We start from the raw sequence: 57,662 nt of genomic DNA on the forward strand, positions 1-57,662 counted from the left end.
AGGCTTTAGTTGTTACATGCATCCAATAATCCTCTTCTCCAAAATGGATTTTAGTCAGAACAATTTATTTGGATACATAGAAGACCTGCAGGAACTAACTATTATAGAGAGGCCAGTACGCAGGAGCCTGAAGGTATATATTTCAAAATAGAACGATGCTTTAAAATCCATTTGAAATTGTGTCTGTTTTATTTATGCACAGCTAACGGAATAGGCAGTTTATTTTTACAGCACCAGGGTACTAAAAAATTGTTTTCGGTCATTTTGGAATAAACAATCTCGAATTATATATAGCAGGGACTTAATATTTTCAGTATAAGAGTATTAAACTGGGAAAAAAATGACTAATTTAGGTCTTTAGTTTAATTTATATATGACTTTACGTGATTAATAGTGATAGTGCCTGACATGGAACTGTGCTTCTATTACATCCCATCTTTTGCTCGTGAAAGATTTATTTGATTGAATTTGAAACGTTGGCTAAAAATTTCAAGGAGTAAATTCAAATTACTCATGGAACTGTCCCTGGATGTGTGGGGAGGAATGGGTTGTTTTAAGAAGATTAAAATGGTGAAATAGTTAAGGCATTGTAAACTCATAATCTCTATTTCACGCTTGACAGACACCAGAAGAAATAGAAAGATTGACAGTTGATGAAGAACTCAGTGATATTGAAAGGGCTGTTTATCTACTCAGGTATTTCCTGAAATATTACTGTGAAACATTGCTGACCATCATGCTTACATACAGCTTTTTTTCTAGTGCTTTACTCTTCACTCCTTTTATTTTCTGTCTTTCAGTAGTAGTTTTTTTTACTTTCTGCTGAATTAAACATATAGGCAAGATAAAAATAAGTACTGTAATTTCTTTTTTAAATGCATAGGATGCCTGTGTACATCTGTAAACATTTCTGAGTTTCTAATATGGCCCTCACCAACACTGAGTTGTACTTCATCTTCTTTTCCCCTGCAGTTGATTTTGCAAAATTCCCTGGGTGTTAAGATTAATAACACCAATCATTCAGTGACTTCATATTCACTCTAAGGCATGAGCAGTTACCACAGACTGATAACAGAGCTGTTTGAGCATACTGTATACGTTTGGGCTTTCAGAAGAGAAAACTTGAGATTAGTTTTATGGTCCTTAGGAAATACTGAAGGAGATATTAATACTTCCTTGTGTTCTGGTTTTTCATTTTACCTGCTTCTTCTTGTTCTTTAAAGTATTTATTTGCAGCTACTTGAATAACTTAAATTTTGATAGTTTGCAATGCAGATCTTTCAACTACTGTGTAAGTCATCTTTGAGAATACCAGTTTTCTGAGGGATTTTGATTTGAGTATGCATTTTTAAACAATACCTAATAATTGGAGAACCAGCTGTGGCTCCCTCTCAGTTTGCTTATTCTGCTCTTTCAAGGACTCTTCTAGTCTATGCATGTCCTCAATGATTAGAGTAGATATTCTCAGTGCCTTAATTTTATCTTTTTGGGGCGCATGGCATTATTTTTGGGTAAGCATTTTTGCCCACTGATACTATTTTTGATACTGAGTTTTGTTTTATGTTTTTTTAATGCTGAACTTTATTAAATAGTGGATTTTAAGACTTGCTTTACTAATAGTTCCTGTACCCAAAGCAGTCTGTTGACTCTAGGGAAATTCAGGGGAAACAATTTGCATGTGGTGCATACCATTGCAAAGGATTCATATCAATTTTGGTTTTACCTCACAGCAATCAGCATAGTGTGGCAGCAAATATCTTTGCTCTTTTTCCAATTAAAGATCAGGTTTCCAGCAATATGTCTTTACTGGATCATTGCTTTGTTAAAGGGTAAAATGTTCCACTTCATATATTTCATCTTACTAATTGCTTTTCAACCCGGCCTTGAACTTCTCCTGATGTCTTCATCTGCTTTCTCTCAACTTGAGCAGCTGTTCTGGGGCCATAATACTCTTTTCCTTGTGATGAAATTTTCATTTTTGCCTCTGCATTGCCCTCATTGCTGAAAGGTAGCTTCATCTTTGCTTGGTAAGCTTCTTGTAAGGCAATCGCTTGCTGTGATTGTCCAGGTATGTTAATACAATAATCCAGTGGAAGCTTTTGTTGTTCAATAGTATATTGCCTTCCCTGTACTGAGTGGAGTACAAGCAAAGAGAGTTGAAAAGCTGCCTGTAACACAGGTAGTATCCTTTATGTAATGTACAAAGGTAGATATTTTTGGCTTGTCTGGTGTTTTTTAATCTATTACAATACAATACCCTGTCTGTTCCTGTTTGACAATAATGTCAGTCTGGTCCTTTTGTGCCTCATTTTCTCACATAGATGCATTATTTGCAGTCCTTCAGGTTGGCCCTTATATGGCACCATCCTTGATGTTAGCCAAAAAGACACTGCCTTTTCTGAAAATCCCACTGTAAAAGTTGCTTTGGTGAGATTGAAATGAGTTGTTAATGATGTCTGTGTTGGACTCTGTTTGGAAAGGATGATGCTATCTCCATATACATTAAAAAAAATATATGTGCAAGAACAATAATAGAAAGCAAATCTCTTACCTCAAATATCTACAAATAGTATCAAAGTGCTTAATGTTGTGTCATATTGTCTTTTTTATTGTCACTTATTTATGTAAACCTAATCTGCAAGTTGGAGATTTTTAATTTACTGAGGAGAATATCTTTAGTGTTGCTTGTCCAGTACAATGGAGCTGACTAATACTGAGTGAAAGCTTTGTACGATACAGCAAAGCTAATGTTTAATAATTATTTTCTGTGAAAGTCCAGAAAGAGTCCTCATGTTTTAATGGCTTTCATTCTGAACAAAGAAGCCCAACTATTTTCTTCTCATTTCGCATCCTCCTTGTGCTCCAAAACCTGCCCCCAACTTCTCCTTTCCACCCTTGAACTTGGATACTCTGGTCTGCTTACATGCAAAGTTGTATGTTTACTAGATACTTGCTTTTTCTAGATTTCTGCTTTTGAGGTCTTTCACTATTGTAGTCGGAAAACAGGTACATTGACATCCTAGTTGGAGACAACAGTACACCCTTTTACTGTCTGAGGTTTTTGGTGTCTGAATAGTGGGCTTTGTTTTTTGTTTTGTTTTTTTTCTCCTGTGATTGATTCTTGCTATATTGTGTGTGTGAGGAGGTATTAATTTCTCAACTGTTTCATCTGTTCATGCTACTTTTTTCACCTCTTGCATTACTTCTCATTTGCCAGTAATACTATGGAGTTTCTGGCATGCTCTTTTACTTCTTGATATTGTAAAGTTATTTGTTTTGCTCATCTAGTATGTCTTTGTATCTATCTAATGACCATTTTGTGTTTCCACAATGTCTTGTCTGTCTGTATGTAGCCATGATGTATTGTCATAGATTTTGTGAATTTCTGTTCACTGTCTTCTCTTAAGAATGATATATGTCTACAAATGTTCTTAGCACATGGTGAGTACATTGACACATTAATCCTGTTTGAGACCTCACTTTCATAGGGATGTGGCTCATTTTAATTTGTTTTCTGATGTTACCTGTCGTAGTTTAGTTTTACATTCTAAAGTGCTAATTGTGATTTTGGTAATCCTAACAAGTTTCTCTCTCTCTCTCTCTCTCTCTCTGTATTTTTAATTATTATTTTTTTAGGGCATGACTTTGCTTTCAGTCTCCCCTTTTCTGCCAGTACTGTTCTTCAGATAACTATGTAATGAGGTAGATTGACAGGATGATCTAGCTAAAGCTGATTGTTCTTAGTCAGATTGGTTTTCAGCTAAATCAACTCCTTGATTTGGCTCATCGTGTGGATATAGAAACGGTTGTGCAAGCAAAAGGAGAGGACTCAGTAGTTCTCCTGGTGGCCAGAGTCACTTTAGTATGACATAAGCATGGGTGAACTTCAGCTTTAGATCTGTGTTACCCAGAGTACTCAGTTTTAATTAGGTAACATTCTGCAATTAGACTGAGTAAGTGCTGATTTAAGAAGAATGCGGTAGCAAATTAGACTGTCATTTGCTGTAATCTCAATTAACCTTGATTCTGGTTGAGGAACTGGGCTTCCTTAGACTGGGTTGTTGGAGATGTTTATGAACTTCCCATTGAAATCAAATGGATTTAGGTACCTAAAGAGGGAGAGGCATCTGAGTGTCTAGGATCTATGTTTTAGAGATTCAGCCTGAGTGCTTGGTGGTTTCTGGCGGGTCTAACTGGAATTGATGAAGAGTTGTATTCTGACACTGTTTTGCATGTTATTGGTCAGAAGAACAAGGAGAGCAAAATAGCTATGTGCACCTCAACCGTCTTGTCAAGGCTTATCATAAAACCATCAGCAGATTAAGATGAGCTGCCAGGCTTTGCACTGAAGCGACTGAATAGTTTGCATTCCACTTCAGGGCATCGTGACCTCCACCAGGACAGTGGCAATAAGCAGCTCAGGGACTAAAATTTTTATTCCTGCTATGAACTTTTACCTGTAGGCTTAGTTTCCATGCTTGCTGTTGTTTGATGTTATTACTTATTTTTATTTGTCTTACTGTAGCTCACCCTTTTATGGCCTATAGCCAATAGCAAAATATATATTCTTTGCCCGATGTGAATATGGTTTGGATACAAGGATGCTTACTGGCATGCACACTATAGAGTGGTTTGTTTTCTGAGGACTTTTCTGATAGATTTCCCTAGGGGTTTTACATTGGTTTGTGTACTGTATTATTTTATATTCAGCTACTTTTTGTTAATTTGTGCCTGCTTAGTGTTAAAGCTTCCAGGCCTTGACATTTCCGTCGTACTCAAAATAACAGGGTAGTAATGAGTTATCAAGGTGGAAGGTTGAATTATTCACCCTTTTGGGAACATACTGTATTTTGGTTTTGGAGTGATCCTATCTCTCAGTTTAGAAAACAACACAATCCCCTTCAAAATATTTAGCACCGTTTTTGAAGACGCAATAGATACTTTATGTAGATTGGAAAGAATTCAATGCCTATAAACTTAGCATGTCTTTAAAAAAAGTTGTACTTTAGCTAATCAAAGATGGCTACAATAGAGTATTCTCAAATTCTAAACATCTTTTTATACAATGTATCTTGTTAATTGTGAGTGTCAAAACCATTACTATTTGAAAGATTTTCTTTTTTTTCCTTCTAATTTTTAGTCTTCATCATGTTAGTTTTGGAGATTTTTCTTTTCTGTAGGTGCAAGCAGCTCACCTTTTGAATTTAAATGAAAACCTTCATTTAAATGTAATGTAGGAGCTGATTTTCTAATATAAACATTGTGTCAATTTTTTTGTGTTACAAAATCATGAGAACTGGCTCCTCTGTTCTGATTATACAGCTTCTGAATTTATGGTCCTGATGCATATGCAGTATACTGAAAGAGCCAGCTGTCATGCTAATCATATTGGAAAATAATTCTTCCAACTATACTGACAAGCTGTAAATACTAAGATTCTTCAGTTTTTTTCCTTGTCTTTTATTTTGTGAATTACAACTTAAATTTTATTAAAGTTTTGTTCGTGATTCACTTGGATGGATAAATTAGTTGCTTGAGCTTGACTTTGTTATGCAAATAATGTATATGAAATTGATTCTTTCACTTTAAAGTTATACCTGTAGTCTTCTGAAATGATGCTATGTCACATACTTTTATTAAAATTTTGATTTGTGCAAGTACTTCTTTGCTGAGTTGAAACTACAACTGAAGAACCAGCTGTAAATACACAGAGCAGAGTTAATACAGTGCTTTGAGAAACCTTGAAAAAAGAGAAAGAGAGAAAAATCTTCTTTTCAGTTTTCTTTCTCGGGCCACAGTCAGTGCAGGAAGATGGGAGTGCCCGTCCTCTCCTCCTCCTAGCATTTGTGCTACATTTGCCTTTGTGCCTGCACAGCACATTGGGGAATTTATCTGAGGGAAACCCTGAAAATAACGGTTGGTTTTAAAACAGATCAACTGTGTGATCCAGGACTCTGTGCAGGTTAAAAAAAGACCTGTGCCAGCACACAGGAATTGGCTAGCAGCATGGGAACAGTGCTTGGGGAGGGGGGGTGCAGTGGCTTTGAGACTTCGCACTACATTCGGCTGGTTTATGGTACTCGTGAAGCTAAGGTTTCCTGGTGTATAGTTTCACAATCAAGTTAAGCTGAATGAAGCTCTTCCTATATGAGAAAGAATAGCCCTTCTCTCCTTTCCTTACATGACTTCATGTTACTGATAAATTTTGTGTGCCAGCACTAATACTATTGCAGCCATGCAGTCTTGGTCAGATTAGGGAATTGATGCTAATTCTAACAAATTTTTCAGGTAGTTGCTTCCAACAAAATGTGCAGTTGCATGACTGCTCGTGCTACTATAAGTGGGAGCATGAGCAAAGAAGTCACACCTGGTAGAACACTTTCCCATCAATAGCAGAACAAATGTAGTTTGGGTTATTCTAATCTTAATCTATACTTTGAATCTGTGAAGTCAAGTACTGGCTGAAATGATCAGAGAGTATAAAGTATCAGCGGTACTGTATTTAATGATCCCTCTGACATTAAATGGACTTTGGAAGTCTACATGAGAGCTGCGATGTGTGAGATCAGTGGTAGCTCTTTCTTATGCATTGTCAAATTGTCTGGAGATGTCAATTATATTTAGGTTTCATAGCATTTTTGTGCATGACATAATAAGGAGAAACTAGGTAGCTGCGTGGATGCTGTTTTTAATACTAAACACAGTTGAAAGAACTGTGGGTTTTCTTAACTTCCAAAATTTTTTTCTGTTGCCCTGGGAAAACCTTATCATGCTCTCCTTGAAAAGATCTACATAGAAAAATCTGACTAAATATTTACAGTGTTTCTTTCTTCATGACAAATTCCATACAGGAATAGCATGTTGCCCAGCAGGAGACTGAGTTTGTTTTGTTTTTGTTTAAATGACCGCTAGCATTTAATAAATAACAGCTGCACAGTTCATTTTGAAATGGCACATAATTAATGTGTAAGTATAATAATTCTTCTTTATATCACCTTCCTTAGAAAGCTCCCAACTGTTTATAACAACATTTTGTGCTTGTAAGGAGCTTTTATCCTCATGCTTGCTCAATATTACTAATTTATGTTTGTATCCTTTGCCTGATTTGGCAAGAGATAATAGCATTGCACTAGTTTATGTCAGGACCTGGAGGTGCATACAGTGGAAACTGCATGAGGATGCAGATGGGAAAATGTAATGTTTTGTCTTAGAATATATCAAAGGTACAAACTCCTTAAAGAGTAGGTCAAGCTGTCCATTTATGGCAAGTCTGAGAACACTTTCACATGATGGTGCCCTGTAATATAATGACTGTCATACGCTAGTGACTGAAACAAGTATCTAGCGGATTTTCTTGCAAATTCCTTCAGGTGTTTTGAGGACTACTTTGTTGTAGGCATAGGGAGGCCTTCACATGTCATGGTGTGATGCTTCCATGGCCCTGCACTCTGACTCTACTTTGTTTGTTGCTGACAGGGAGAAGAAGCAGCAGTTAGTACTGGTGCAGCTACTCTTCCCCTAAAAGCAGTAGCAGATATTTCAGTTTTGTGAGTATCAGGATAGTAGCATGCACAATTACCCAACCCCAAAATCTGAGTAGTTTGAGACTCTTCTGAATAATGATCCTTAGTGCTGATACGCCACATGTTTTTACAATCAGAGCTGTTCTAAATACTCCTGTGAATCTCCACAAAACGAGACAGGTAACACTCCGTTATGTATTGGTTCACATTGCTGCACTTTGTAAACTTGGTGTGAAGGGAAGTTGTTTTACCAAGGTGAAATTCTGATTATAATTTAAGGACTTTGGGAACTAGGATAGGAACTAGGACTGCAGGCTTGGGCCTGTGTCTGTGCCTGATATGCTATGACAGGAATATTTTGGAATGAGACACATGGCTTCATTGAGATTTCAAATGAATCCTGTTCTCTGGGGTATAGTTGTAGAACTGTTTTATTTAGCTATTTTTAGAGCTAACTTTAGTAATATTGATGCTTTTGTTGTCGTTACACCAGCTGGTAGTCTAAATGCCAGCACTGTGGTAAAGGTACACCGAATCTTTGTCAAGCCTCAGAGCCTAAACCATTGTCACAGGAAAGAAACCAGGATTATTTCATTACTTAAACAGAAATTTTTGCACTGGGAAAACAGAATGGGAATGTAGAGTTCTTGAGACTAAGCGATTTAAGGAGGTCTTAGTCGTTGAGAAGTTCTTCTTGGATGGGGTGTCTTATTTAATCTTTCAGGGGCAGTTTTTTGCATAAGAGAAGTTCTCTTTAGGTCTTGAAGACAAACTGAAAAGGAAATGGGAAGTGATTTCTATAGCGAGGATTTCTATTGACATAGTCTGGCAAAACCTGTATTACAGCTAAAGAATCAACTGTTTAAATTATACATGATTATAGGATTCTGTGCCTGAAAAAAAAGGTTGCTCAACATTCCAAAACTAATCCCACAAGTGGCATCTTTAGCCAAAGACGAGTTACGTCCTCAGGGAAAGATTTTTTTTTTAAAGATAGGCTAGTGATGCAAAACTAGCAAGAGTCTTTTCTGAACAATAACATTATCCTTTGCAGGCTTTAAAAATAAGGGTTCTCTAACTATTCTGCCACAGTCTGTTAAAAATAGTTTTGCATGGCTATCACATTCGCTGCAGTTCTTGAAGTTGCTTTTCTCTCCATCAATAACCTTACTGGTCTAATGGAGACACTTTTTGACATGCTGGAGTCTTTCCCATTGAATGTTAATTCCCTATAGCCTATCAGATGAACACCCCTGTCTACAGAAGAAAAATGTCTTTCTGCTTTATGAGTCATAATAAAATAGAATGAGAAAAGAGACAAAGAACCACTTGGAAACTTCTGCTGGATCTCAGATACATCTGTCTGAGGCATACTGTATTGCCTCTGGCTGATACTTTCATGCAAGCAGGAAAATGTACCAGATATTTCATATCCATGTTATTATTTGAATGGACTCTTGATGATGCAGGTATTCTTGTTTTAATTCTACCTTTAGATTCTTTTGCATTCGATAAATGTTTCTATATGTTTCTTTTTGCAAAACATTGCCCTATGAGGGGTTAATATTAAGGAATAAAAATATCAGGCTCTAGATATATTCCTCTGTATCTTGGTAGCGGTTGTTTCTGGAGCAGTTTTCTTTATTCTGTGTTGCGTGGCTGTGAGTTCTGAGAATGTGTACAACTCTCATGTGCAGAGTAGCTGAGTCATTCCTTGTCAGTTGTATCAATTCACAGCAGGACTGAGGGGAATTGCTATGCTTTCTTGAACTTGGTAAGTATTGATGGAAACGTCTTGCCCATCTACCCCTTACATACTAATGGATTTTAGATACCTACTCCTTTCCTAACAGAGTCTACGGATAGACAGTACTTCTTAGTCATTGTATAATTACAAAATTACACACTCTGTTTACAGAAATATGCTACAGTGTGATTTTTAGTCCTCATGCTTCTCTGTAATTCTTACTTTCCTGTTCTTCCACTGTTCTTAAATTTGCGATAGCATAAGAAAGTCAGATTCAGGCTGTTTGTAAGCAGGGATGGATGAACTGACATGAATGGAACTGTATCATTTTAAGTGTGTTTGAATCCAAGTTCAGTATAGTAACTAGGGGTCTTGTTTTATTGACTTTATCTACTTAGAATAGCGAAGAACGTATTTGAAAGACTTCAGACATTTTTTTTTTTAAACTTACAATTTCTGTAAGATTATATAAAGGTGACCAGCATCACCAAGTCAAAATAATGTATAATGATGAAGAAAGCCTGAAGCCTCACAGGGCATACTCTTACATTCTTTCCAATGGGGAAAAAAAAAGTAACTTATCCATTCTTGTCCTTACTCATTTTTTCAATAATCGTCCAGTTTAAGAGAATTCTTCTGGCTTTGCAAATGGATCAATACGGATAATTTTTCCTAAGGCATTTTTCTCATAGGTTTCTAAAGTTAAATCTTCCACTTGATTGTGGAAAAAAAACATAGACTTTTTTTTTCTTTCCTCAGTGTATCTTAAATCAGAATGATATAATTTGTTTTTATTTTTTTAAATGGCAATGTACTGTAATTTTGAATAAAATTGCAAAAGTTGTCACAGAGTTTTCTGTGGCAATCCAGGGGCATGAGGATGGGTATAAGCAGAAATTCTTGGAGCCCCTGTTTTTTTGCTTGTGAGAATAGCTTTGTATACAAATTGTCAATTATGCCCCTAGTAAAAAGCTTTGAGTCCACATTTCTTGAAGTAAAAACAGTGAATTAATTTGGGTAGGTATCAATTAGCTTTGCCCTCTGATGACTATTGTTGAACAACAAAGAACACCAGTAAGCATTGGAGCTGTCGGTTTATGCTAAGATTAAATAGAAGTTTTTCAAAGCTGCCTGTATAACTCGTTGGAGTTATTTCTCTTTAACAGTTGGAGAAGAGCAGGAAAGTTGGATTCAAGCTGGGTTGAAGCATTGATAACTCAGTTGATATCAACAGAGCTGCACAGTAGGAGGAGCGTGACTGCACTCAGCAATATCATTACATTTCGCTTGCAAGGGGTTATATCTGCAAAATGGGATGATTTACTGTTTGCCTGTGCTGCAGGAGAAGTGCAGCTGACAAGCTTGTGGTCTGACTTTCCAAAGTAGTGTGTACTCTCTTCCCTTGCCCTCCTTTCCCCCTCTGCCGCCCCAGTGAAATTGCTTGGTAACTTCTCTTACCAAGAGTATATTGAGAAGGCTAGGCTAGGGACAGTAAGGAAATGCTTTAAAAATACTAACTATGTTTTTGTTGTAAATATGAATTTATTGTATTGTCTCTGACAGAATAAACACATGCAATAGAGAAATGTGAAGGGCATCTGCTTTAATATATGTATTTACTTGATAATATTGCTTACATTGTTGTGCAGGTCTGGAGATAAAAATGCCAGCTTTAAAGGCAGAAACAGAAAAGATGCCATTTTCACTGCTGAAATTGTAACTGAGCTTTTTGAGGAGGAGGATTTATGTCCATATTAAATAGCAAAACATGAGTCACTGCCTCATTGCTGCTTGCACTAAAATTCTTCTGTTATAAACAGTTAATCTCCTTTATGTAATTGCATTTAAAAGCTCAGGATTAGGATACGTATTTCTCTGCCATTTTGGGAGCTAGAAGTTATTTAGGGTATAGTCTTCAGGGCAAGATTTTTTTTTTTTTTTTTTTTGCTTCTTTACAACTGTATCAAGTGCTAACCACTAAATCAATGGAGAAAAGAATGATGACTACTTAAAATTAACGTACTTCTTTAGTACAGGTTTTAACCCAAGACTATGTGTATTTGCTTTTATTTTTATCACTGTATGTAGTGCACTGTAGGTGCATTTTAAGGGTTACTTGTAACTTCTTTTGAACCTTGAATGCCTGTTGTATTACACACGAAGAAAGTACTTGCACCATGAGTTTGTAATAAATGATTAGGTGCACACTGGTATGGAAAAATCAACTCTTAAGGGCAGATAAATACACTTGCACTTTGATCAATTAAACTGTCCCGCGTGTTTCAAAATGATGTGTTGGAGAGTAAATAGAGCAATAAAATTAATATCCAGATCTTTGTATCTTGCTTATTTATTGCCAGTTCTGAAGGCTTTAGGTACTGATTTTTCCAGTGCCTCATCTTACTTCCTGATTAAATTAAGGATTTTTTGTATGTTTATTTGTTTGGGTTTTTTTAAACGAGCAATTGGAAAGTGGCAGCTTTTGGGTCTGTTGTGTATAATGCCCCACACCTATAAAACCCATGAGCTGAAGAAGATTCTAAGTAGATTTTAGTACTTGTTAGGTTGTACGAGGTGTTCATGACTCACTTTATGTGCTTTTTGGTGAAGGGTGCAAATAGTAGTGTGTGTTTTGTTTTTTTTTTATTCTGTCGCTCCAGCTTTTTGAGTCCAACATAGAGAAAACTGATTTTATTTTTCCTCATATGCTGTTCTTTCCCTTGCAAATGCATACATCTTATTTTCCTTTTCTTTGCCATCATCTCTATGACTGAGGGTTTGCCTTAAGCTCATTATCTTTGGGAGGCTACACACTGAATACCAGTTCAGATGGTTTGTGTGGCACCTGTCAAGACTTTTGTTGGCCCTGTGATACTAATACAGACCTTTGGAGTTCTGGATGCGCTGAAATAACATTGATATTCTAAGCACTGTGTGCTGTTTTTAAGGTAAATTCTACCTGGAGATATCCATTTGCATGGGTGCCATATCAGATACCTAATAAAAGTATTATTCATTAAAATAATACATTGTGTTAATATTCCACAATGAGTTTAGACTAAGAATTTACTGTCCCACACCTTTTAGTGATGAGTTTATTCTGTTCATTTTCAGTAACAAACAAACCAAAGGGGGGAGGAAAAAAGTGGTGTGCAAATGGTATTGTATCAATGGTTGCCTTTTACTATAATTTTTCTTTTCCTGTGTTCCTTTGCTTCCATAGAAGGATATTGATACTAACATAGTAAATATATAAGCCAGATATTCTGTTGGTTAACACTGGTGTGCTGTGAAGGATCTATGCAGTTGAGCGTATTTGACATGCATTCCAAAGAAAGAGGTATTCTTTTTTCCCAGAGATGACTCTGAACTAATTTTAGTAAATGTGGGTGGAATTTCTGGTAAATGCTTTATTTATTCTTTCCATTGCAGAATGTCAGACTCTCTTTGGGATAATTGTACCATTAGAAATAAGTGAAAATATGAGTATGTGAAGAAAAAATAGTCTAACAAATGGCTATTTAAGATCATTGTAGTGATTTTGAAGGTAGGGAATGCTATTGGGATTATAATTACCTAAACCTAGCTGGGTAGGCAGGAGGATTCTGATAGTGTACTCATAATGATTTTAGCAGGAATGTAAATACAGATGAATTATCGGTACATATAATACTTGTTTTTATCTACTGTTTCAAATTATTCTGCCAGAGAGCTGGAAATTTGCAAGACTTGTGTCATCACTTCAATTTCTATGTTAATTGTATTATCTGGTTTGATTATCTGTCCACTCCAAGCTGTATGCTGTCAATGGAACAAATCACATATCTTTCTGAGACATTACTCTCTTTCTTCATTTTAATTAAGTATCTGAATTTCATCCTACTTCCCAAAGTGAACATGGATCAAGTAAAGCGCTTTTTTGTTTGACAAAATGTGAATCAGCAACAGCTTGGAATTGAAGTAATTTTTAGTTATTTACATGTTTACCTCAGAAGCTGCCTTTTGATCTATGGTTACCTCTGACAGATGAGAAAGCAACACTAGAGTTAGCTGTGTGACATTGTATTGTTGATGCATGTGACTGCATCGATCTGAAGTAGATGTCCCATACTACTTGAAAATATTTGAATAATGAACTGAAGGTGAACAAGCAAGGCTTTCCACTTCTGAGCTGTCAAAAAGCTAGCTTATAAGTAAGTTCACAGTTTTGTGTTCATTTTCTAATTATCTTGTTTCTTTTGAGTCACCAGGCCTTTTGAGTATGACAGCAATAATTTGGTAGAAATTTAGCGTGAGCTGTCTGAAGTCATTCTGAGGTCACAGTCAGATTTCCTTGCTTGGGAAAAAAGAACTGCTTCTACAGCTAAAGCTTCAAAAGAGTTTCTAAAATTTCAGATATATTTTTCAGTGAAAAATACAGCAGTAAAATTGTGAGCAAACTGAAACATGAGCTCAGTTTATATTATTATATATATCTGTTTACTTACAATTTCTGTATATAAAAAAATATATCTATATACATCTGTATACAATATATAGATATATTTCTCTTGCGTATGGGGGAAAATGCTGTGAGCAATAGCTTCAAACCCTTGGGTTCACTCTGTTTACCCTTTTAAATTTTTTTTTTCCTTGCGGCTTTTCATTCATTTACTGTACAATCATTCATTCTGTACTTAGTATTATTTACAATGTCTCTACTAGTCTTTTACATTTGAATTTTCTTTTGATTCAGTCTGGGATTTTTTTTTGAAAGTGGATGGTCAACTCATGTACAAAGTGTGTTTTATGTACCATTTGTCTATGTTATGGTGGTTGATGTGGCAACTTAGATTTTGTTGTTCTGGATCTTACAAGTCTATTCTAAAAAGTCTGAATTTTTTGGAAGATGGCACAAACGCCCTACTTGTACTTTCAATCTTAGAAGGTTATGGTTATTTCAGGCTCTTACCATGGTCTTCAATATAAAACTCTTGTTTATACAGAAAAGGGTTTTTTATGAAGCAATGCAGATATAGACAAATAGACCAGTAACAGTTGCTTTCCTAACCTTTGATGTGCTTTTCCTAATGGTATGCAGAGGAATTCCTTCTGGAATTACTATAGCATAGTTTGGTTTTAAATGATTGAAGAGATTCATAGCAAGCGTTGAGGTGAAGGGAAACGATATTTTCTGTTAGAGCAGTCAATAAATCTTGAAAAAATAGACAGTTTTTTAGACCTGCAAGTCCATTTTCTAAAGGAGACATTGAAATGTACAGATATAGCTTTCTGGATCAAGAACCTTTAAATATTTCTGAGAAGGTTCTCATGAACTTCCACAACTATTGGATTAGAGTTACTCTGGAAAAAAAAGGAATTGATACTAGGTATATATGTTATGGTCAGAAAGGTTGAGAATACATGATTGAAAGACACACAGATAAGTAATAAAGTGGGAGCTTTTGGTTCTATTGTTTATAATGCCCCACACTTGTAAGACTCAGGAGTTGAAGAAGACTCTTAAGTAGATTTTAATACTTGTTAGGTGATTTGAAGTGTTCATCTCTTTCATGCCACAAATAGCGAACTCTGTGGATGAAATGTACAAAACATTACACTGGAGAATGAGAAGAGATCCTGTGTCTAAGTTAAACTGTAAGATAAATTTAGGTCAGTAGAAGTAATTTAGCCTTCTAGAATTTGGTTAGCATCTGTGATTATTTTTTTTTTCTCACTTTCTGTGTATAAAAATTACAGGCCTTGTACTTTTTCAGAAGACTTCTTATATCATATAATGCGTGCTGTGAAATGACAAATCTTGTTGAAAGTGAAAATTATGGATTCTGAGTCAGTGAATGAGGACTGGGCAGAGAGAAAAATGATATCAGCTACTAGCTCATTTTTGTTTTATCACCTAGGAATTGAAAGTTGCCTTATCTTGATCTTGGAGTGAAAAGACTGGTTTTATTTTTTGAATGAAATTGATGAATTCAATTGATGAATTCTACCTAGAGACCATACAAAATGCAGTATGTGTTATAAGTCATCTAAGGAAGAGGAAACACTTATCGTCTAGGAGATAGTAACGTTGATACTAGGGTAATATTTGAGAGGAAAATGTGATCCTTTGAGGCATACTCTTGAAATTTTTCTTAAAATTCAAGGGAGAAAACCTTAATGTTTCCTTGCAGTAATTACTGTCTAAATTCACAGAAACTGATGATATTAGGAAGAATGAAATTATTGTGTCATTATAGTACATTTGTTTTGTCTCAGGAACAGAAAGGAGTATTTGTATGAGTTAGAAATCCTTTCTCTCTTTGTTCAGCGAGCAAACAGAAATAAGAAACTTCAGTTGACCAAAGTGATCCTGGTAAACAAGGTTACTATGAATACAAAACTACTGTGCAGCTAAATCTGGGTTTTCCATTCTTATTTTAATTGCACTAGAAGTTTCATGTGTAGTGGTACATGTTCAGATACGTACTTCTTTCTTTAATATATTGATAATGTGGATTTTATCCAAATGTGCTATAAAATGACCATGGGCACATAGTTTTAATGGAGAAGATCAGGATGAGAAAGTGGTTTTGAAAATGAGATCTTCATAGAAAAGGATTATAATGTCAATTGCAAGGAGATGTTCATACTGTGATATTATCAAGACTTCTGGCTTCTTGAAAACGGATATCAATCAGGTGTTACATTTTCACATTCATTTTATTCTATCTTATTTTCAGCAAAATTATAGAAGCCTGAAAATAAAATTTCTTCTCTTTATTTACTCTGGCTGGACAGGTAACAGAGGGAGGGAGAGAAGGGCTAAAGGATGAAGCTGCTTAATGCTTCTTTGACCCTATCACAGCCTTGGACTTAGTTACAGTCTGGTTTATATCCTTATTCTAAAATCTTGCATATTATCATAAATTTCATATACATGAAGGCATGCATACATAAATGTTATAGTGTATTAGTACATACAGGAAAAGGCCATTGGCTTCTAGGACAGTTTAAATTAGCTTTGAGGTTGTTACATATGGTGCCCAGCTAACTGTGGTCTTCAAAAGGTGTTCTGACAGTGAAGAAAGTGCAGCAGACAGCTTAGGAGCCCCTATACTGTATTTTAATACATAAGATTGGTTATAATATATAAAATAGTTAATATGATACATAGATCTGTAGTTACGTATATATGTGTGTCTAAATGAGTAATGGTTTTTTAAGTTCTTTTATTAGCTTTTTTTGAGAAGCAAACCTTTTTTTAGCAGTTACTGTACAATGTCAGAAATGTAAGCAGTTTGATACATCAGATATCTGATTTCAAAAATATATCCCAAATGTCTGTCTTTGCAGTTTCAAATCCTAGGGCAAATTATCAGATTAAACATCATTTTGATTCCAGATACTTTTTTCTGTCATTTGCAACATGGTAAAGGATAATGTACAAACAATTTTGTACAGCATTTATGGTCTATAAAATCTCCCTTGTAATATACAGTTTCAAGACCGTGTTAATATTTGTACAGCTCATGCTTCTCAGTCTTTGTTGAACTGAGGCTCTTAAAGGAAGTTATTTTAATGAAATGACAGATCCTTCCATGGGACTGTGTCTGTTCATAATATACTTATTACAGTATAAGTCGAATACATGTTCAGACACTCCTGTTATATAATTTATGTTTACAGAAGTATAACTAAAATGTAAGCATACATAACATGAAATAAAAGGAAAGTTGCTGCTTTACACTGGTGTTAAGAAAGAATTGTAGTTCTACGGAAAATAACAGACTATATTTTATCAAAGGAGTATTCCCCTTGAAATAAAATGAAAATTAGTCTTAAAATCACTCATCAGTGTTTGTGATTTCAAGATATTTCTCTACTTTCTAGATTTTTTTTTCCCCTTTTTGTTACCAAAAACCTGAAATTATACAATCAAAGACAAAATTAAAAAATAAAACTTATAAAAGTGTTGGGTTTTACTTAGCAAGAGTAGTATGTAGAAAGCAGTTTAATAAATTTTAAGCCAGTGTCTACCTGTCTGTATAGGAAAGATTGCTGTGTAAAAAAATCTTCACAATAAAGGTAAAGAAGATTCTCTAAGGAAGTCTTATGGGCCAGTCACTTTTATGTTATTGACAGAAATATTTATCTGGATTTCTAGTTTACCTTGGCAACCAGTGTATTGTATAGGACAACAGAAATCCTGGAAGGAGAACTGATACTGACTCATTCTGAATAGGCTAAATCCTGATACTGAGATTTTATACAAATAGGAAATTGAGTTTAGGATTTACAAATCATAATCACAGAATAGTTTAGGTGGTTGGGGACCTCTGGAGGTCATTTGGTCCAATACCTTGCTCAGAGCAGGGCCAGCTTCCAAGTCTAACGTAATTTGGTGTTAGATCAGTTGCTCAAGGCGTTGTCCAGATGAGTTTTGAATGTCTCCAAGGATCCCCCAACCTCCAGGCACCTTTTTTCAATGTTTGACAATGTTCTTTGTGAATCTTCCTAATACCTAATTAGTTCTTGAATACTTACTCCTTTTTTTTATCACGTTTTTCTAATATTCACTCACTGAAGTTGGTAAATTTTTACTTCTGTTTTCAACAAATGCAGATTTAGACCAACACAGAGCATTTTGGAATCTTGCACTGAAAATAGTGTCACTTATGGGATATTGACGGTGTAGTCCCCTGCAGCTATCCATCAGAGCTTCTAGATTTATAAAACTAAGTTATGCAAAGCATGGACTTCAGTGGTTGATTCAACAATGGCTATTTACAAATCGTATTTGCTGAACTGATACAGTTAGCCACAGTGTTAAAGTCAGTTCATAAACACAGTGGTTTGGTTAGAACTTGGGTACCTCCGTCTTCTTTACAATGCTTTATTCTGTTTCTGTTATCATGTTTTGCAGACTAGTGCAAATGAAGGAGAGAGGGAGATATGTAAATCTGTCTTCTCTTTTTCAAACTCCTTTGTGGTAATATTCTCTTGGGGAACATTCAGTGACTAATCTTCTTTCTTCATGCTGTAGAAGGAGCTGTAGTCCTTCATTCCTTTTCCAGATACAAATGTTCCTAATTGAGTACTCAGGGACTTTTAAAACTTTTTTGTTCTTATTTTGCAGAATCTGTTTTTAAAAATGCTTTAAAAATTAAACTCAAATGGAATTTTTAAACATCCATTATAACTCATTAGTTATTTTAAATATAAGAGATCTTACTGTCTGCCCTGAGCTTACTGAAAGTTTGCAAACCTGGAAACACCTATCCTGAATATAATCATAGAATCATAGTATGGTTGTAGCGGGAAGGGACCTCTGGAGATTGTCTAGTCCACCTCTCTGCTCAAAGCAGTGTCAATTAGAGCAAGGTATTCAGGGTCTTGTCCTGAACTCAGGATTTTAAATCCTAAGGATGGAGACTCTACCACCTGTCTGGGCAACTCATTCCAATATTTGAGCGCTCTGATGTGGAAAAACTTTTTTTTAAAGTTGAAGTGAAATTTCCTGTATGTTGAATTTGACCCTATTGCCTCTTGTTCTGTAACTGGGCACCACTGGGAAGAATCTGCTTCTGTCTTCTTTACTGCCTCACATCGGATTTTGTACATATTAAATACAGCCCCCAAGCCTTCTCTTCTTGAGACTAAAAATCCCTATTGTCTAAGTTTCTGCTCAAATATTAGATGCTGTAATCCCTTAATCATTTTAGTGACCCTTCAATGGACTCGCTGCCATCTGTCTATGAGTTTCTTGTGCTGAATAGAGAAGAATGATCACCTCCGTTGAGCTGCTGGTGATGCTCTGCCAGTGCAGCCCAGGATGCTGTCAGCCATCTTTGCCGTAAGGTTGCATTGCTGGCTTCTGGTCAGCTTGGTGTCCACTGGGACCTCCAGCTACTTTCTGGCAAAACCACTTTCCAGTTGGCTGACCGCCAGCTTGTACTGGTACACAGGGTTATTCCTCCACAACTACAGGACTTGCATTTCCCAGTGTTGAACTTTGTAAGGTCCCTGTTTGTTTGTTTCTCCAGCTTGTTAAGGCAGCACAACCTTCTGGTCTATCAACCCCTCCTCCAGGTCTTATGTCATCTGCTGTCATACTAGCTGAGGGTGCACTCTGTCCCATCATCCAGCTCATTAATGAAAATGTTAAACAGTATTGCCCTCCATGTAGACCCTTTGGGTAAACCGCTCATGGCTGGCTTCCAGCTCCCTGCCTTGCCACTGATCACAACCTGTTAAGTACAATAGTTCAGCCAGTTTTCAGTCCACATCACTTTCCATTTATCTAACTTGTACTTCATTGATTTATCTATGAGGATATTATGGGAGGTGATGTCAAAAGCCTTGCTAAAATAAGTTAAACAACTTCCACCATCCAAAATGGTCATCTCATTGTAGAACTTTGTTGGGTTGGTTGGTTGGTCAGGCATGATTTCCTTTTCACAAATCCAGGCTTATTACTGCCGGTCACTTTTTTGTCCTTTGTGTGTTTGTAAATAGTTTCTAGGAGGATTTGCTCCAGTCTCAAGCAATTCCCAAGTATAACATAGACTTCATTTTATGAGGGTAGAAAAAAAACAAGTAAAACCAAATGCAGAGGCTAGAGGGAGAGGCTTAGTGCTATGCTTGTGCTTGAGAAGTACTAGCTCTTCAATAAGTTGTGTAGTAAGACCAGCTCTGGTACTGCTGGCTGGCAGCAAACAGCTGGTGTTGCGCAGGCAGTTAAGTATTAGGACAGAAGTGTTTAGGCACGAGAGCTTTCCCCCTGGTTGAGGATTCCCAGCATTGTAATGTCACTGGGATCTCCTGTAGGATGAACTCAGAAGATGAGTCTTGAAGTTTTATATTTAAATGCTATTATCAATGTGGAGTTTGCTAGCACAAAAGAGGTTGAGCTAAATTGCTTCTAAGTATAGGGCTATGTTGAGTTCTTCTATAGTTAGCACTGTTAATAAAGGAATAGCGCCTTCGTTACATTGAGCTTACTGTTACTCCGAAGAAAAGATTTAGCATTTATTTTAATATATTTATTAGTACAAAAGTGTCTAAATCTGAGCATTTAGCAATAATTCACTATAATCCTGAAGTCTTTAATATTTAAAGAAAATCTTTGGTGCAGCTTCTTTGATAGAAATGGAAGAAAAATCTTCCACAGTTGGAAAATTACAGGCTGTGTAGGTGTTGAAACGCCTTCTGCTTCACATTCTTAATTGGCAGCAAGCCAGATACTAAGCATTTCTGCTTTAAAGGGAAACACTCCTCTTTTCTTTACATTTCTGATGGATAAAGGTTGCATTTTGGTTGCATTTTTTAACAGTTAGGATTTCTTCTATCTTGATACAAAATTAATAAAATTTGAATTAAATAGCTTCTCCAAATTACCTTGACCTTTTGCATTATTGCTGGATAATACAAAGGTATGCATCTTTCCTTGCAAGTTGTACCCTAAGAAGTTAATGGACCTCATCCACTCCATGACCCTTTCCCGCTCTGGGAGCTCTAAGATTTCTCAGTTCTGCTTTAAAGCTTTGTTGGCATTAGTATGTGATACTCGGAGAAATCTGCCATAAACATGAAAGACTTTAATATTCATGGCTTTAAATTAGATAATAAAATGGTTTTGAATCATGCAAAAATATTGCAAGCTGTAAATAAATCAGTTATTAATCATTATTTAAGTCCATTTTCAGTAGTTGACAGAATACTGTGCTTTCATTGAGTATAGATGCTACTGAGAGATGTGTTTTTATTGAAAGAGCTCATGCATGTTTACCAAATAAGATTGCAGGGATGCTAATATTAAAATCAGTCTGAAAATCTGTACCTTCATCCATTCTTGCTGGTTTTGAATGACATTAAAAAGAGCTTTGGTGTAGCTTTGCCCTATCAAAACTTGTCAATATTCTTGTGTTTACAGACAACAGTTAAAAATATAGAGAGGTGTATATGGTAACTAACCAGGAAATTGGTTCCCAATACTTTTAAAGAAAATCACATCAGCTGAATTTTATATCAGTAGTGGTCTTAACGGAGGATTAAAAAACTACAAAAATACTGATACATTTTCTCAGTTGGAATACATACTATATTTAAAAAAATATGCAGTATTGGATTAGTAATTTTCTGTATTCCTAAAGTAAGGTATATACCAAGAGAGAAAGATAATGCATATTCAAAAAATACAGGAAATGATGATTGTTTTTATGCTATGTCAAGCCTCTTCATCTTGACCTTCAAATTGTGTACTGTAAATTTGTCTTGTTTTCAGCCTGTTGATTTTTTTTTTTAAGTAATATTTTTGTTACTACGCTCTGATATTGTGAATTTCAGTGTATTGGTTTTTACATCTGTGTTGAGCTGCATCACCAGCTGTAACTTTTGTTTGCTCTTTGTTGTTGTAAATGTATAGGCACAGTAAAGGTGAAGTCTCCACTGTGGGAGTGATTCCCAGATTTTGCTCAGCAGGTCAGAGTGTTGCAACCTCAGCACAGTGTTCACAGCTTTCTGCTTGCTTGTTACTCATCTTAGAATTTATGGTAACTCTTCTGTTTGGGTTCTTATCTTCCTACGTTTAAGATATATATGGTCCATTAAAAAAAAGACAAAAATACTGGTTCCTGGCATTTGTGGTCTGTAGCTCCTATTTAGAACAGTTACTGGCATGGCTGTGGTGGATCCTTCTTGATTGCTTTGGAGCTCAGGGAAGTAGGAATGTTTTATTTTGTCCCAAATTAGTTTTATTAGTTAGGTGCTATAATCACACAAGCATTTCTAAAGATGTTAATTCAAGTTCAGACTGGACATCAGGAAAAGGTTCTTCACGGAGAGGGTGGTCAGTCACTGGAACAGACTCCACAGGGAAGTGGTCACAGCACCAAGCGTGTCAGAGTTCAATTTGCATCTGGACGATGCTCTTAGTTATGTGGTTTAGTTTTAGGTCGTCCTCTGAGGAGCAGGGAATTGGGCTCAATGGTCCTTCTGGGTCCCTTCCAACTCAAGATATTCTGTGATTCTAATATATTGCTATATGAGAAATCAATGGGACTACTTGCAGCGGTGAAGTTAAGCATAAACATGAATGCCTGTAGGACTAAGGCTTATAATGTGTTTCTGTGGGCAGGAGCCATTGTTTACTTACAATGCAGGTACAGCCAGGAGAGCTGGTCTTTGTGTCTGCCTTTACAGACAGCAGAGGGAAACGGGCACTTCAGGGGCACTGTCAGTCTCATCTATTTGGGCTGAGAGAAATTGCTTTTTATTGAGTCCTAGTTCTCTCCATTGATTTTAAAGGAATATTATCTTAGAGGCAGACTCACACAATCTAAGATTAGGTTAATTCTATCATACGTGCTTTAGACATATACTTTCAAATTACAGGTACTCTGTGTTATTCTGTAGAAAAATTAAGCCGTATCTGCCATAGCAAGACTTACTCTTTCTGGAAGGGGAAGATTTTGTTTGGGCAGAGATTTTCCCATGTTAAGAGCCTTATACAGAGTAATAGTTTGTAGTTGGTGAGTTAGATACTTACACCCGTCTGCAGAATGGAAACCTAACACAGGAGTAAACTAGGGTTCACTTTTTCAATTGTGGGATACCATTGAGAGAGAAAGGATGATGAGAAATGTACAAGATCTGTAATCTAACCAAATTTTTGTATCCTTCTTTAATCATGTTTGTGAATATACATCTGATTATACATGTTTTCCATACAAAAAGGAAAAAATGGTAGATTTCTGTTAAAATGTGTATGTTGAGTGTTGTTTTCATTTATGCTTTCTATTTGTCCACTTCCTACACTTTACGGCTTGTATTGTTGTAACATAAAAACTTTCACAAAACCACTGCCTTGATCATCCAGTTTGAAAAGATCTTTCAAACATTTTATATTTTTTCCAAAGCTACACTAAAAATTAGAACATTCTGCATTAGAAATGATACATAACAGTTTTTATGGTTGATATTTTTTAATGTTGTTTTCTACTATGTATTATGAAAAAAAAAGTAATACCTCTCAACTTACTATATGAATAACCTGGGTAGTGTGGGTTTGTGTGTGTGTGTTGGGGTTTTTTTTGTGTTTTTTTTTTTTTTGTTTGTTTTTTAATGAAAGCTGTGAGCTTGTAATCATCATAGAAAGTAATGTATTGTATATATATATTTTTGTAAGTTCTGGCCAGGATATCCAAGGAACAAGCGTGGTAGCAAATCTTCCAGTCCTGATGCGACAGAATCCTGCAGAAACACTTCGTCGGGTTTTACCAAAAATCAGGGTAAGTTGTGTGTAATGAGGTTTCACTGTATCTTTTTCTGCCAGTATAAGTATTTTAACAAAGGCAAAAAAATCCCACTTTTAATACAAGCGTACTCCCTAGGAGAGGTATACCCAGCAGATCTTCCACGTTAATTCACTGGATTTATGAAGTATTGCAGGGATTATATTTTTTAAAAAATGTTACAACAGGAAAAGAAAGCAGAATTAATACTATTTACATATTCTAAAGATTTACCAGTGTTTTGACAGCTTTTTCAGAACTCTTTGAGGACCAGCCAGTCATAATGGTTCATTTTGACGTTCTCTGTCTCCTTCCATCCAAACATTAAGGTTTTCATGCTGCTATCCAGAAAATTATACTTTACTTTTAGCTGTCTGAAGTTTCACGTGCTGCCCTCCATATTTTTAGTAAGTCACTGCTAGCTGTCGTAGATGCATGTTGGCCATGTAATGTTATACCGTAATTTTATATACAGATATGTTTGTATAAAGGATATCTAGGTTGTTTAACCTGGAGAAGAGAAGGCTCCGGGCAGACCTTATAGCAGCCTTTCAATACTTAAAGGGGGCTTATAAGAAAGATGGGGACAGACTTTTTAGTAGGGCCTATAGCAATAGAGCAAGGGGTAATGGTTTTAAACTAAAGGTAGGTAGATTCAGACTAGATATAAGGAAGAAATTTTTTATGATGAGGGTGGTGAAATACTGGAACAGGTTGCCCAGAGACGTGGTAGATGCCCCATCCATGAAAACATTCAAGGTCAGGTTGGATGGGACTTTGAGGAGCCTGATCTAGTTGAAGGTGTCCCTGCTCATTGCAGGAGGGGTTTGACTAGATGACCTTTAAAGATCCCTTCCAACCCAAACCATTCTATGATTTTAGGGAAGATAAATATCTCTGCATTTCCACTCTGCCCTGAGTATGACCTCTTGCCTAGAAGAAATTAAAGTTAATTTAAGGTGTAGTTTAAGGAGCAGCTTGAGCCAAAAAAAGAACAAACTGCATCACAAATGCAAATGCAAAGCCTAGTAACTCTAAAGCTAAATAACTCTAAACAACTCCAGTAACTGTATGTAAGGCTGCGACAGGAATTAAGACACTGATTATGTTAGCCTGTCTGTTAGAGTGATTTTCAGTGATTTTTAAAGCCTGCCAGCTGAGTAGAAAAATACACTGGTTTTGACTGTCAAAATATCTGAAAGTTTATTTTGGTAACAGCAAATTTCTGAGGCTTTTTTTTTTTATTGGATCAGTGTATTGTCAGTCTTCTACTGATACCACTGACAGTTTTTATGTGATTAAGTCAAAGTTTTGATTTAGATCAGTCTCTGAACTGGTCTCATGGAATTGATCACTTTGTTGTAAACTCGGTTCTAATTTATACAAATTGTCAGCTAAAGGAACATTGTGTTTGTTAGTAGCTGTTTGAATGTATGTGCACTCTGTGGGAAAAGTGGTAAAAATCACAAGGTTTCTTGTAGAAATTTTATTTTCAAAGCATTGAGTTGTATTCCTAATTTTATGGGCAGACTCAGTTTCCCCGTACATTTTGAGAGATACGTTTGACATTTTCAGTAGTGTGATTCAGTCATGATTTTACCAGGACACTTTGTAGAATTCAGGGTTTTTTCCTCCATATAATTTAAAATTCTTTCCCTTTGCAACACAATTTGCCAACAGGAATGTTATTTTCTTGTTGCAAACAACTAATGCTTAAGAGGAGTATTTGGATATCTTCAGAAAGATGGAAAGAGTTTAACTAGTTACTGACTCAAGCTAAATGTGAATTTGATGATCTAAAATACATTGAACTGAAAGTTTGAGTTATGTTAAGAATATCCTCACCTGTGTTGTCCTCTCTATCTCAAGTACTTTACGGATGAGAAGAAAAATTCTTCTGTTGTAGCTGCTGTGAGTTTTCTTGCTGTGTCTGTATGAGATTCTCATCGCCAGGTGTAAGAAAGTATAGTAACAAAGGTGAGATGGCTGAGTCACATGCTTATGTTATACAGTTTTCTATCTACCAAGGAGATGATTGCTAAATGGTCAAGTGGGCCCATGCAAAGATGATACTTGTTTCTTCCAGTAAATTCTCATTGATAATTCATTGTTTTCTTTGCTGAAATTTTGAAGAAGTGAATTCCTGCTTTTATTGAAAAGCTGTGTGGATATCTCTCTCAGCTTTTTTTATTTTTAACTTTTAAGGTAGTGGCCTTTCAGAAGAAATTCAAGAAAAATTACCATATTATGAAAAATTACTTGGTGTGTTTCTTACTATCTGTGGAATTGGTCTTAAACTGAATCCTCCCTCTGCTTCCTAATCTTAAGAAAGAGGCTACTCAAGGAGCAATTCAGTATTTATGAAAAACTAATTTAATGAGTTATATTCTGCTCATTGGTTATGAATTGATTGACTGAAAGATGAGGCACAAATGTGTATGTAGTCCTCAACATGATTACTTAGCAAATATTCTTCTGGAGGATATTTAAATGTAAACCCTACTGCACAGGAGTCTTAGGTTCTATATGGCAGATGTACTCAGTAGTATTCCATGCACCGGTATATGCTGGGGGCCACCCAGCTGAAGAGCAGCTTTGCAGAAAAGGACCTGGGAGTCCTGATCAACACCAAGTTGAACAGGAGCCTGTGACGTGCCCTTGCAGCAAAGCATCCTGGGCTGCATTAGACAAAACATTGTCAGTAGTTTGAGGAAGGTGGTCCTTCCCCTCTACACCACCCTCTACTCCTCCTTCTACTCTACTACACCTGGAACACTGTCCAGTTCTGGGCTCCCCAGTACAAGAGAGGCACGAACACATTGAAGAGAGTACAGTCAAGGTCCATGAAGAGGAATAAGGGACTGAAGCATCTCTCCTATGACGAAAGGCTGAGAAAGCTGAGACTCTTCAGCCTGCAGAAGGGAAGGCTTGGAGAGGATCTTACCAATGTATATAAGTTCCTGAAGGGAAGATGCAAAGAGGACAAGGCCAGGCTGTTTTCAGTAGTACCCAGTGACAGGGCAAGAGGCAATGAAACACAGGAGGTTCCCTCTGAACATCAGGGAACACATTTTCACTGAGGGTGGTCAGGCACTGGCACAGGTTGCCCAGACAGATCGTTGTCTCCCTCCTTGGATATATTCAAAAGGTAGCTGGGCATGTTCTGACTCTAGGTGGCCCTGAATGAGCAGGGGGATTGGACAAAACGACATCCAGAGGACCCTTCCAGCCTCAACCATTCTGTGATTCTGTGAATATCAGACATCACCATTCAACTTCGTATTGTCTCCTGAAACTTCTGTGATCCCAGGAGGCTCATATTTCTTGAGAGGAGCTGTTCCAGCTTTTGTCTGACTATTTAAATTCAGCAAATGGCCAAGAAATAGCTGTCCTCAGAACTGAGGACTAGTGTACAGACTGACATTGTTTAGAAAACATTAAAATACTTCTAATTATCGTGTTCTGTGCTATGAGATGCAGGTTAATAGGCATTTTGTTGAAATATATATGTGTATTAAAAAAAATACTTTGAGAAAAACAATGACTTGAAGTTGCAAAGTAATTGAAAACCCTGTAGTTTACACCAAGTTTCTGCAGTTAGAACCACATGTTATTCTGACATTCATAATACATTCTTTCCTAAACCAATCTACTGCCTTCAAGAAAAGTGGTTTTTGTTTGTGGGTGGTTTTTTTTTTCTAACATACTGAATCCATTTTTATATGTGGTGTTTCTGCTTCGAGAGCAGAGTTCTTCCTGAAATGAAGGAGTAATAAATGCTGGGGTTTTTTTACCTTTATTTGTTAGGGTGTCGAAAAGTGGTAGTCTTTGCCTCTGTCTTTAAAAGAAAGCTAATATGGGAATACTTTTGATTCTAGTCTTAGGTTTTTCATATAGAGATGAAGAAAAAATTTAAAAGCATGATCCATTAGCATGATCAGGCCCTAGGGCCTGGAAAATATTTCTACGGTGGGAGTTTGGAGCTCAGTGTGTTTAGATCAACCAGTACTTAATTACTTTGTAAAAGTATATTCCTGCATAATATTAAAGGACATTCAACTGAGAAAACTATATGTAAAAAGAAGAGTTAGGAATTGAAGGCAGAAATACTAGAAATGAAGCAGACAATTTTAATAATAAATCTTTGAGCAAGTAACTGAGAAAAGTAGTGTTGTTTTCATCTTGCAGTGTCATTTATGTCCAAACTGAATGCCTTCCTAGATGATAAATTAAATGAAACTTAAGTTAATGGGCTCAAGGCATAGGTAAAAGAGTGAAGTATAATGAGGTCAGTCTAAATCTAAGTGTTCCTTTCAGGTTTAAGCTTTGTAAATTGAAACTTTCTGGAATGTATGTGAGTTAAATTTCTTTCTGTGGCTACCTTCTTATAAAGTAGGTGCTCAGTTATCTAATATTTATTTAATCTATAATAGGAGAAAAGTTCTATTGTACCCGTGTTTACTGCACTTTTAACTGCAAAACAGTATTTGACTTTGTTAACCACTTGACCTAGTTTTTTTTCTTTTTTTTTTTTCTTGGAGGAATAGTCCTGACCATTAAATGGAAACTGTTACAGTCTATAAAGGCATAATTGAATTCAACTGCAATTAGATTCTTGCAAATGTAGTCTGGCAGTGCAGGGAAATAAGCTGACTTAAATTACTGCACTCGGTTTCATTTCTGTAGACTGGGAAAAATAATTTGTGAATTCAAATTTGCACATGAAAAATGAGTTGTATAGTAGTTTCAGGGTGCTATTTATCTGGAAGTATTGTCACCATACAACTGGGTAGGGAAACCAATGTACTTATTTAGCATACTTGCAGAAACCCAAAGCAAAAATAAATACTGTTTTTATTAGAGCTGAGGATAAAACAGATACAGGAAGAAATAAATGCAAGGAATGTTCTGGCTGGATATGTTACAAATTTTTTTTTCACTTGTGAGAAATTGGTAAACCTGGTTACTGTTATAAATAAATATAGAAATGGATATATGCAAATTGCTTATCATTCCTTAAAACCTAATTAAATTAAAATGATATGAAAGATCCTTTATATATTTAACATGTTTTAGGTCTAAGATGAATAAAACCAAAGATACAATATGTCAATAAATGTGCCAGATCTAAGTAATGACTAAACTGGGTGTCAGTATTTTGATTATGCCAATAAAACAAGTACGTTGTATATCATTTAGATGTTAATGTAGGAATGAGATTATGAAATATTTTTAAAAATTTTACAGTTAAAATGAAGTGGCATTCTTGTATGGGTTCTTTTGCATCCCCACTCTGGATTTCTGCATGCACCTTCTCATGAACCTTGGAAGTCATTGAAATGCAGATTAGGGACAGCTTAGACATTCTTCTCAGCATTTCTTGTTGTGCACCAAATGGCTCCTTTCAAATGATGTTAGTAGTATTTTCTGTTTTCCATCCTTGGGCACTGCCACTGAAAGCAGTGGAGGGAGATTGCAGGTGTCTATCTGATTGACTAATAAGAGGTTTTTTTTCAAATGCTGTGATTGCAGAAAACTATGGCTGCTCTTGTTAAAGTGTATACATCAAGCCTTATTTGGTGTTGTCTGATTAGTTCCCAACTAATTTTCACAGTTACTTATTTTCCTAATATATCAGTCTCTCCTTGAAAGCTTTTCTTTTTCCCTAGTTGATTTCATAGTTTAAGAAGTGGGGTGATTTTCACCCCATCTTATACATAACATTGATTTTAAAGTCCATCCTCATTGTATATTTGAGCTTCTGTAATCTCCGATATTTCTGTGTCTTTCTAGTCCTAAAAGAAGATTTCTGTCACACCAACGCAGAGACTAAAATGATTGACCGTGTTTCTGCTTGCAGCATTCTTTCAAGAGAATTCTGTTGCAGCAAGACGTAAAGTGCATTAAACTAGAGGTGAATTTTCTGTTCTCCAATTAATGGAATAACCCAGGCTTTCTAAATTTTGCAAGTTTTGATGCCCGAGTTTAACTTGTAGACATTAGGATAGTTCAAGAGCGTGCTAATACCCTTGAAATCCATCAGATATGCTTGTCTGAATAAGATAGACAGGAAAAACTTTTTTTACTCCAGAGAGTCTGTGGAGGATCCTTGTATAGAAAAATACATTACTTTCTAAATAAACAACTTTATATAAAAAGTAAATTTAAGTCACTCAAGTTCAGTGAAATTAGAATGAGGAGACCCATGCATTTTCATATGTGGAACTGTGCAGTTCTGAGCGCAAACATCAATGCAGGCAAGTGTGTAAGCAGTCTAGAAATTTACATTTCAATGTCTCCCGAGGTCCATGAGGAGGCACATCCAGAGAATGTGTTCTCACACATGCTTATCCAGAGTTGTGTGGATCTGTGGAGGAGACTATTTGGAAACTTTATTTGATGGTAAGTAACCCTGTTTGCATTGTGTACAAAGTGAATACGTACATAAAATTGAATTCAGCTCCGTTATGTTCTGGTCTGCAGTGGTGTCTTAGCATCTGCAGCGTGTAGATAATTCTTTTGATTATTTTGGGGTTGTTTTTTTGAACAAGTGTAAGCCAAAATCCCAGAACAGTATGCGCAGGTTTTCTAATCCCAGAAACATTCAAATTGAAAAATTGGTAGATGTCCTTATTCTTGGCTGTGACTGTTGTAATAACAATGGAGGAACAAGGACAGAGATAGGCTGGGGAGATAACAAGACGGTGGTTTCCATGGCTATCGAATGCAAATGTTTTATCACACTTTGATTGGTAAGCTGTGCAATGCTGTTTCTTTTTTTCGTTTGGGGGAGCAGGGGGACAGAGAATGCTTTTACAAATATACATGACTGTAAACTGAGGCAGGTGTTGAGAGATAAGTAGTGGTTCTCTTTGAAATCAGATAAACTAAAAATTACTCATTTGCACACAAACTGGTTGACATTTGTGTAATGAAAACTACTTCTTGTTTTACTTTGAAGAAAACAAAGTCTACTAAATAATTTCTCAGATATTCTCTGCAAACTGTATTTTCTCAGCAAAACTCCTCTGCTGTATAATATTTAGATGCATATTGGATATTTTCTTAATGTAGTCTAGGCTGATTTTTTTAAAAAAGTTAAAATACCAGCTTATATCCAGCTTATATATATATTTATTTTTTTTTTTGGTATGTGATCTGAGAGAGCACTGTTCATCTCAAGCCCTTTATATATGTAGTTTTGTTTCTTTTTTTAAACTGTTAAATAGGAAGTATGGGCTTTAGAGTCTTACTGAGTTTGGAATCACTTGTAAAATGAGTGTAATGCTTTAGTAGTAGAATAATGCACTTTATTTTCTCATGAGAGAGAGAGATACATTTAGAGAAGTAAACAAATGGAATATTCACCTAGCTGATAGATATGTACATACCTTCAATGAATGCTATGTCATAGATTGCATCCTGCAAGCTCTTTGGCGTGTGCGTAAATCTGGAATTTAAATTGCCTTTTTGTTTAATTCAAAAAATTCAGTAATATTTCATTCCTGTATTATCTTTATTTAACTTCTCAATTGATGCTTTTAAAGACAGACTAATTAATTACATTCTTGTATGTTAAAGCTAAATACTAGTAAATGCTGAGTTACCTGGATAAATATTCTAGGTAACTTGCTCTTATTCTTAAGACACTCTCTCTCTCATATTGGCAAGGAATGAAATTTAAATTGCTGCTTCTATTTTAGTATCTCTCACTGGGTGAATGAAATTTTTCTTTTTAATTCAGGTGCATAAACAGCAGAAGTGCAATTTTTGGCTAGTCTGTTTTTACCTCTCATTTTATAAAGTAGAAAAATCCACACATATGCATTGATTAAAATGAAACTCACAAAAAAATTGTAATTAACTTTATTTTTCTTAAAATTTTCTTAAAATTATGCTATAATATAAGAGAATTTAGTATCTCCAAGTAATTGCTGTTAAGAGAAAATAATTTTACAACCAATTTTGTAGTTTACCCAGGTTGTTGCATATTCACACTTAAAAGTGAATGTAAAAATTTGAATATTCTTTCAGTACATTTCTACCTCATTCTCTGAATTGATGTAATTTATAATTATACAGGAGGTGCTGCACATTGCAGGAGTGGAAATGCAGTTAACAGCTGCTGCTTCATTTTTGACTGTTCTACAAGAGGAGTTGGTGTCCATTCATACGTACTCCCACTCCTTCCTACACATCATTCTCCAGAACCTGGAACATAGAGACGCAGGTGAGGGCTTACAACTATCCTGATGACTGATTACTTCTATATGTTTTGTTTTCTTAGTGACTGTACAATACTGTGTAAAGTAGTGAGTGCAGTCACTGTGACTTTGTGTCTAGACTTGCATGAATGAGAAGATTTCTGAATGCTGACCACTTACATACTGATATTTAAATGTAATTCTGATTGAAGCAAACAAAACCACTTTGTCTGAAGGACTAAATCCCAAAGTTGTTACTGAGTCTGAGCTTCTACTGAAATACCAGAATTTTGTGGCTGGGAAAATGGAGGGAAGATGGTTGACATTTCTTCTCTGGTGATTAGTTTTTCTTAACTTCTTTGACACTATTTTTAGGATGCAAAAAAAAAAGCCCTCTTGTAAAACTAGAAACTTTCAGCGGTCATAAGAAAAGAATATGCTTCTAAATGAGGGAAATTATCTTTTCAAAACAAAAAGGATCATTATTATTTTTGTACAGGAATTGAAAAGGTAAAAGAAATGGGGACAGAATTTACTTCTCACCTATCCCACTTAGTTTGAAGTCTTGAATGCTAATTTAGTGGCTTTTAGATACATAGCTCCTTGAAGAGATGTGTGTAAAAAGTGAGAACTAATTTTGTAAAACTGATGTGTGGTTTGCTATACTTGTTATATGTACCACATAACGTATAACCCATTTCTTTCTAACAGGTGTCAGCAATGCATGGCTAGAAACTCTTCTTACTGTAATAGAAGCTTTACCAAAAGAGACTACCAGACATGAGGTATTAATATTCTCCCACTTACGCTAACAACAAATGAATAATACTTTGTAAGATTGTATTTCCCTGCAAGTCTCATTTACTGTGGTAAGATTTGTGGCAGTTCTGTGCCTGTGAAAACAGTAATGCTTGTGGAACATACTGTAAGAGAGGAATGTGCTAAAAGGTGAGACAGGAAGGTCACCTTAAATTTTAGTGTTTTTCAGCAAATAAAGACTATTTACTGTAACACTTTGACTGCTCTTAGTATTCTTAGTAACATATTATCATGTGTCCTGTTTTGGTTTACAGGATAGTATATCATTCTTTGTCTTCATGAAGAAACTGTATTTTGTTTGCTACTGGACTAAACTTCTGATTTCTGCTAAATGGGGCTAAATGCTAGAGATCCATTTCATTGTGTATTTCCGTTGTTCTTGATGTGCCAAAAACCTAATGCCTGCAAACACTCTTCATTTTTCCCTGTGTAGCTTGAGAAAGAAGAAGGAAATCTGTCACCAAGTCATAATGTCACTCCCCTTTGCTCAGCTATTTTATTCAGTTTTGTTTTAAGTATTCATATTTAATTATTAAGTTTAAAAGCTTTGCAACAGGCATATTTTACTGCGTTTATAGTTTAAAACAATATGGAGATTTAAATATATGATTGATTGTGTAGTATAAAAATACTCATTAAAATTAGTGGGTAATTGAAATCCAGCACTGTTTAAAAAATAAATTTCGAAAGGGTGAAAAGGTAAGTTGGAAGAAAGCAAAAAAAATAGAGAAATTATTGTAGTCACCTCCAAAATCTAAATGTAATGTAACTTTAAAGATGCCATATAAACACAATGGAGTTTCTGCCCTGATTTGTCTCTAGGAACACATTTGTAAGTTTCCACAAAAATTTCCTTTGGGAAGATCACAACTGATAAAGCAGTGCTGATTCAGCAGCTATACAGAAACCTGAATCTGAAAAGGGGCCTTTCTTGTTACTTGAAGGATCTTTGTATCAGAAAACTTGGAATATTCTAGTTGTTAATTTTTTTGTTAGTAAAAATCATAGGACAATCATAGATTCCAAGGACATAAGGAAAGGTGTGTGTCTCAGACCAAAGGTCAGACTAACCCAGTATCCTGTCTCTGGCAACGGCCACTTCACGGGAGAGGCTGTGTCTAGATCAGTAATTGGAGTTAGTATTACTAGACATGGTGTGTTTGCTGTCATAGTTCAAAGACTGAGTAAGTAATACACAGTTTTGTAGATAACTAATGATATGTTTCTTTATGCAGTGATATAGTTATAAACATACCTTATGTACTATATCTAGTGTGGATGATCTATTTGTCCTTAGAGTGGTAAGATTCTCTCACCTTAAAATTTCAGCTGGTAAGAGGAGGAGAAAAATGCTTTTAGAATTTTGTTGGACTTTCCTGCCATGTATATTATCCTTTTGTGGAGCTCTGCAAAAGAGAGTGAGGAACTGTGGTAGACTACAGGAGATACCTCTCTGTAATATTCCTCTTGGCCTGGCATGTGGATTTCTGTGATTATTTCTGGGCAAAAAATGGTGTATCTAAATATGGTGTTCTGCAGGCTTTTCTTAGTTCATTTCTGGCACCATAGAGGTGATCCAACAAATGACAGCAGAGCTCCAATAAAGATGCAGGTTTTCTGCATCTGTATGGAAATGAAACCTCTTCCCTACAGATCCCCAAAGTATGCATAATCGAGAGGGATAGTTGCCTCAAAACTTTACATCAAAAGAGGCATTTCCTGGGAAAACTTATGAGAGAGAACCCCAGAGAGGCTTCCTTTTCCTTTCTCTGCATATTTTTTTTTCTTGTGCAAGAACATATTTAACAACTTTTGTGAAAATTACCAGCTAATAGTTATAAACATTTGTGCACAACTTAGTCTCAAAATAAAGACACAAGTACACAGATGTAAAACTGTGGCTGTGATGTGAATCAAACTATTATTTGGGCCAAGATACGAGTTTAATATACTGTAATTAGCACTGAATATTAAATACAGGTTTCCAATAGCCTATTATAGGCATCAGTATTGTTAGTACCGATTAATTCCATGAAGGGCATAGTTGGCATTTGGGATATGTTTTTTCTAGATTTTTTTTTTAAGAGGAGGTATACATTATTTACTGCTCACACTTTTTCTGTTCATATGTCTTCTTTTTTCTTTCATATAGATCCTGAATCCACTTGTTTCCAAAGCACAGCTTTCTCAAACACTTCAATCTCGCTTAGTTAGTTGTAAAATCATGGGAAAATTAGCTAACAAATTTGAAGCTCATATGTAAGTAGACTGTACACATGTTTTCATTCCACAGTATGTATCGGTATTTCTTTGTTAGCAGGCAAAAATTACTGCAAGAAAAGTAGACTTTATTGCAAAAATTAAATGCTTTCTTTTTACAGATCCCTTTATATGGATATTAATTAATAATAAAAAAATATTCATTATGTAACTAGCATATTCAGACTTGCTGATGTTCATCAGTTTATAACTTCAGTTTATGTATTCTTCTACAGCTTCGAATGGGTACCATTTTCATGCCATTCTTCCATATTGTTTTTCTTACTAGGAAATAAGCTAAGCAGTGGATTTCTCTGCAATTTACAGAGACAAAACACAACTTCATCACCTTAGATCTTGTCATATAGAGAAGAATCCTGTTCCTAATTCTTTGTCTAATCAAATTTAACATACAGATGTATTTTTTTTTTCTACCCCTAATTAAATGGAGATGTATCAGAAGCCACTGCTGTTGCCTGATATTATCCATCTCTTAGATTCAGTGTCTGTGGGTTTGGACAGTGGTGCAGAAGAGGGGAGCAATGCTGAAATCTGAATAACTTACCTGCTCAGAGCAGTTGGTATGGTACATTCCTTTGATAGTTTATCCAGTCTTATGATAGTAGACCATTTCACCAAATGTGTTTCCTATCCAGGCAGTTGGTCACATGTGATTTTTGCGTTACAAAAGAAAACCAATGAGGGCTACTAAATGCACAGAAACCGTGTCTGGCTGAGGAAGTCCACTCTAATCATGATTTTGATCTGTCCCAGCATGCAAGAATTCAGCATAACATAAAAGATGAACAACAGGACCATATGACTAGACTTTTAGGAATAAATTTCTTTAAATTATTTTTTTTTCTTCAATAAAAAAAGTAGAAGCAGCCAAAAGGAAGCTAACTACATCTTCATTTGCTATGTAGACTATACTTGATAGACATACAAAAGTTAATGAGTATGGTAAAGTAGTATTTTTTGAGAATGTTACCAAAGCCTTCAAATGTTTATCTTCAAAATTTGTAGAATTCTGGCAGAATCACAATTGCTTTTATTTATTGATATCATGAAAATCAAATTACTTTCCAGATTATTTGGAATCTTAAGAGAAATTATAGTAGTGTTAGCCATAGTAAGTTCAAATAATCATACCTTACTTTGTTGGGTTTCTTTAATATAATTCGTTGCTATTCAGAAGTAGGAAACACCTTATTTCAGTGAACAGATAGTTACACCATTTCTGTACAGGAGCTATATGTTAAGAAGGTGGCTGAGAATTTTCTGGGACATATTAATCCTCTGGTAGAGCGCTTGGAGTGCAGTTCAGAGGGCTGAAAAGAGACCTGGATCCGCAGATTTAGAATGAGGCAGGCTGAGTAAGATTCATGACACCCTCATTCCCTTTGCAAGAGCGGTCTTGGTATAGGCTCAGGAGATGTATCTGGGCTCAGGAGATGGCAATATATAAGCATATCTTCACATTCTTCTTCAGGATGGCACCATTTTTCCTCTAAAATTTATAGGATAATTAAAAAATTTTCTTTTGTATTTCATATGACTCCCACTTTATGTTATAGAATATTGAAAAAGTTCCAACCTTGGAATAGAACATTAGTTTTTTTTACCCTCTATTCAAACAGCTAGTTAAAAACAAGTCTTTTTTGGAAGTAGCCCCTGCTTCAGAGCATTCTAAATTGCCAAACTCCAAAGACTTTGTAAAATTTTTGAAACTTGAAGCCAAATTTTGCTATAAGAAGTAAATTAATTTTCACTACAATGAGTGGAGGCTCTGCAAGCTGGCTTGAAAATTTGCTTGTCTGTGTCTTCATATTATTTCTCTTGAGTTCTGCAACAACATAAGGATTTGGATAGAGATATTTTATGAATACTCATGACAGCATTCTTGGGCAGTGAAAGGAAACACAATGCCTGATTCTGCCAAGTTGTAGTATGTGTTTTTACATAAATAGAATTCAAAATAGTTATTTTGTATCTGCCATTGATTTAACATGAGTACTTGGGTCTGCTTGCATAAATGCATTGCTGTACTGAAGCTTTTATTCTTAAATTCTTTTTCTGCTTTCTTCCCAAATATCTCTTTGGTGATATATGCATACCATGATGAGGTATTAGAGACAATAAATACGGATTTGCACTTCCATTTATATAATTCTTTGTATTCTTACAGTGGCTGTTCAAAAATTGTACTGAAGATGGTTATTAAATGATGACAGCGTCTCTAAACCTACTTACTATTTTTGTAGTTTTAAAATATAGATGAAATACAGTCATTATAATTTGCTCATAAATTATCCTTTTTCTGTTTCTTTATAGCACATATTTGTGTCTGATATACAGTATTCTTTTGTAATTGCAAATTATCAGAAAAATCATTTACCATGCATCGTAAATTAGTTTAAAAAAAAAAAAATTAGAAGGAATATGTGACTAAAATTTGAGTACTACAGAGTGGATTTTGTATATTGTTCTGTTATTTTATATATTTTATATATATGTGCAATATATATGAAGAAAACATATGAACAATACATAATTTTATATATTGTTCTGTATATTAATAAAAAATGTTCACACTTTTAGTATTAAAAGAGAGATTCTTCCATTGGTAAAATCACTGTGCGAGGATGTGGAATATGAAGTTAGAACTTGCATGTGTCGGCAGCTGGAACATATAGCTCAAGGAATAGGGTAAGTGCAATTTGCATAACTGCTTCAAAGCGCAAAATAAAGTACTTAATGGTAACCTAAAAACTCCTTTTAAGATTTCTGACTTAATTCATGCATACTCAATAATGAATTTGGAGTGTACAGATGTATTCTTAGGAATTGGCTGTTGGCAGTTGGCACTTTTCTATTTTCAGATTTTAGTTTTTTTCTGATAGTAAAATTGCTGAGCCATATAAACAACATTTTTTTGTAAATAATGAGTTAATCTGTAGCTTCTTGAAATCTCAATTATCCATTGATGTCATTGGGCTTATTTGAAAATGGAAGAGGATTAGAGCAAGTATTAGCAGTTTCTCATAATTTCTAACAATTTTTTGTGAAAGGATGCTAAATGTGTTTTGTAAGCAAATTTCAGTTCAGTTATCAACTTTTACTCTAAACTTGAAGACCTTCAATATTGCGCACACAGGAACAGAAAAAGTCTTGAACTTTTAATAAATAGAATCCACACAGCATTGATCTCTGAACAAATATTTTAAGATTCAGAGTCTGTCCACCTGTTATTATGTCAGGAAGAAAAAAAAGCAGTAACCTCTCTTATAGACTTGAAGAAATTATCAAGTAAGATTCCCTGCCCTGTGTTACACAGAGGGGATAGATTAGATCTTAAAAGTCCCTCTGGCTTTTAAAATCGTGAATTTATGAGCAAATTCAAGGATAAGGCTGAAACTGAAAAGTAACTTGAAAGATACAGTAAATATGTGCTCCAGTTTGTTAGTACTGGTGTTTGTGGAAAAGATGCCTTCCTATGACTGTGGAATGATTTATTTTTTTTTTAATGGAGGATTATGTTGTGGTTTAGATTCTGAGTTATTTAAAAAAACCAAACAAAACCAAAACACTAGAAATTCCTGAAGCAACGCGATTCACCTCTCGGCCATGGAATACTGGAAAAGTGTGCGTTCAGGCAGAGTTTTCACTTACTCAGATATGGGGAATGAATATTCACAGCAAGAACTAAGCTTTACTGCCATGTACTTCATTTAACCTTGTTTTGGTGAGGTTACACAGGATAGTAATTTCTAGATTCCTAGATAAACTTGTCTTTATTGCATACAAAATAATTTTATATATGTGCTTTAGGCACCTGTTCTCCAAGGTCCTTGTCTTGCGAAAGGTCAAAGGATATGAACAGTGTGAAAACACAGTATTACCCATCTCAGTAAAGTTACTTGTTTGGTTTTGTATTTATTTTCTTTTATAACAAAACATAGGTTAGCACAGTAAATAATTTTAACATTTTCTGTATTGAATGACTTTGAGTTTAAAAGAACTTGTGATTACAGAAAAGAAAGGTAGTATTTGTCAATATTGTTGATATTTATAAAACTGGAAATTTAATGCACATTCTACTAAACTGAATTACTGAATAATTTGAGCTTGCATTTATTTTTACAGTATGCATGTATCTCATGTGTCTTTATGTATCTTAAAATTGAATTCTGTTTAATGGGAGATTAAAGATGAGGGGAAGAGAGGGTTCTGTTTATCTTCAGGTATGACTAGGTTATTTTTTTCCATAACTACTGAGTTTCAAAGGGAGGGACGGTTCTAACTGTCGTATTACTTTGAAGATTTTTGATGCCACCAAAATGGAAATCCACAGAAACATATTTGCAAAACATTTTTGTTTTCCTTTCTCCCTCCACTCCAATTTCTGGGTCTTGATTTAGCGTGTGGTCCTACCCTTCTCTCCCTGGCCATTCCTAGGCTATATATTCTTGTCTCTCTCAGTCACATTCCTTCCTCTTTTCTCATTTGTTACTGCTCAATCTCATGAGATTTTTTTGGTGTCTTATTTGAGGTACCGTCTGCATTTCCATGGATTCCTCTAACCTCCTTAGTTAACCTCTACTATAGTCAAGATCTGAAAAGTAATGATATGAATTTGGCTTTGAAAATCATTTGTGACACATAATACAGAAAAATTATTTTTTTAAACAGTCTGTGTTATTCTGAGTAAAGTCTTATCTAGGATATGCATATAGTTAGAGAATATTCATTTCAGATATTACTGAAACATTTTTTCTGTTTTAAAAAATGTACAGCTGCAGAGATTTCTTTAACTTGTGTCTCAGTCTGTTGAAAAGCAGAAAATGGTTTTGGTGGTAGCCTTTAGGAAGCACTCACAGTTTATGTCAGTCTATGTGAATTTGCTTTCAGCAATTTTGTTTTACATTTAAGATAGGTATATGTACACCCAGGTGTTAAAATAAGAACTAAATGTGTGTGTTTTTGTCGTTTTCCTTATTCCTCCTCCAAATACTGTTTAAGTTCAACGCATACTAAGCAGTGTGAAAGAAGAAGCAAAAAAGTTTTCATTTGTAACAAGGTGGCTATGTCTTATACTAATAAGTGACCATTTTGGAAAGGAAATACAATAAACAGAATGAAGAAAATTTTCTTTAAAATTAATTAAACTGCATTTATTATACCTGGGGGCTGAAAGTTTTAAAACAAATGCAGTAGCAAATGCCAGTATAACTGGCAGTTTACCCAGCCTTAAAGTAGTGGTTTAATAGGGCTGAGTATGTAGTTATCAATTAGTTGTCTGTTCTGTATATTTTTCTTTAATTCTTTGCTCCCCAACTTTTATTTTTATTATTAAAGTCTCCATATACACTGTTCTTCCTCTGAGGTTTTTGCCTAGTCCCTTCCTGATGATTTAGATGCTTTAATCTCATAAGCAATGGTGAACTGTCGATATTTTTGGTATGTAAACTATTGCAGTGTTTCATGTTGAGGATGAATAGGTAGTAGGAAAATAAAGACAATTAAATAAACAGAAATAAGCACATTTTTGGGTAAATGTTGAAGGCATAATGTGACAACAATCCCAATGCTTATTTTTACTATTTAGTGATGTTACCGCTAAATGATATCATGTCATTTTCTCATAATTTTGTGTGAGATTAATCATCTGTTTGGAAGAATACTGTTAAGCTACTTCTTGATTTGCTGGTAACAATAATAAACTCTGTAAGGTGCAAATCACTTTGATGCTGATTATAAATGTTTGAAAGTATTATTGTTCATAGTGATTTGCAAAGGGGACAGCTGTTACTTGTTTAGTTTGATTGGAAGGGGTATTTGGGGCATTTTTATTTCTGAAGAAATCTGGCACTCTGGAGGTTGTGATCAGTTCTGTATTAAAAACTGTGATTGAAATGACAGAGTCTAAAGTCTTCGTACACAGTCGCTCAAAATGTCAAACAGTTTCGATTTTGTCACCTTGGTTTAATGCTTAATTTTGTGTAATTTTACCAGAGTGTTTCCCTGCAGTTTTATGTTTTGGACAATATAAATGTTGAGGACCAGATCCCTGGCTATTATAAATTGCTGAGATGCCATTCTTGAGAAGTGAGGTGTACACAACTTTCACTAGCGACCAAGCAGACCAAGAGCTCATACATGAGAACAGGACAAAGTGGGCTTCTTAACTCAAATGCAGACAAATTCAAACACTGTAATTCTTGACTACTATAAGTAAAATGAGCACAACAGGAAAAAAAAAAAGTGGAATATTGGGTATGTCTTCCCAGTTCTTATTGATAGTAGGGCTACAGAAAAGATCTGTAATCAAGAATCAGTTATACAATGGGACATGGGAAGTTATGCTGGTTGATAGCTTCTACAGAAGCTATACTTTTGCTCCAAGAAGCGAATGTCTTTTTGTCTTACTTATGCCTGTCACCTTACTGCCCAAATGCTTCTGTCAAGAGTATTTCACTCCTCAGTCACCTCTCTGATTAAACTCTGATTTCTAAGTCGATCCCTAATACAGCAATCTGCTGCCAATGTGTAGATTCAAGTTGCCAGGACCATCACACATGCAGGCAGTGCTAGTAATTACCAAGGCAAAAAGAGACAAGCAGAATCCTTTCTTTACTACTCTAAAACAAGCGTAAAAGCTAATGTTTGGACTAGTTGGGAAACTGCGTTTTCTCTGAGCAGTAGTTGCTTACCCTCTGTAAAGAAGACTCATCTTTGAACTGTAAGATTTCCACACACAACATGAATCAATCCAACATGTTCAATCCAGCATGACTCATTTTAATAATTTTTGGCTTTGGACTATCACATTGAGCAGTTTCTACATATTTGATCAGCAGATTTTTCTTAGTGACACGGTGAATTAGCCAGACTCCTTTGAGTTTTTTCAGGCTATGTTTTCTCTGATTTTGAGCTAATTTGAATGCTTTTTTTGGTGATGAATTTTTGCATTTTAAATTTACATGTTTCTTTGGCTGACAAATTAAAAAGTCTTGAGATTGACTGGAGGTTTTTATTTAATTTTAATTTCCTTACAACTTCACAAATTTTTCCTTCTTGACTACCCAAAAAATATCTAAATGAGTATTTCAACGAAGAATTCTGTTTTGCTGTGGAAATACTGTTTCACTGTAAGTTTCCTCTTGACTGCTTGCCTCACTTTGCAGGACAGAACTAACAAAAACTGTGGTGCTTCCTGAATTAGTAGAACTGGCAAGAGATGAGGACAGCAGTGTACGCCTTGCAGCTTTTGAGACATTAGTGAATCTGCTCGATATGTTTGATACAGGTAAGAATTTAATTTAGGCTTACTAGGCTAAGCAGTTCTTAATGCTTTAATGCATCTTACAAATGTATTTCAGTAGTTTTTGTTCTGTCTGCATTCTTCAGACATTTCTGATTTTATTTTGTTTATTGTTTCGTCTTTTATGTATATCATATCTTGCAGTGCTTTATATATAGTAAGTTTTAAGGAAGGTGAACCAGTTGTCCATAAAATCAGTTATCTTATTCCAAGTTTCTAATGTGGCTAAATGGAATGAGTAAAATTACTGTATAAATGCCAGGAATATTGGGCTGTTAGTATTTACTTAATGCTATCAATACACAGAATACAAAATGCTAGCTCAACAGATGCTGTTACTTGTGCTTTTTTGGCTCTTAACTAGTTTTTGCCTCTTAACTGAAGTAAAGCTAGTCCTAACCACAGACTGCAGCCTGCCTTCTGAGCTGAAGAACCCAGACTGGGGCAATGATACGATATTTGTGTGTGTATCGATAAACATTGCAGATTTTAACATCCAGTGTTATGTGTCAAATAGATTTGTAAATTTTGGAATAGAAAATATTTCTTCATGTCCCATAAAATGCAGTGTGCACAAATGATTGGGGTTAGAGGTACTAAGCATCAGCAATTGCTATTTAATTCCCTTTAAACTTGTGGCTATATGGCACTGAAAGCTTTCTTTGCAATGAGAAAGTGTGTGTATTTCGTAAAACCTTTTTTTATATTTAAAACAGAAAATGTAAATACTTCTATTTTTCTCAGTGCTCTGTGTCTTTCCTCTGATCAACATGCGTATTTCATGCTTCTCCAGGTGTAGGGGTGAGTGTCTGTGGCTTCATGTGAGAAAGGAGAAATTCTCTGTTGTATCTCATTCTTTCGGCATAGTGGTGGTGGGTTACATGCACACATGGCTCTCGGGTTCTCATCACAAGTTTGGTTCAACACTGACTGGGGCAGACTTTAAGGAGAGCTATTGGACTGCTCTGCTATAGGGGAACATTCTGGGTAACCTTGTGTGTGCCTTGTCTTCCAGTCAACTGTTCTGTCTAGATTTTTACAGGGGCATGTAGAAGGCAATAACAACCATCTTTTCTGGCTCTATCAGTTGTGCTCTCTGCTGTGTTTGTGTTTTTTTGATTTATTTTTTTTTTACACAACTGGAAATATGTAGTGTATATGAAAAAAATATTTTATATTGTTGACAACTGCTCATTTTTTGCCACTTTGCTCTTTATACTTTTTCCAAACTCTTCAGTAGTTTATCTTCATTAGTAACTCTGCATTTTGCACCACATTTCCCCCTCCCATCTTACTGACTCTACTACTCCTTCCTGATACAAAAGTGAGGAGCAAATATTTACTGTACAGGAACTTGGTAGTGAATTACTAAAATATATGATTGCATATAATCCATATGGAGGAATACATAAAGAAATAAGATAGTTGGGAGAATACCCTAAATGGACTTTTTGGCAGTTAGTATTTATATCAGTAGGTATGATAGTAGGTTAATTTTCAAATTATTGAGCCTTTGCATTGATGCTAGCAAGTTTGTTCTTCTCTTTACACCTCTAAGTCTTCACTCTTCCTCCCTCACTCCCCAGTTCCTGTAACTACTGCGTTTAGTTATTGAAAAAAGCTTAGAGAAAACAATCAGCATTTATTTACAAGTTTGTAAGGGGAATGTCTTTCTGGAAATTTGGTTTATGTAGTTTTTGGTTTCGAGGCTGAACTAGAAAATGAACATTTTGAAGGTAGATGACCCAAAATTATATCCTAGGGTTTCTTTCCCACAGTACGAAAATATTTCTTCAGGTCAACCTAAGTATTTTGTTCAGCCATAATTATTTGCTGAATTTTGGTGTTGATCTACCATTAAAAAAATCCTAGTGCCTTTAAAACTTGAACATTTTGAAATACAATGGTTTTATTTAAAACAAAGCAGAACACATAAATTTCTTTGCATATTTGCTCCTTTATTTTATAAGGGGGCAGAGTGCTTGGATTTGACTTTAATTTCTAAATGATTTCACTTCTTTCCTCTGCCCTTAATTATTTTGTTTCCCTGTGAATTTATTGTTTACCAAAAGATTTTTCAACCTACTCTTATCAGCAGGTTGAAAAAACCCCTCACTTCCAGCATATCCAGATTTTTCTTTTTACTATCACGGACATGTTTGGTTTTGCTCCCCCTGTATTCCCACTATTGTAGGAAATCTTATTGTAGGAGTACTGCAGTATTCTTTCTCTCCCTGTATTCTTAGTGAATGGAGAAGTTAGTGACTGTTCATTTATTCTGTCTCATCCTTTACTGGGGGATGCCTTTTCCCTAAAAACAAGCAGAGAAAACGGGTAAGGTTTTAAAATTTAGGACCTGTGTTACAGTAGTATGTCCTTCATTCTCTGTACCTCTTGTTTTCTTCCTCCAGTGAATGCCTGCCAAAATACTCCTGAGCATGTTAAATGAGATTTTTCATAACTTATTTTGGAAGTCCATTCTCTGTGCTCTTTTCTAGATGTTGACAAATCACTAACGTTAAAAATTTCTTTTGTTTTTCAGATGATAGGAGTCAAACTGTGCTCCCCTTAGTGAAATCATTCTGTGAAAAATCCTTCAAAGCAGATGAATCTATCCTAATTTCTTTATCTTTCCATTTAGGGAAACTGTGTAATGGATTATATGGTATGATTTAATGTTCTTTAAAAAAAAAAAAAATCTTAAAAATGAGGGAGGAATGGATAATTTGAAGCCCTTGGAAAATATCCAGATTTGAATGTATCAAATGAAGTGACAGGAAAGGAAATATGGAAGTAAATGTCTGATATCATCTATTGGAAAAATATTAGATTTTGTGAATTTCCTCTTTGAGTGTTTATTGGTTTCTTTTATGTTTAGACAGGGACAGAGATGGAAACAGGGTGATTTGTGTTTATTGGTTTGATTTATTTTGATTGCTTCTTGGATATTCTGCAGCTTTTGAGTTGGATGACTGAATCTCTGAAACTAAAAATCTTTGAAAACACAGTGTGATGTTAACTATCTATGTTCACTTCTGTGCTTGATATCCTTTTTGAGGCACAGGAGGGAGTATGGCCTATAAAGAACTTCAGGGGAGAAAAGAGACCTAATGACATATGGAGTCCCAGCTGCAGCTTGAGGCCAAATCTGTACCCATAATTTTTGTGGTTTTCACATGAGCACAGCAGATCTTTCCTTGATCATTCTGCCCACCATATACCCTCTACACAGAGCTTACCTGGGGAGGAACAGCACAGAATCATGGTTTTACATTATAATTTCCCCCTAGACTCTTAAACCCTTTGATCTTTCTTACAGATTTTTAAAATGATCCTTTACGATCATGTTAGAGACTATCAAAGTGACTGCTGCTTCACTACAAATAACTCAAAAGGACTGTTCTCGTGTCAAACTTATTTACAGAAACATAGAACTAGAACAGTCCATCCTGTTTTTATCATGTCTCCCCAGTCGTCCTTTCTCTTGGTTGAATGGCTTTAATTGCTGCTATCTTTTCACATCTGAACTCGTCTTGCAAGTTTATATTTTTCTTTAAGAGTTATGCCTTAGGAGAGCTGAACAAAGTGAAAGGGTTACTTCAAGTGTCTTGCAAGGTATATTGCTGTTTACGTTTTTTGGTATAAAAACCAGCCCTTTTTTGCAACAATTTGACATTATTTGTTCAAGTGCAGCCTATGAAGTGCCTTTTTTTTTTAAGACCATATGTCCAATTTCTGAAGATCATTTTAAACTCTATCTTCTGAAGAATAAGCAGCCTTCCTCCTAGGCTGAAGTTATCAGAATATTGAATAAACAAAGTCTCTAATCCAACATCCAGAAAACCAATGAAAATACTGAATAGTACCGGAACTAGGATAGACCTTTCTTTATACAGTTGCCTGTCTTGTCAGTGAACCATGGGTAACTTGCTCTTAACTGTTTTTCCAAGCAATTTTGCAACACTTTTATAGTTTTTCATCTCTCTTTCCTGATCCCTTATTTTGCTTGTGAAAAACATGACCTTTATTGCCTCTTTTGTATTCACAGGTCCTGTTATCCAGTGCTAGAAGGGAATGGAATCTTTGATAAATTTTTTGCCTTTGCCATGTTGGCAGCTACTCATTTTCTTGTTTTCTTTTCAGTATTTACAAGTAGATTGTTTTGATTTCTTTGTTCAGATTTTTTCAAAAATGTGAAACTGACTGATCTGTAATTACACGGCTTGTCCTTCCCCTCCAACTATTAAGTATCAGTACCACTTCAGCCCTTTTCCATTCTGATATCTCCCTTATTTAAGATTTCAGCAGCTGGTATTTTAAATACTTTTGGATACTGGAATGAAGCACATCTGACCTTGCACATTTTGAAAACCTCTCATGTTTGAGTATTCAGAAGGAACTGACTGGTTCCTTCTCTGCTTAAAACTTGGATCTTTACTTATTAATTGTACTGAGCCTGATGATACTAATGAAACTTGAGAAAGAAGAGAAAAGCATTAAGCATTTCAGCCTTCTTGATACCAAACACTGATAGTTTTCTCTCTCGAGTAGAAAACTGAGCCTTTTCTTGATTGTTCTGTTATTACTAAAGTACTTCTAAAATGACTTGTAATTTTTGAAGTAATCTTGCTAGTTGCATTCCAGTTTGGTTTTTGAGTTTTCTGATTTTATTCTTATACCTCTTTATTATCTGTAGCAACGTGGCCTAATTCAACTTTCTGCAGGCATGCGTTCTTCATGTGACTGAATTCCATAAAGATCTAAAAATGTAATCAAGAAGAAACCAATATTAGTGAAACAAATAAATATATTCACAATCCTGCAGTTAAAATCCTGAGTATTTCAAGAATTATGTAAACAGAAATTAAGATTCACTCTGTTATAGTTAGCTGTCATTTTTCTGTAGTCACTTTTTCTGTATAATGTGTACTGATGATATTCTGCTAGACTCAAGGCAGAGGGAGGAGGGATAAAAATGACATATTTGATAGATTTGTAAATGAGATTTGTTTTGGGACATTATTAATAACATTTGTAACGAGGAAAGTAAAGTGTGGTTGGTTTTCATTTTGGTTTTTGTTTTGTTTTGTGTTTGGGTTTTGGTTTTTTTTTTTGAGGCATTTTTACTCCTGAACAGCACTTACGGTTTTTGGAATTCTATAAGAAGCTTTCCACACTGGGTTTACAGCAGGAAAATGGACACAATGATAATCAACTACAGCTTCAAACTTTGGAACAGGAAAAGAAGTATATTTCTGTGAGGAAGAACTGTGCTTACAATTTTCCAGTAAGTAACATTAATTTAAGGTTAGGTAATTTGTGTCATGCATATAGTTCACTAAATAGGACAGCATGAGTGATAGAGAAGTTATTCTCAAATTGCACATTGTTAGCTAGATTCTAGCTCTCTCCTGGAAAGTTCAAGTTAATGACTTAAAGTAGAGGTTGTCCAAAAGAGTTAACAGGAAGGATTCCTCTTTGCAGAGTCTCAGAAAATTATTGGCAAGTTTTGAACGAGCAAGTGCTGCTCTGGGAGGTTACTGGTCTCATTTTCCTACACATTTTCTCCAAACTCTTAGCATAAAGACTTTGAGAAAATGGCTGTGAAACAGAGTCTCCAGCTTCAAATCAGTCAAAGCTAGGTTTTCGTGTTTGCAGTGTGTCATGCCATTCTAGGGAGCTGAAGATTGAATCTGAATGGTTAGATTCATGTTTTCAGTCATGTTCCTGCCTGAATACAAAGAGTCTTTTCAAGTTTATCTGAGGTCTTTAAACTTAGCACTCGTATTTCTATAAATCTACTTTGTATTTTGACATTCTGCATTTATATTTAAAGAAAATGTTTGTACCAAAAACCAGTAGACAGTTATTTTTATTCTACCTTTTAAAGACAAACACCCTGTATGTAGGTACACATCTGTTGGTTTATTTGAGCAAAACCAAGGTATGTACACACAAAATTATGTTGAAATTCAGATGCGTACTTTGCTGCTTGCTAAAATGTACTTTGCTTTTGAAGTCTCCAGTTGCAACTTCCACTAGTGTATGGAAACATTAACAATATTTATAAAACTAAGATTTTATATCTTGTGGTTTTAACTGATGTCCTCAGGAAAAAAGCCTGCAGCATGTCTGGAAGATATGTAAATCCAGTTTAGTTTTCAACTCCAGAATTTGTCTGGTGCCTGTGTTTTGACACGGCTATCAAAAATGCCACTCTTTCTCTTTAAAATCACAACCTGTTACCTCCCAAGTGTTTTGCTGGTTGTAACTGGTGTTTTCATCTGATAATCTCTGATAGTATAGTCCTTTAGCTATACAGTTAATAAAAGACTATTTTTCCACAGGCCATGATTGTTTTTGTGGATCCAAAGAACTTCCATTTAGAACTATATTCTATATTCTTCTGCCTTTGTCATGATCCTGAAGTTCCTGTCAGATATACTATGGCCATAAGCTTCTATGAAGTAAGTCTACAACAGTTCTTTGTTAATACTTATACGTTTTTATTTTAGATTTTCTTCTTTAAGCTTACATTTGTGACTGTTCAACCAAAATAAAAAGACTTGAGAAAACTTGTTGAAACGATTTAGTTTGTCAAAGGTGTTCAGTCCCTTCTAACCTCTCTATATAGCCCATATACACACATTACTCTATTTAAATTATGTGACATTTGGCTATAAGAGCCCACTGCTACGTAAGCTTTTAAGAAGCAAAAGCTAGAAGAAACTTATGATGGTCTAGTACCACAAACATAAGCAACTGTAGTCATTACAATATTTGAAGGTTTTAAATGCTATTAGAAATTGACGAGACAGACAGGAGAAAGGAACTTGCCACTTCTGGTCCTGAAAACCTTAGAACTGTACAGTTTGGTGTATGCTGGTGTTCTGTGGGGAATATTTGTATGGATCAAATCGAAGTTAGATGCTCAATTTAATATGAAACTACTTGGAAATTATGCAGGTGTAAAAGCATACATATTCTTATTGTTGTGTTCAGTTTACACTGTACAGTTCTGCGGTATTATTTTCATAAAAGTTTAAAAAATTTACAACTGCATAGATCTTATTAGCTATGTGGTGTGAATTCCAGAAATGAAAATACACTCTCTCCAGGTTACAGTAACCCGTATAGGGAGATCTTCAAAGTTTTCGTAATGTTTTACTGAGAGTTCTTGTATTTCAGTCCTCAAGCTAGCTTTTTATCCCATTTTGTTGCTGGGGAAATTGGTAATTTAAGCAGCGTGCTGAAAGCATTTAAATCACTAGTAGAGGCATAAATGGCTTTATTTCCACCGTTATAAGAAAGATGGATGGATTTCCAGTTCTTGTTACTTATTGATGCTTTGTCTTAATGAACGATAATCCAAGGTAATTGCTGAAATTGTAAAATTAGGATCTAATTCTACATAAAATTTAGTGTTTAATATGTAACGCTTTTAAGGTACTGCATGAATATAAGCAAAGTATTTTAGCTCATTTAAAAAAACCTGTAAAAATATACCTTGGTCTGAATGTACATTTAGTGCTGGTTGATTTAATTTTAACACCATAACTAGGCAACCATGTGACAGCCAAAAATGAGTGATTTATGGCATTCACTGCTAGGTGGATTTTTTTTTTTTTTTAAATAAACTCCCTGTAGCCATTTCCTTAAAGCTTCATCTTGATTGGAAGTAAGGTATTATTTTCAATTGGCTTATATAAATAAAGAAAACCATTAAAAAGCATCACCTAAATATTCTGTATGGCAAAAATCTCATTCCTCAAGTTTTTCTCATATTTGCCATAAAACCTTTTTAACAGTGTGGAGATGGACTGCTGGTGTCTTTTAGAAATGTATATGTGACTTATGAATCACAGTCAAAAAACCCAAAGAAGTAAGGAGTGAAAACTTCAGATGGAAAGGTTGGGGAGACTTCAAATCCAGCACAGGCTAAGCCAGTTTTTATATTTTAGCTTTTGTAAATTATATAGCAGACAGACTGATAACTCTCCTAAGGAGCATGAATTACAACATTTAAATATTCCAGAAGGCATTTTCCTAGCCTTGAAGTGCAGTCTTAAAAATTTTTGATAAATGTGAAATAAGAGTTAATTCTCAAAAGCGTGTTTCATGGTTAAATAATAGACCTGTTTCTTGACTTGTATTCTTTATATAGGTGTATCTTTAATGTGATCAGTGGGAAAGTATACAGCTTTAGAAGGCTGATATTAAACAATTGTTCTGCATCCATTCTTCATGCTTGCTGTAAAGTAAGCACGTGTTGTGGTGCCATCGAACTAAAGAATGTTTCATCTTGCCATCTTACTGTCATTTTCTAGGTTGCTAAGCTTTTAAATTCGGGTGTGTATACAATACATAAAGAACTGGTTACATTATTACAGGATGAGTCACTGGAGGTAATATACTTTTATTGGAACTTTCTTTTGCTTGTTACATTGAGGCAGATTATCTTGATGTTTAGTAACTCTGCAATAAGACAGTAGAATAATTGTTTGAAATGATCAAGAGCTTTTGCTTCTGTTTCACAGATGCTTCATAAAGATACCAGCCTTCTGTGAATAAAAAGGAGGAAAATAGGAAGGTTTTTGAATTTAGTAAACCTGCACTGAATTTATTAACTTTTAAAAATATTCATTCTAAATTGTTTTAATTGCTATATTATTTATTACCTTACAAATTCTGTGGAAAGATTTTGTTTTGATACTATATTCAAGTAATCATTGATAGCTGTCAAGGTTCTTGCTTCATTTTATTTTCATTTGTCAAATTGAAGATGAAGAAGTTGTGTATGGTTCAAAGATCGTGATTTATAGAAAGAGTTTCAGTCCAAGATCTGGTACAGAACATGTGAGTGTTTGAGACAGTTTAGTGTCCCATGGTTTCAACCTGCGTAAAACATGAATAACTTAGCTATATTACAGACAATATAGTGAGACTTTTTTGGATTGAAAAAAAGACGAATATTTTTGTTTGAGACAAAATCACCATTTCTTCTGATACTAGTTATTCCAATAGTTGATCTTTTTTGTTTTCTCTGTAGGATCTTTGGATATGGCATGGAAAAATTGAGTTTTGCTTTCCGATGCTCCTTTTTGTTTTGGTACCCTTTGTTAGATATTTTCAAGGAAATTAAAAGTGTTCATAGAACATCTACTTATAATTTATGAAATTCTGACCCATCTTAAAGGATTTCTGAAGTTGAGCACCTGAAAGCTGAGACTCAGAAGCAGCTGGTGATTTTGAAAAGTTCCTTGGTTGGAACCCTGTAAAGTTATCTAAATAATAAAAAATATTTGGTGCTTTTTCTTATATACTACCTCAGTTGGAATTGGTACCAAAAAATATTTAATTATGTGCTTTTCTAGACTACTTCAAGTATTACAACATTTGAAAGTAGGGTTATTCTATTAATAGCTATATATTCTATTTTAATTGATAAACTACAGTTTTTCTTAAAGCAGGAAAAATTGCTTTTAAGATTCAGCTGACAAATATAAAAAAAGGTTCTTTGTGTTTGTCAAGGCTCTTAATTATCTGTGAAATACAGATCTTTCTTAAGAATGAATGTTCATTTTAAAATATTGTATGCTGTGAATAGTTTAAAAAACATTAACTGTGGCATTCATATAAATCAAAAATATAGTTTGTTTTCCTAAACTGAAACCTATAATACTTATATAACTTACTACATTAAAACATCAACTTTAAATCCCAGTCCTGATCAATGCAAATACATTGCATCTTATTCTGTTGTGGTTTTTTGTTTGTTTTTGTGTTGCTTTTTTTAACGTGGACGTCAGAGAAAAGTAACATAAGAGATGTCGACAGGGATATGTTGGTGAGAGATAAAAATTGAGTTAATTTACAGACCTCATTCATGCAGCCTTTCTTTAAATAGGTGTTAGATGCCCTGGTAGGTCACCTTCCTGAAATCCTTGAACTAATGACTAATGGAGGAGAAAACAGTGGATCAGAAAGCAAGGTGGGTATGCTCATGTTTAATTTTCTCTCTAAATGAAGGTGGTAGCAAAGTTGTTCAGACATATATTGTATGAAAAGGCTTTCATGGTTAGTTTCGACTTTGGAGAGACACAAAGTTTCTATTTTTTTTGATTGTTGACTTTATAAACTTGAAAATAAAAAGAAAGGTTTTGAAAGATTAGACTGAATATAAAAATGAACAGTTTATCCATGTTCTTTTTCTAATTAACCACAGATTTGCTGAAGTAGATCAAATTTTGAAATACAATCATTAACTTAAAACAAAACTTGGTTTCATGCTAAAGGAGTGATAGCTAATACCTACTTTTTTTTTTATATTGATATGGCAGCTGCCCAGAGTTGCCATTTTCAGACACGGTTTCTGCTAGAAGGAAGCCTATTTCTTGAAGTAAAGGCACTGAATTAGGATTTAGGAGATCTGTATTAAACTCCCAACTTTGCTGATTTAATTGTATATGGTTTGGGATGATGGTTTATTCAGTGACTCCTCACCTGTAAAACTGAACATAAAAGATCATCTCCTGATTCAATATACTGTTTTGAGCATACTTCCTAAATGTATAGAGAAATTGAAATAGTACAACAATGTAAGAACTGAATGTTTATTTTTTTGTATGGATGAAAGTTGAAAGTGTAATTCAGAATGTGATTTTGTCAGATGATTACAGCTGTAAATGTATATAATGTATAACAAGTGCAACGTCAAGTGTGGCAGTCTGTTTCATTTTGCTTAGTGCTAAAGAGAATTTATCTTGGCTACTGTAAAGTCTTTGCCTCCTACTGAGAAAAGGTGTATAATTCCTATTAAAATTAATTAGGGAACTGAGAACAATAACTGCAAAGATTAAGAGGCTATGAGGAAGATAGGATTTAATTTTGTTTGACAAAGAGAAGACTGAGGAGGGTTGTTGTAATGGTCTTCATATCTGTAAAAGGGCATTATAAAGAGAACAGTGATTAATTTTTCTTTGTCAGGAGGAGAGGTTGGAAATGGAAGTGTATTTAGTTAAGTACTGGACTAGCTTTTTGACTAGTTAAGTGGAATTTACTGCTTAGGGAGATTGTTTAAACTTGTTCATTAAGCTTTTTAAGAACAAGTTAGGCTAATACCTACTGGAAATGGTCACAGTGTAGCTGATCCTGTCTGAGGAGGGGAATTAATTCACCCCTTAAAATCTCTTCCCTTCTTACATTGTTGTGATGTGCTTTTTAGGCATAGTAACATGACATGCAGCTAGAAGATGTAAAATTATTTTAATGTTTATATTTTTATTTCTAGTTATTGTCTATTCCTGACTTGATTCCTGCATTAACAACAGCAGAACAGAGAGCAGCAACTTCTTTAAAATGGAGAACTCATGAGAAGTTACTACACAAATATGCATGTCTCCCTCATATCATATCAAGTGATCAGATTTATTACCGTTTTCTTCACAGAATGTTGACAATCATTTTGACAAATGTGAGCCTGCCTCTGTCTTTCCCGTTGGTTTTTATTTGTTTACACTATTTAGAACAATGACCATCCGATATTTGCTATGTGTAGTACTTTATATTAATCTTGAAGTACTGTTTCTCATTGCATATGGTATATTAGACTGTGGTTTTTTATATACGACTGAGAAATTGCTCCAAGAACTCTCCACCATTTGAGTAGTAAAATTTGGATTGACGGATTGTCATGTTTTTCCTCCCACCCAAGACTTCTTTCCTTTCCTTGTGCTTATTATCAGTTTGTTTCGGGGGAAATCAAAACTTTTTCCTCTGAGATACGCCTTCTTTTTCCTGATTCCATACAGTACTTTGCATTGTGTTCCATTCTTTATGAAAGAACACTTTATTCGGAAAATGAATGATTGTTTAGAGCTACTAGTCTGAAATTATATTGAATTAATTCAAGAGTAAAACTGTCTGTTCTAAGAGAAGTTGTTGTAGGTTTTATTTTCTAACATCTGCAATATAGAAGGTGCCTTCCAAACATGGAATACTTTAAAACAGTTATGAAATAGCTGAATAAACAAGTTAAGCAGAAGAGATAAAGAAGTAGGTATCTCATAAGTTGGCCAAACTTCTTTATTGTCCTTTACGTTATGCCAATTGTTTCAAAATTTATTAAGTTAGGGTAATTTTTAGCTATTTTTTTCTACTTTTGGAATTTTTATACGTTTTTAGTCATGTTCCTTCAGATATGTTTAATTGTGTTCCCTTTATTTCTTTCAAGAATGTCCTGCCAGTCCAAAAAGCAGCTGCTCGAACTCTCTGCGTTTATTTGCGTTATAATCGCAAACAAGAACAGAGGCATGAGGTTATTCAGAAACTGATTGAACGTAAGATAATTTGTCCTTGGTTACTTAGAGATGCAAGTTAGTTTTGACTGAAGATCTATTTATGGTTATATTTATTCAGTGTAACTTCCTGCCATCATTGGAGGGATTACACTTAGAAGACATTCAGTTGCTCATATTATCACCAGGCAAAACATATTGTGCGTATGTGAGGAATATATCTGAAACTTACGCAAAGGAATTGGGAAAGAGGCAATGTGGGAAATTTATAATATGCTAAGACCCCTCCAACCCTACTTCTTGAATCCAAAATTGCTTAGCTGTAAGTATATACAAAATAGAGTTCCTCTGTAGAAGTAAAATTCTCTAGAGGCTTCAGCATAAGTAGTGCTGAATAAATGTTCTCAGAAATTAATTTATGAGTGAGTTAGTCACCTAAGTTGACTTTCTGGTTTATGCTATGTGTTTTAAAGGTAGGTTAGAAGTTTGAATAGTTCCCATTATCAATCCTTAATGTTTATACAGTAATTTTGATACACCTATGTCATGGTTTGAAAAGCATACAGGGCTTTGTTCAACACTTGGTATTTTTGCTTTTTCAAATAGTTAAAGGGACAGATTGTATTTACAAAAAGAATGCTCACTGACAGAAGTGATAACTAAATTCAGAAAGTTAGGTTTTAATTGAAAGAAAGAATTGAGATAGACTGAGAAGGTGTGCCTTTTGATGAGTGTCACTATCATCTTTGAGTCAAAGGTTAACCTTTGAAATGTTTTCTATCTGACATTGAAAACTTAATATCTGTGGATTGTTATCTTTCAGAACTGGGCCAAGGAAAAAGTTATTGGAACAGACTTCGTTTTTTAGATACTTGTGAATTCATTATGGAACTGTTTTCAAAATCATTCTTCTGTAAATACTTCTTTCTACCTGTGCTTGAACTTACACATGATCCCGTGGCAAATGTGAGGTACTGTACTAAGAGTATGTAGCAGTGTACAGGAAAAAAGCTTTAAATAATATATTAAGAAATATTGTTACAGGTTTTATGTCTTGTTTAAACAATGGGACTTGAGTAAAAAGGTCCAGAGCCTTCAAGGTCACCAGTGTAAAGTGTTAAAGATGTAGGGGACTATGGAAACCACAGAAGCATGTCAGTCTGAGTGGTTGGGGAACTGATCGAAAGTGTCGGGTTTTGGGAGTGAAAGGAACACTGAGGCAGAGGAGCCAGAAACAGATGAGAAGACAGTAATATAGTGTTTCATGGATGTAGAGAGAGAAACTTAACTTCACAGCCTCCATTAATTTTCATCCATTTTCAATGTCGCTATGTGTGAAGTAAAACACACAAGCAATTCTTTCAGTGGTCTGAGCTTAACAAGTTAGCATAGGTTATGTAAAAGTTATGTAAAAGTTTTCTACTTCATTGTTTAAAGTAAATTGAAAAAGAATAGAGAAATATAAGGGAATTTGGTAAGTTTCTCATTTTTATACAGTGTTTTTTCCATTATTTTTGTAGTCAGTTTTTTCTTCACTTAAACAGATGGGGACCAAGTATTTATTATTAATACAAAAATAGTTCCTTTTTTGTCACGTATTTTGTGTGATTTTATGCTTTTAATCTTTCTTCTGATGTGTGTAATTCATGCTGTTGTCATTAACATGTCTGAACATCTAATACTAATGCTGCATAGAGATTTACATAAGCATAATTTGCACATACATGTGCGTATTCAGTAAGCTTCACTAAGTACAGTTTGTTACCAAGTGAAACTACTTAAATAGACCTTGTGTTTAGTATAACTCCAATATCTCATCAGCAGGATCCCAAACCTAAAAACCAAGCCATTTTGTGCATACAGGTTAACATTCATTTCTCATGTACTTAAGAGGTTTATATTAAAACAATACACTAAATTTGTATATAATCTGAAGTAGGTTATTGCTTTTAACAAACATTTTAATTAAAAGCTCTATTGATACTATATTAAAATTTAATGGAAACTTGAAATAACTTGCAATCCCTTAACTGACATTAAAATTAATTTTGTCATAGTTCTTTTCCGGATTGTTCCCTAACACTTTTTAGAAAAGGAATTCACTGTCTGTAGAGGTCTGAAGTTTACAAGTCAGATGTTGTTAGCTCATGATTTTAAAGCAAACTTAGGGAGATGATATTCTAGCATTCTACAGAGTGGTGTAACTCTTTGTAGTGGGAAGTTGTGAAGGTTAAAATGTTTTGAAGGTATAAAACAGTAAGATTAATTAGTATAAGAATTTTTTTTTTTATGTTATTGATCACAAAGTTAGCATCTCTGGCACAGGATTGTCTCTCATCACAAGCCAGTGGAATCTGAGAACAGCAGAGAATACCACCATGTATTACTGTTCTTGATTTTTATTTTTTTTAATCTATTCCTATAGGTTAAAGCTATTTACTATTATATGCTATTGCAACCTGATCAAATGCAGTAATTTTTATTTTCTTAAATGTATGAAATATTTTTTTATTTACTCTGCAGAGAATTTTGGTATTTTTCATATTTTTGGTGTTAATCATATATATAACCAGTTTAGAAACAATATCTAGGAATCAAGACAAATCAATTATTATAGAATCATAGAATCATTTAGGTTGGAAAAGACACTTAAGATCAAGTCCAACCATTAACCTAATGCTACCAAGTCCACCACTAAACCGTGTCCCTAAGCACCACATTTACACGTCTTTTAAATACCTCCAGGGATGGACACTCCACCACTTCCCTGGGCAGCCTGTTCCCTTTGTTCCCTGTTGACAACCCTTTCGGGTGAAGAACTCTTTCCTAATATCCAATCTAAACCTCCACCGGCACAACTGGAGGCCATTTCCTCTTGTCCTGTCACTGGTTGCCTGGGAGAAGAGGCCAACCCCCACCTCGCTACAACCTCCTTTCAGGTAGTTGTAAAGAGCGATAAGGTCTCCCCTCAGCCTCCTCTTCTCCAGGCTAAACAACCCCAGCTCCCTCAGCCGCTCCCCTTCAGACTTGTGCTCCAGGCCCTTCACCAGCTTCGCCGGAGCGAGTCCAGAGAAGGGCACCTTAAGGTCTTTCTTGTCATGAGGGGCCCAAAACTGAAAACAGTATTCGAGGTGCAGCCTCAGCAGTGACGAGTACAGGGGGATGATCACTGCCGCCATCCTGCTGGGCACACTATTTCTGGTACAGGCCAGGATGC

General features: G+C 35.0%; 1 protein-coding gene across 1 annotated transcript; it reads left to right on the forward strand.

The window, feature by feature from the left end:
- Positions 1-16: 16 nt before the first annotated feature.
- PPP4R4 (protein phosphatase 4, regulatory subunit 4) lies at positions 17-55,416 on the forward strand (the record flags this gene model as incomplete). The annotated part of the gene is made up of 16 exons (XM_009700359.1): positions 17-133; positions 623-696; positions 23,438-23,540; positions 31,626-31,773; positions 32,459-32,532; positions 34,719-34,825; positions 37,427-37,534; positions 42,013-42,134; positions 44,692-44,814; positions 47,267-47,436; positions 48,497-48,616; positions 50,477-50,554; positions 52,057-52,140; positions 53,440-53,622; positions 54,382-54,487; positions 55,269-55,416. Coding segments are annotated over exons 1-16 (1,865 nt in total), but the record flags the coding sequence as incomplete, so codon positions are not given.
- Between the last annotated feature and the right edge of the window lie 2,246 nt (positions 55,417-57,662).

Source organism: Cariama cristata, unplaced genomic scaffold, assembly GCF_000690535.1.
Source record: "Cariama cristata isolate BGI_N322 unplaced genomic scaffold, ASM69053v1 scaffold11545, whole genome shotgun sequence".
In the NCBI taxonomy this organism is placed as follows: Eukaryota; Metazoa; Chordata; class Aves; order Cariamiformes; family Cariamidae; genus Cariama; species Cariama cristata.